The sequence below is a fragment of the Phyllostomus hastatus genome, unplaced genomic scaffold, assembly GCF_019186645.2.
Source record: "Phyllostomus hastatus isolate PE091 unplaced genomic scaffold, TTU_PhHast_1.1 phas_scaffold_78, whole genome shotgun sequence".
Classification (NCBI taxonomy): Eukaryota; Metazoa; Chordata; class Mammalia; order Chiroptera; family Phyllostomidae; genus Phyllostomus; species Phyllostomus hastatus.
The window spans coordinates 56,986,392-57,058,480 of record NW_025334041.1 but is presented as its reverse complement, the minus strand read 5'-3'; positions in this window follow the sequence as shown (position 1 = coordinate 57,058,480).

Below are 72,089 nucleotides of genomic sequence, written 5' to 3'. Positions count from 1 at the left end.
GCTCTACTGCTCTTGGTAGAGTTTCCTGTACCTTGAAGCATGCTGTTCTGGACCTGTGATAGCTCAGTAGCCAAGGTTGTGGGCCTTGCCCACTTGGTGTTTGGGTTTGGGTTTGAGTTAGGTCCTCTTATGGTGTGAGGATACTAGTGAAGGAGTATTCAGATTTTAAGAAGAGTCTAGTGAAGCAAGAAATGCCTTCAATATATAAAGGAATACATTTCTGATGGCAAAATTTCATATTTCCTTTCCCAAAACAATCATCAAAAGCCCTCACAAGACATGGCCACCTGAGATAATGATCCTAAAGGCCAGAATAGAAGAAAATGCTTGAAGCAAAATGTCAGAGCCATATTGTGTTTATTAGTTGTAAGCAATAAAAAATGAGTGGTCTGCACATTAGTCAGAGACTATAACTTAATACAATCAAAACAGCATTAGTACTGATCTTGAACAAAGAACATAGGATGGTGTGGTGCTGGCTGCAGCAGAAAGCACACTTCAACAGCAAGACGATCTTGTTGCTATTGCTGAGTTCTATGAAACTCAGCATGTCATTGAATGTTGTGGATAACAAAGCTGTTATAATGGAAATAAAAGGGTCTTAAAACTAACTGAGGGACCCCATTATGCCAAGACCAGAGTTTGTCATAAAAATCATCAGTCATTGATGTCTCTGAGCTTCTGAATGGGGCCTTGAAGGAAAACAACAGTGAACATTGGGTCTAATTCATTTGTTTTGATCTAGACATATTAATGACTAGAAAGAATTTAATTGACCTTGTATTTTAAGAAAACCAAAACATTCAAACAAGATAATTTAGCCCCTTCCCCAACAATTTCTCCTTTTATCTTCAACACCAAAGTAATGAATTAAAGCTCTGCTTGGCTATATTTTACTAGAGTTTAGACAATTATAATAGTTGCATTTTGTCTGGTTCCCCCACAAAAAGCATTCAGTTTTCTCAACTGAAATTGCCCCAGCCATTAACATGTTGAAATTAAGGACTAATTTTAGCACTGAAACTATAGAGTCAGAAGGGACCAGGAGGACTGGCAAATCAAGCATTGATAATGGCATCAGTCCTTTTCTTCTTTCTTTTTAAATATATTTTATTGATTATGCTATTACCCTTGTCCCATTTCCTCCCTTTATTCCCCTCTGCCCTACACACCCCCTCCCACCCGCTTCCCCCCACCCCTGACTTCATGTCCATGGGTCATACATATAAGTTATTTGGCTTCTACATTTCCTATAATATTCTTAACTTCCCCCTGGCTATCTTCTACTTACCACTTATGCTACTTATTCTCTGTACCTATTCCCTCTCTCTCCCCAACCACTACCCTGCTGAAAACCCTCCATGTGATCTCCATTTCTGTGATTCTGTTCCTGTTCTAGTTGTTTGCGTAGGTTTTTTGTTTGTTTGCTTTTTAGATTTGGTTGTTAATAACTGTTTTCGTTGTCATTTTATTGTTCATATTTTTTATCTTCTTTTTCTTAGATAAGTCCCTTTAATATTTCATATAATAAGGGCTTGATGATGAACTCTTTTATCTTGACCTTATCTGGGAAGCACTTTATCTGCCCTTACATTGTAAATGATAGCTTTACTGGATGTAGGTCCTTGCCTTTCATGACTTTGAATACTTTCCAGCCCCTTCTTGCCTGCAAGGTTTCTTTTGAGAAATCAGACAGTCTTATGCACACTCCTTTGTAGGTAAATGTCTCCTTTACTCATGCTGTTTTTAAAATGCTTTCCTTATCTTTAATCTTGTGTAATGTAATTATGACATGCCTTGGTGTGTTCCTCCATGGGTCCAACTTCTTTGGGACTCTCTGGGCTTCCTGGACTTCTGGAAATCTATTTCCTTCACCAGATTGGGGAAGTTCTGCTTCATTATTTGTTCAAATAAGTTTTCAATTTCTTGGTCTTCCTATTCTCCTTCTGGAACCCCTATGATTTGAATGTTGGAACATTTAAAGTTCTCCTGGAGGTTCCTAAGCCTCTCCTCATTTTTTCTGAATTCTACTTTCTTCATCCTGTTCTGGTTGAATGTTTCTTTCTTCCTTCTGGTCCACACCATTGATTTGAGTCCCAGTTTCCTTCCTGTTACTGTTGGTTCCCTGTACATTTTCTTTTATTTCATTTAGCACATCTTTCATTTTTTCATCTAATTTGTGATTACATTCAACCAATTCTGTGAGCATCCTGATTACCAGTGTTTTGAACTATGCATCTGATAGGTTGGCTATCTCTTCATCACTTAGTTGTATTTTTTCTAGAACTTTGATCTGTTCTTTCATTTGGGCCATTTTTTTTGCCGGGGGGGGGGGGTGGTTCTCAGTGGGCCTGTTACGTAGAAAGGGGTGGAGCCTTAGGTATTCACCAGGGTGGGGCAACCCACATTCCTATGTTGTGATACTGTATGTGGGGGAGGGGTTTAAGAGGGAACAATGGTGCTTGTTCTGGTCTCTGCCAGTTTGCAGTCACTTCCCCTGCTACCCACAAACAACTTTGGCCCTTCTGGTGCTGATTCCTGGGTGGGTGGGCTTGTGCACATTCTAGGACCCTGTTGGTGTCCCCATTGAACTCTCCTGTGAGGCTGGGGGTTTCTCCCAGTACTTCCTCAACCCCCACTGGTGTTTTCAGTCAGAGGTTTAAGAGTTCATTTCCCCATACTGGAACTCTGGGTTGTGCAGTCTGTCTTGCTTCCCAGTTGCTCCTTCCAGTTTATCTGCACATGGATGTGGAACTACCCAGTCTGCAATTCACCACCTCCCTGGTCTGTCAGCTGTTGCCTTGCCACAAGTCTTCTCCATCTGACTGCCAGTCTCCACCCCTCCTACCCATCTGGATGAATGTTTCTTCTTTAGCTCCTTGATTGTTGGAATTCCATACAGTTCAATTTTCTGTTAGTTCTGGTTGTTTTTGTTTTTAAATTTGTTGTCCTTCTTTTGGTTGTGCAAGGAGGCTAAGTGTGTCTACCTATACCTCCACCTTGGCCAGAATATTTTTTTTCTGTTTTATCTGTTCATCTGAGAGATATTCACTGAACACCAACTACATGCCAGGAAACTGCACTAGATACTCGAAATATAACAGAACCCTAGGATGAAGTGTAGTTTCTACCCTCATGGAATTTTGAATTGCTTGTAGAAAATACAATTTTCCTGTTTCATTACCTCCAAATTAAATCACTTTCCATAATGCCCAGCTATTTGATAGCAGAGATCATTATTTTGAAAAATGATGAACAACAAAAAATATTTTCCTTAAATTTTTAAAAATTTTCATGAAATTCGCCCTGGCTGGTGTAGCTCAGTGGATTGAGCGTGGGCTGCGAACCAAAGTGCCGCAGGTTCGATTCCCAGCCAGGGTACATGCCTGGGTTGCAGGCCATAACCTCCAGCAACCTCACATTGATGTTTCTCTCTCTCTCTCTTTCTATCTCCCTCCCTTCCCTCTCTAAAAATAAATAAATAAAATCTTAAAAATTTTTTTTCATGAAATTCTACATTATATTTTAAAAAATACACAAACAAACTAATAGTCTTGGTATAATGTATATGTGGTGATATGCTGAACACCAAGAAACAGATAATGCTTTCCTCTTTGTGTGTGGAAAAGAATGAGCTCAGAGGCCTGAGAGGGATACAGGTGATTTCAACAAATTTTCAATATTTGTATGAATTAGCTGGGTATTGGGTACACAGGTGATACACACACACACACACACACACACACACACACATATATATCACATACTGTATATGTGTGAAATACAGGTAACATATTAAACCACAAATAAAAATCTATGGCTAAACAGTAATTTGGCAGAGAATCAGGTACATTCATTGAGGACTGGTGGTAACAACCTGTATCTGCTCTTCACCGTATTCTCATTTTCAAACCAAATTTTCTGAATCACATCTCTTTTTTCAAACTTTTAATGTTTACATTGATCCCTGCTCCCTTTCTTTCCCAGAACTACATCTGTCATGTATATGACCCTTAGTTCAAAATTACCTTGGCAAATGAGAGGATCTTTAAGAGAAACAACAATGAAAAAAATCATCCCATCTTTGCTCACTTACCACAGTTATGTGGGGGTGATGGTGAGGTGACTAAGAGCAACCTTAAGAAGTACCCAGTGCACTAAAGTAATATTTAATTTATTTGGTACATTTTTAAAAATTGCTGAAAATGATGTAGAAGCTAAGATAAAATGGAGGAGTAACACCTATTATATGTGAATCAGAGTAAACTTTATGTAAAACTTTGGAATTTCTCAACTGAAATATCTCCATGAAATTTTATGTTGGATTACCCTTGGGGAAATAAAGTTGTTTTAATTACTGCTGCCAATCAGTGTTTTATGTATTTCAATTAGTTTATTTTTTAATGGGAAAATCCCACTCATTGATATTTTAATTTTTTTAATTTTATTTTAATCATTGTTCAAGTACAGTTTCTCCCTTTTACTCCCATTACAGCCCACCCACCCAACCCTCCCTATTTCCCTCCCATTACCACCCACCCCTCGTTTTTGTCCATGTGTCCTTTAAATTTGTTCCTGTAAACCCTACCCATTCCTCCCTGAAATTTCCTCTTCTCTCCCCTCTGGTCACTGTCAGTCTGTTTAAATTTTTTAAACTCTCCCTAAGTCAGTTACACAAAAAGGCACAATTTAAAAAATGATAATAATAAAACATATCAGTTTTTCTAGCCAATGTTGTTTCTATGTTAATTACATCTAGGAAAAATCCAACAAGTTCAGATCATGATATTTTATTTATTTATTTATTTATTTTTATTTTTATAATATGTTTTATTGATTGTGCTATTATAGTTGTTCCATTTTTACTCCCTTTTATTCCCCTCTGTCCTGTACAACCATCCCACACCCACTTTAGTTTATATTCATTGGTCATACATATAAATTCTTTGGTTTCTCCATTTCCTTTAAACTCCCCCTATTTTGTACCTATCATTTGTTTTTATTCCCTATACCTTTTCCCCTGTTCTCCACTCTCACCCTCCCCATTGATATTCCTTTTGTGATCTGCATTTCTGTGAATCTATTCCTGTTATAGGTGCTTACTTAGTTCATTTTTGTTTTTGTTTTTGTATTTTTAGTTTCCATTGTTAACAGCTGAGTTTGTTGTCATTTACTGCTCATATTTTTATCTTATTTTTTTAGATCTAAGTCATTTTAACATTTCATATAATAAGAGCTTGGGAATGATAAACTCTTTTATTTTGACCTTATCTGGGAAGCACTTTATCTGCCCTTGCATTCTAAAGGATAGCTTTGCTGGATGGAGTAATATTGGATTTAGGTCCTCTGCCTTTCATAACTTCAAATACTTCTTTCCAACCCCTTCTTGCCTGTAAGGTTTCTTTTGAGAAATCAGCTGATATTCTTATGGGCACTCCTTTTAGGTAACTGTCTCCTTTCTTCTTGTTGCTTTTAAGATGCTCTCCTTATCTTTAATCTCTGATAATGCCATTATTATGTGCCTTGGTGTGTTCTTATTTGGGTCCAATATCTTTGGGACTCTCTGAGCTTCCTGGACTTCCTGGAAGTCTATTTTCTTTGCTAAATTCAGGAAGATCTCCTTCATTATGTTTTCAAATAAGTTTTCAATTTCTTGGTCTTCCTCTTCTCCTTCTGACACCCCTGTGATTCAGATGTTGGAACATTTAAAGTTCTCTTGGAGGTTCCTAAGCCTCTACTCATTTTTTTTGAATGTTTATTTCTTCATTATGTTCTGGTTGAATGCTTATTTCTTCCTTCTGGTCAAAACAATTGATCTGAGTTCTGGTCTCCTTCCTACCACTGTTGGTTCCCTGTACATTTTCCTTTATTTCCCTTTTCATAGCCTTCATTTTTTTCCCCTCTATTTTGAGACCATACTGAACTATTTTTGTGAGCATCCTGATTATCAGTGTTTTGAACTGTGTGACTGATAAATTGGCTATCTCTTCATTGCTTAGTTGTGTTTTTTCTGGAGTTTTGATCTGTTCTTTCATTTGGACCATTTTTTTTTCTCTCTGGACACCTGCTGCAGAGTAAAGGGCAGAGCCTTAGGTATTCTCCAAGGCAAGGTAACCTACGTTGCTGTGTTGTGATGATCTATATATGGGATGGATCCAAGAGGGGCAAATCTTCTTGTTCAACTCTCTGCCAACTTTCAGTCATTTCCTCCATTACCCACAAACAAATGGGGCCCTTCTTGTGCTGATTCCCAGGTAGGTGGGTTTGTGTTCATTCTAGGACCCTGTTGGTCTCTCCAATGAACTCTCCCATGGGACTGGGAGTTCCTCCTCCTGCTGCAACCTCCACAGGTCTTTTCAGTCAGATGTTTTGAGGCTTTATTTCCCTATCATGGAACCCTGGGTTATGTGGTCTATCTAGCTTCCCAGTTGTTCCTCCTGTTTTATCTCACCCAAAATGTGGGACTGCCAGCTCTGCCAGCTGCCATCTCACCTACTCTGCCAACTGCCTCTTTGCTAGCTTTGGTTGCCCAGCCACTGCCTTGCCATGAGTCCTTTCCACCCTGTCTGCCACTCTCTTCCCGTCCTACTGGCCTGGATGAATGTTTCATCTTTAACTCCTTGTTTTTCAGACTTTCATAAAGCTTGAATTACTAGCAGTTCTGGTTGGTTTTTGTTTTAAAATTTATTGTCCTTCTTTTGGTTGTGCAAAGAGGCAAAGTGTATCTATCTACACCTCTATCTTGACTGGAAGTCCTATTTGTTCTGTTTTATGACTGTGAATTCGGAAAGTCTGACTGTCCAAGAGAAGTATTGCCTTTATGAGACATATCTTGACTTTCAGGATTTTTTACACCTCTCACGTATTAATGAGTAATTCACTGTAGAACATTGTGTGTCCAAACTTTTATTTCAAAGGTTGATCTGAAATGTGAGAGTGGGATGTTCTAAGTGGCTAGAAGACATTAGTTGTCTGGTGGGAAAATAAAGGCAACAGAATGGTTCATGGAAATGAACATATAAGAATTTCAAAAATTAATTTCTTTTGGATACTGAGGGTCGCAGTGGTGATATAGTTGCCCAAATGTAGGCTTTGCTTAGACTTTCAGAAATGTACATTGCCACTGACAACTGCATGAATCAGCCCTTTTGTGTTCATAGCCTTGCAATTTTTGTCCCCTGAATGTTGAGATGACAATATACTATGTTTGTATATGTGAAGAAATAGGAACATATGGTTTCACATGGTTTACTTATAGTGACAATAGGAAAGGATATTTGAAATTCAGACTATTCCAGTAATCTAGTCACCATAATTATGCTTTAAACAAACCAATTATCTGAATTAAAAAAATATGGCATTAGGAGACAATATTTTGTTTTTAAGACTTGAAAAACTGATAACAAATGTTAAGAAATGCTTTTCACATAATTTTAATAGTCAATGTGATATGTGTGAACTAACAGGGACCCAGATGGATCAGCAGGCAATAATTAAAACAAATGCTCAGATATAATGTTTATCATGTCTCAGCATTTCACAGTGACTCTGGAGATAGGTGGATACTGCTATTATTCCTATTTAGTATAGGAATATTGTATAGAAAGTTAGTAAATACTTCCCCAAGGATACACAATTAGTAAGAAGTATAGTTTTTATTTCAACCTAAACAGAATCCATTTTTGTAACCAATATTCCATAGTTTCTTTTACATTAAGCTTTCCTTTTACTATTTCTCTCTCCCCTTCCCCTCATATCAATTTTTATCCTTGTCCTTTTTGTGTATTTTTCTTTCTACTTCTATGAACATGTCCTCTGGCTCTTCTCCACACATTTTCTTCTTCTTCTTGTCTTTGTTTTAACATTTCCTCTCTGTTCATTATTGCCTGGTATTTATTTCTCCAGCAGTCTCTGTTTCTTTCTCCTTTAACTGCTTCATCACTACATATTTATATGCCCCTAATAGTTTTATTCCCTAACAATTGAAGGGACATGGCATATAATGAATACGGTTGTTATTGATTTAGCATTACATGCCTATATATGTGGGGGAAGGCTTGTCAAGGAACATGTATAAAGGACACATGGACAAAGCCAAAGGGCAGTAGGATTGAGGATGGGAGGTGGGGATGTCTAGAGTGGTGGGGAGTGGTTGAAGGAAAATGGAGACAACTGTACTTAAAAAAATTATTTTAAAGAGACATTAAAAAGAAAGAAAAACACTTAAAAATTATCTCTAACATAAATAATATTATATATATTTAGTATTTTGAATAATTAATTTAAATGATAATTCAAGATTTTTCTACTTTTAAAAATAATTTAACTAAAGATTACTTTATGGCACAATAGTTATATTACCTTCCTATTTTTCTTTTTATTTTACTTAATTAGAAAAGAATTGTCATTCATGAACTACATTTGAGTATAATTTTGTTTGATAAAAGTGGATCTCTCCTTGTGAGATAGAGATAAAATGCATGCATTTTAGAAGAGTTAAGATCCACACTCTCCAGGAGAAAAATATATAAGTGTATCCAGAGGACCTCTATGACCAGGTAAGAACTGTATGATCAGTTTTAAGGACTCTTTAAAATCTAATGTTCTTTTATTTTTATTTTTTATTGTTGTTCAGCATTTCCCACCCTTTCCCCATTGCTCACTATGAATTAGACAAATCCACTTTGTGTAGGAACATTACATTATCTAGATTTTTCCAGCAGTACTTTAAAAATGGACTAGTTCTAAATAAATCCACCTAATTGGATCTTGAGGTCCCAAAAAACAACTATCATCTTTAATTATTGCCTTGGATTCAGATCTATTTCAACAAGTATTCATAAGTTCCTGTTACAGGGAGAAAGTGAATTAAACTTTGTGGCTACCAAGAAAATGAGGCCAAATCCTTGCCACTGAAGAGCTCAAGGTCATGGTAGAGACAGATGCCTGCAGTCCTCTCAGGAACAGACTGTAAAGTTATATTACTAGCTGTGCTGTACATCCAGAAATTAGAGGGACAAGACAAGACTACACATTGACAACCACAAAGAAGTCAGAACCCTGAGTCATCTGTAAATGTATCCAACTTTGTGTCAGCTTTTACTATATTTTTCCTTGAAACTCATTGGCTGATCTAAATGTTCATTTGCTTTCTGTTGCAGAGGTAACAGTGGCTTCCCTAGATGTAACTAGAATATTCCTAGACTTTGGTAGATGTACAAGAACAAGAATAGGAAGACTTTTAAATTTTCTATGTGTGCAAACCTTCTCAACCAGCTAAAAGTCTACCCATCTTTCAAACCCAGCCACAAGATAAACAAGGTGCTGATAGTGGAATGGCCATATGGGCAACTCTGTGAGTTCTGAGCTCTTGTTCTTTAGAAGGCAGCTGTTAAAATTATAAGCATAGCTAAGAAAGATGGATTCACCACTCATCTCACTATGTAATTAAATCATTTTATTGTTATCCTATAGCAGTTGGTCCAATTTTGCCCCTTTGCCCTCCCCTGCCCATTTCACCACCCACACCCACAGTCAATTCCCACACTGTTGTACATGTCATGTTGTTCATGTTTGTGGGTCATTTATATATGTTTTTGTCTAGTCCCTTACCCTTCTTTCCAAGATTTATCATGCTGCCAACTCTCTTCAGATCACTTTCAGTCTATTCCAAGTTTCCATGACTGTGGTTCTATTTTGTTCTTTAGTTTATTTTGCTCATTAGAATCCTCTTTATAGGTGAGATCATATGATATCTGTCTTTCACCAACTGGCTTATTTCACATAACACAATATTCTCCAGATCCATCCATGTTGTTACAAAAGGTAAAAGTTACTTCTTTCTTTCTACTGCATAGTATTCCATTGTGTAAAGGTACCACAGTTTTTTTATCCACTCATTTACTGATGGGCACTTAGGCTATTTCCAGCACTTGACTATTGTAAATAATGCCACGATGAACATTGGGGTGCATAAGTTATTTGAATTGGTAATTCAGGATTCTTAGGGTATATTCCCAGCAGCAGAATTGCTGGGTCAAAAGGCAGTTTTATTTTTAGTTTCTTTAAGTAAATACTATACTGTTTTCCACAATGGTTGCACCACTTTGCATGCCCACCAACAGTGCACCTGTTAGAGTTCCCTTTTGTCCACACCATTGCCAGAGCTTGTTTGTTGATTTATTAATGATACCCACTCTGACTAGTGTGAAGTGGAACGCAATTGTAGTTTTAATTTGCATCTCTTTGATGCCTAGTGACATTGAGCATCTTTTTATATATCTATGGGTAATCTATATGTCCTCCTTGGAGAGGTGTCTATTCAGATTCTTTGTGTCTATAAAATTCAAAATCTTATCATTTTATAATTAGATTCTTTGTCTTCCTGTTGTTGAGCCATATGAGTTCTTAGTATGTATTGGGATTCAAACTCTGGTCTGATGTGTCATTGGCAAATATGTTTTCTCACACAGTTGGTTCCCTTTTCATTTTGCTGATGTTTTCTTTACCCATGCAGAAATTTTTTTATGTGATGTAGTCCCATGTATATGGGACTAAGAAAAATATGTATATGTTTTCTTTTATTTCCCTTGCACTAGGAGATATATTGACAAAAACACTGCTATATGGGATATCTGAAATTTTCCTGCCTATGTTTTCTTCTAGGACTTTTATGGTGTCACAACTTTTATTTATATCTTTTACCTATTTTCAGTTTTTTTCTGGCTTATGATGTAAGTTGGTAATCTACTTTCATTTTTTTATTATACCAGTCCAGTTCTCCCAGTACCATTTATTGAAGAAGCTATATTTACTCCATTGTATGATCATTCCCCCTTTATCAATTATCAATTTACCAAAGATATTTGGGTTTATTTTTAGGTTCTCTATTCTTTTCCATTGATGTGTCTGTTCTTTTGCCAGTACCAGACTGTTTTGATTACAGTGTCCTTGTAGTATAGTTTGATAGCAGGTATTGTGATCCCTCCTACTTTGTTCTTAGTCAATATTGCTGAGACTATTTCAGGTCTTTTCTGGTTCCATGTAAATTTTTTAAATATTTTTTCTAGATCTATGAAACATGCCTTTGTATTTTGATAGGAATTACGATGCCTTTATAGATTGGTTTGGTTAGTATGGACATTTTAATACTGTTATGTCTTCCAATCCATGAGCATGGTATATGCTTCCATTTATTATGTCTTCATTACTTTCTTCAGTGTTCTATAGTTTTCTGAGTATAATGTCCTTGGTTAAAAGAATTCTTAAGTAATTTATTATTCTTGTCTCTATAGTAAATGTTTTTTTTCATTGTTTCTCTTTCTGAAAATTCATTTTTGGTGTACAAAAATGCCATTGATTTCTGAACATTGACTTTGTATCCCACCACTTTGCTGAATTCAGTTACTGGTGGAGTTTTTTGGTGGAGACTATAGGGTTTTCTAAGTACACTATTATGTCTTCTGAGAATAATGACAGTTTTACTTTCTACTTTCCAATTTGGATGACTTTTATTTCTTTTTCTTGTCTGATCATTGTGGTTAGAACTTCCAATGCTATGCTGAGTAGACGTGGTGAAAGCAGACACTCCTTTCTTATGCCTGATCTTAGCAGGAAAGATTTTAGTTTTTGCCTGTTGAGTATGATGTTGGGTATAGGTTTATTATATATGGCCTTTCTTATACTGAGGTATGCTCCCTGCACTCCCACTTTGCTGAGTGTTTTCATGACAAATGGGTGCTGTAACTTATCAAATGCTTTTTTAGCATCTATTGATATGATCATGTAGATTTTGTTTTTTGTTTAGTTTATGTGATGTATTACATTTATTGATATGTGTATATTGCACCATGCTTCCATCTCTGGGATGAATCACTCATAATCATAGTGTATAAACTTTTACACTATGTGCACATAGTGTATTACTTTTACACTATGATTTATTGCTGGATGTGTTTGCCCATTTTTTTGTTGTTGATGGGGATTTTAGTGTCTATGTTCATCAGTGATATCAGCCTATAGTTTTCTTTCTTTGTTGTGTCTTTATCTGGTTTTGGATGTAGGATAATACTGACCTCATAAAAAGAATTAGGTAGGCTTCCCTCTTCTTTGATATTTTGGAATAATATGAGAAGAATCAGAGTTAGATCTTTTTTAAATATTTGGCAAACTTTTTCTGTGAACCCATCCAGCCCAGGCCTTTGGTTTTCCAGGAGTTTTTTTTTTTATTACTGCTTCAGTTTCACAACTGACATTGTTCTATTCAGGTTTTCTGCTTCATCATGACTCAGTTTTGGAGGATTACATATTTATACAAATTTGTCCACTTTGCCCAGGTTTCTTGTAGTATGGTTGTTCATAGTAACTTCTTCCAATTCTTTTTATTGGTTGTGATTTTACCTCTTTCATTTCTGATTTTGTGTATATGGGTTCTCTCTCTCTCCTCTCTCTCTCTCTCTCTCTCTCTCTCTCTCTCTCTGTCTGTCTCTCTCTCTCTCTCAATGAGTGTGGTGGGTTAGAGGCTTGTCAATTCTATTTTTTTTAAAGAACAAGCCCCTGGATTAATTGCTCTTTTGGATTATTATTTTGTCTCTATGTCATTTAATTCTTCTCTGATCTTTATTATTTCATTCATTCAACTCGCTCTGAGATTTTTCTGCCTGTAGTTTTTGTAGATGTAAGTTAGGTCATTTATTTGAATTTTTTTAAGATTTTATTTATTTATTTTTAGAGAGGGATGGGAGGGAGAGAGAGTGAGAGAGAGAGAAACATCAATGTGCGGTTGCTGGGGGTCATGGCCTGCAACCCAGGCATGTACCCTGACTGGGAATCGAACCTGCGACACTCTGGTTCTCAGCCCGTGCTCAATCCACTGAGCTACACCAGCCAGGGCGAATTTTTTAAAATATATGTTTATCTATGTCTGTATTGCTGCACCTTCCCTCTCAGGACTGCCTTCTTTATGTCCCATAGATTTTGGGTTGTTGTGTGTTTGTATTTATTTGTTATCAGAAACTTTTTGATTTCTTTCTGTGGAGAGCCAAGTAGGATACTGCATGCTAAAGGAGTTGGAAGCAGGCCTTGGGTTCAGCACAGCTGCCCTAGGCTATGGAAGACGGCCTGATAGATTGTTGTAAGAAAAGAATGACTTGCCTGCTTGCTATATCACTGTATGAAGGAGCAGAAAATGTTCTTAAAAAATAAAATGTACCTAGCCTTGCAGTTTGTCTTTCTCATACTCTGCCTCAAAGCTGGCTCAATATATACAGCCTGTGTTGCGCGTGGGTCACCGGCCAGCAGTGACCACGGAACGCTGTGGATGGCTCGCCGAAACACACGCGAGAAAAAACAACACATGCACAGAGACAAACTAGTTTCTGTGGGGAAGTAGGGACAGAATGGCCACCCCCCCTAGTGGGGAGCGCGCTGATTTACCGTCCGTACCTGCTTTTATTAGGCTCATTTTGCATAATAATTCAGGTAAAGTACAGTACTCATTCGGGGAAGTAAGGAACTATAGAAAACAAAGAACTCTGCCGGTCTATTGAGTTGGGGGGTCAAAGAGCTGTAAGACTGAGGAACAAACTAACTTCCTCCTAAGACCCTTCTCATTCAACTGAGAGCATTCTAAACAAAGAAGGTTTCACAGTAATTTACATATTCTTTCTTAGGCCTGATCACCCCGGGAAATCCGCACTTCTCAGTACCGAGCTGTACTACCCTGTCATTGTTTCAGGCTTAGGTGGAGCAAGGGAACTAGGTAACCAAGAGATAAGGAGATTTTCTCCCAGACGATGAGAACTCAGGCTATGTCAAAGCCGAGGAGCGAGGGTCCATCGCCCCCTTTTGCTGCAGCCCCCCCAAGTCCTTCTTTTGGGGGGCCTCCCAAAGTGATCGTGCCTGGCTTAGGTCGTTCCCCCCGTGGGGAATCTTACCCGTCTTTGGCTAACCGACCAAGCTTTTTTGGGGTTCAGCAGCAGAAGCAGCATTCCTGCCAGGGAGATAAGCTTTTGTCTCCTTGCTGGCTCACGGTTCCAAGGGCGTTCCCTTAGCCTTAGCTAGGCGGGGGTTTCAGCCTCTGATACCAGTCAGGGCGGTTCCCAACAAGCCTGTCTTCACCAATAAACAGTTCCCTCCTCTACACCCAGGAGAAGGGACTCCACCTGACCCTGCTTTGACTCTGTCTCTTTATTTCTTAATCCCCCATTGCCTTCTCTTGGAACCTGATCGATCCAGCCATACTGGTCATGACACTTCCTCAATCTCAGTGTTTAACTATGCATTGTTTAATAACATGTTTTTCAGTCTCCATGTATTTGATTGTTTTTCGGTAGTTTTTTGTGACATTGGTTTAGTTTCAAGCAATTGTGGTCCATGAAAATGCTTGATAACCATGGACAGACAGAAGAAACAGCTTCAGCACAATAAGACTGGTAGGGAGTGCAGTGGAGATGTGAGAGGGTTACTGGGCACCTACCCACTTTCTCTTTCTTGAGGAGTCCTTGATGGACCTTCAAGTTCCTTGAAGGTCCCTTGATGAACCTTCCCATGTTACTTGATGGACCTTCCCCCATTTTCCCTCAGCTTTCCCCCCCACTTCTGGTAATTGTCAGTTTGTTGTTTTTTAACTCAATGTTTTTGGTTATATTTTGCTTGCTTCTTTGTTTTGTTGATTAGAATCCACTTATACATGAAATCATATGGTATTTGTCCCGCACCATCTGGCTTATTTCACTTAGCATAATTCTCTCCAGTTCCATCCATGCTGTTACAAAAGGTAGAAGCTCCTTCTTTCTTCCTGCTGTATAGTATTGCATTGTGCAGATGCACCATAGTTTTTTAATCCACTCCTTTATTGGTAAATTCACATATTTTACTCCTCCCATCTCTTATCCCATTTTGCCTCTATCTTTCCTCTTATTATTTTCATTTTAAGTTTTGTTTTCTCTGTTTCTAAAACTTATTTCAATTCTGCACTCTACTTCTCTCCTGTACAGTCTCTCAAAACTGGCTATCATGCCAATGATCATATCATATTTATTTCCCACTCTTGAAATATATGCATTCTCTTTGCACCTTTAGCAATCTTTACTTGCTGATGGTGTATAGGGTAGTTGTTTCTGTATTTTCTCAAGTTTATCTCTACATCTTCACTATTTTTGTATTTCAAATCTCACATTTTATGTTCCTTTCTTCTAATTTTTTGTCTAAAAATTTTAATTTTTCCCTGTCTTAGTTCATGTTTTTGCCTTTTTGTTTTTTCTTTTTATCTTTCATCATGCCTATTTTTCTTTTTTTCTTTTTTGTTTTGTTTCAAAATTTAATTTCTTCCTTTCTTAGCCTGATTTTCATTTCTCACTCATAGTATTCCCTCTCCCTCTACCATCTCAAAATAACTTCTTGCTCCTTTAGATAGCACTTAGGCTTTTCTTTCTTTTTTCCCCTCTTTTTCCCATCCCACCAATATTAATTTTAGGTGTTTTGTTGTTGATACTGCTATGGTGGAACTTTCTCTCCAATTTGGCTCTTATTTTTTAAGTATTTATCTATTTTACCTGCTTTGTTTTAATTTTACTTTCTTACTTTATTTTCTTTTTCTTAGTTTGATTTCTAATTGAATCTAATACTATACACTTCCCTTCTCTCACTCCATTCTGCTTTCCTCATTCCCTTTCTTATTTACTTTGAAAATTTTGCTTTCTCGCATTGCTCCAATTCTCCACTCATATTAGTCCTTCTCCCTTTCTTAAATTTTAATATCTTCAAACCCTTATTAATTCTGGTTCATTTGCTATTGACAGTGGGATTGCATGTGGGAATAACTTTTGCTTGTGTGGGATTGTTTCTTTGGTTTTCTGTTTATTTGTTTGTTTGTTTGTTTTTTTGTTTTTCTGGCCATCACCTGCACAACAGCATACAACATGGTAGGTGGAGTGACCTCATGTCAGTCAGCTAGAGGGAAGGAGCTATAAAAGAATGACCCAACGACAGTTAAAACACAATTACACCCATACCAAACATAAATAGCATGCAGGGGATACCAAGAGCATCACGTTCAGGAGATCAAGGAGAGTATACCACTGTTACACAGGACACATACCATAGAATTTCACACCATGAAGACAGGGAGTTAAAACAGATCAACTAAAGAAGCAGAAGCAAACAACAAGAGTCTCCCCTAAAATGAGGACACAAAGAAACAGCCTCCAATCAAAAGGAAAGGAGTAATCCTCAGAAAGAATGCTAAATGAAACAGAAGCAAGTAAACTATCTGACACTGAGTTCAAAACAAGAGTTATAAGGGAGCTCAATAAGCTCAGCGAGAATTACATAAAACTACAGAGAAGCTACAAAGAACTTACTGCAAACTACATCAGAATGAAAGGGATGTAGAATATATCAGTAAGAGCCAGGAGAAAATGAAGAGTACATTTCTGAATTGAAGATGCAGTAGAAGGAATCCAAAGCAGGCTAAGTGAAGAAGAGAATTAAATCAGCAAGCTGGAGGACAAGGTAAAAAAGAATTCCCAGAAAGATCAGGAAAAGGAAAAAAAACCTCACAAAGAATGAAGATTGGTTAAGGGAGCTGCAGAAAAACACAAAATATGTAATATCCATATAATGGGGATACCAGGAAAAAAAGAAGAGGAGCAAGGAATAGAAAACTTGCTTGAAATAGTAATGATGGATAACTGCCCATCATTATAACATCATTAATACATCACATAAACAAATGCAAAGATAAAAATCATATGATCATATCAATAGATTCAGAAAAAAGCATTTGATAAGGTACAGCACCCATTTTTGATAAAAGCACTCAGCAAAGTGGGAATAGAGAGAGCATTCCTCAATATAATAAAGGCCATATATGAGAGACCCACCACCAACATCATCCTCAATGGACAGAAAGTAGAAGCTTTCCCACTAAGATCAGGAATAAGACTAGGCTGTCCAGTTTCACCACTCCTATTCAACATAGTATTGGAAGTAGTAGCCACAGTGATAAGACAAGAAAAAGAAATAAAAAGCATCCAAGCTGGAAAGGAGGAAGCAAAACTGCCATTGTTTGCAGATGACATGATAGTGTACATAGAAAACTGTATAAACTCCACCAAAACCTACTTGACTTAATAAGTGAATTTAGCAAAGCAGCAGGATATAGAGTCATTGTTCATAAATCAAAGGCATTTTTGTACACCAACAATGAAGTTTCAGAAATACAAATCAGAAAAAAAATCACTTTTGCAATAGCAACAAGAAAAAATAAAGTACCTAGAAATAAACCTAACAAAAGATGTGAAAGAACTGTACTCAAAAAACACACAACACTGAAGAAAGAAATTTAAAATGACACAGATAAATGGAAGCATATGCTGTGTTCATGGATTGGAAGAATTAGCATCATCAAAATGGCCATACTACTCAAAACAATTTATAGATTTAATGGAATCCTTATTTAAGTACCTATGACATATTTCACATATAAAAAGCAAACATTTCAAAAATTTGTATGGTTTCATAAATGACCCCAAACAGCCTCAGCAATCTTGAGAATGAAGAACAAAGTAGGAGGGATCACAATCCATGACATCAATGTATTTTACAAGGCCACAGTAATCAATAGAGTCTTTTACCTGCATATGAACAGACACATAGATCAATGGAATAGAATAGAGAGCACAGAAATAAACCCAAGTCTCTATGGTCAATTAATATTTGACAAAGGAGGAAGAAGCATAAAATGGAGTAAAAATAGTCTCTTCAACAATTGGTGTTTCACCAAGTGGTGTTGGGAGATCTGGACAGCTACATAAGAAAGGAAGAAGGAAGAAAGGAAGGAAGGAAGGAAGGAAAGAAGAAAGGAAGGAAGGAAGGAAGGAAGGAAGGAAGGAAGGAAGGAAGGAAGGAAGAAAGAAAGAAAGAAAGAAAGAAAGAAAGAAAGAAAGAAAGAAAGAAAGAAAGAAAGGGACTTGATCAGCATCTTACACCATATAGAAAAATAAACTCAAGGTGGATAAAACACTTAAATATAATGTTCGATACCATAAAAGTCCTAGAGGAGAACTTAAGCAGGAAAATCTCAGACATGCTACACAGCAATATTTTTACCAATATGTCCCCTAGAGCAAGGGACATAAAGGGAAGAATAAATAAATGGGACTTCATAAAAAATTGTACATCTAAAGAAAATATCATTAATATGAAAATGTAACCAACCATATGGAAAAATATATTGGCCAATGATATCTTGGATAAGGGTTTGATCTCCAAAACATATAAAGAACTCACATGATTTCACTCGAGGAAGACAAGTAATTCTATTAAGTAAAGGGCAAAGTCCTGAACAGACACTTCTCCAAGGAGGACATACAGAGGGCCCAGAGACATATGAAAGGATGCTCAGCTTCACTAGTCATCAGAGAAATGCAAATTAAATCCACAATGAAATACCACTTCACACTATTGAGAATGGCCATTATAAACAAATCAACAAACAAGTATTGGAAAGGATGTGGAGAAAAGAGAACCCTAGTGCACTGTTGGTGGGAATGCAGACTGGTGCAGCCACTATGGAAAACAGTATGGAATTTCCTCACAAAACTAAAAATGGAACTGTCTTTTGACCAATCAATACCATTGCTGGGACTATACCCTCATTATCCTGAAACATCAATTCAAAAGAACCTATGCACCCCAGTGTTCATAGCAGCACAATTTACAATAGCCAAGTGCTGGAAACAATGTAAGTGACCATGAGTAAATGAATGGATTAAAAAACTATAGTGCATTTACACAATGGAATACTATTCTGCAGAAAGGAAAAAGGAGCTCTTATGCTTTGTTTGACAACATGGATGGTACTAGAGAGCAATATGGTAAGTGAAATAAGTCAGGCAGTGAAAGAAAAATAACATATGATTTCACCTATAAGTGGAACCTAATCAACCAAACAAACAAGTGAGCAAAACATAACTAGAGACATTGAAATTTAGAGTAAACTGAGGGTAACTAGGGGGGAGGTTGAAGGACATAATGAGGGGAAGGGGAAAGGGTTTTCAGGAACATCTATAAAGGACACATAAACAAAACCAAAGGGGGTCAGGATCAAGGGTGGTAAGTGGGGATGGCTGGTGTGTGGGGGGAAGTGATGGGGGGGAAATAGAGAGAACTGTACTTGAATAACTAAAAAAAAGTATTTTAAAAAATGTGAAAAAAGAATCCTCTGAAGAAAACCAAAGAAAAAATAAAAATAAAATGTAGACAAAAAGGAAATAAATAAAAAAAATATGAAAAAGTAATGTTGCTTAAGTATATTGCAGATGGGAAAAAATGTATTTTGAAAGTGATCCCCTAATTTTGTTTTCCTTTTTGTTCCTACCACATTCTGGGTTGTTTTTAGTTTCTGGAGCAATACTTGTTGAAGGATTGGTTTTAAACAATAATTATTTCCCTAGACAACTAAAAACAGTTAGTTACTTTGGGGAAAAAATATCAGCTAAAATTGTACCAAGCAAAACGGAGCCTTATGCAAATACAGGACACTAACTTAGGAGGAAGGGGTCACAAAGAGATGGGCTCTCACCTTAGAGTAAATTATCAAGGCTTTAGGGCCTGAACTACAACCCTAACTCTTTAGCTGGCTTCACATCTTCCATGTCAGTCCCATACAACCCCCAGGTCCCTCAGTTAATTTTCTCCAAGCTCCATGTTTTCTTTTTATTCTATAGCTTAAAGACGTATGCTGGCTCCCTTTTCCAAATGAGAAGTCTACTACAAATAAACACTCTTGTGAATATTTCACTTTTAACTGCTTGTTTATCAGTTATAATAGTTTTTGCTGAAGTCTTTACAGTTCTCCCTATATAGCATAATGCCTTCTTCAAGTAATGATGGTTTACTTTTTTCCTTTCAATTTGGATGTCTTTTATTTCTTTTTTATTTTTTGTTTTTCTTTTTTATTCTTCTTTATTCTATAAGAGCTGTCCTAAGTTCCCCCCTTTGCCTTCCTCTGTCTCACCCCACCCCACCCCACTCCAAAAGTCCATTCCCATGCCATTGTCCATGTCCATGGGTCATTCATACATGTTCTTTATTATACTTTTCCTTCTTTTTCCACCATTCTGCTCTCATCATTTTCCTCTGACAGCTGCCAGCCTGTTCTCTGTTTTCATGTCTCTGGTTCTGTTTTGCTCATTAGTTTATTCTGTTTATTAGATTCTTTTTACAAGTGAAATCATATGGTATTTGTCTTTTATCTATTTTTCTTATCTGATTTCTGTGACTAAGACTTCCAATAATATGTTGTTAGAGTGGTGAAATTAGACATCCTTGTCCTGTTTCTGATGTAAAAAAAAAACATGTTTCACTTTCTACCATTGAGTATGTTGTTAGATGTGGGTTTTTCATATATGACATTTATATATTGAAGTATGTTTCCTCTTTCCAATTTGGTGATATTTTTATAACTGGGTGTTAGATTTTATCAAATGTTTTTTGGCATCCATTTATATGATCATATAATTTTTATCTTTTATTTTGTTTATGTAGTGTATCATGTTAATTGATTTGTAATTATCAAACTAACGTGGTATCCCAAGAACAAATTCTACTTGTTCACAGTGTATCATGTTTTTAATGTATCACTGAATTCAGTTTGCTAATATTTTGTTGAGGATTTTTACATCTCTGTTCATCAGGGATATTGTCCTATCATTTTTCTAATGTTTTTTGGAATCAAGATATAGGTGAACTCCTAAAATGAGCTTGGGATCCTTCCCTCCTCTTCAATTTCTTGAAGTAGTTTGAGAAGGATAGCTATTAACTCTTTGAATGTTTGGGAAAATTCACCTATGAAATAAACCATCTAGTTCAGGACTTTTGTTGGTTGGGAATGCTTTTTCATTTGTTTTTACTTTTGCCACCTTGGGGTCTGTCTCATGACAGCCTTATTCTAGACTCCAAAGCTTCTATCTTGCTCAGTCTCCATAGAGAATGATTCAATTCACTGAGATATCATCCCGAGTCCCCACTGAAATTTTGCATATCCAACTCCTGGATATAAAGAATGGATGGCCTTCAGCTTGGGCTGGAATATCCAAACATTTCCATGTTTGCAGCCAAAGGCCAATTTTTCCACTTACGTTTTCAAATTTTAAATTTTATTGTTGTTCAATTACAGTTGTCCCATTTCCTCCCCGTTTTCTCCCCCTCCCTCCCCAACCTCTCCTCCCGCATTAAATTCCTCTCCTTGTTATCTTCATTCATGGGTCCCTTATGGGTTCCTTGATGGCCTTTCTCCCATTCTCCCCCTCCTCCTTCACCATGGTCAGTGTCAGTTTGTTCTTTATTTCAACGTCTCTGGTTATATTTTACTCTCTTGTTTGTTTTGTTGATTAGGTTCCACTTACAGGTGAGATCATATGGCATTTGTCTTTCACTGCCTTGCTTATTTCACTTAATATAATGCTCTCCAGTTCTATTCATGCTGTAGCAAGGGTAGGAGTCCTTTCTTTATTTCTAATGCATAGTATTCCATTGTGTAAATGTACCACAGTTTTTTGATCCACTCATTTACTGATGGGCACTTAGGCTGCTTCCAGCACTTGGCTAAGAGGAAATCACTATTCCACTTATTAATCAAGAATTGGAGCACATGGCTCTCTTTGTTTAAAGATTAATGTCAACTTCAAGCACATTTCAGAGAGTTAACCTCAAAACACTCTTGCCAAAATTATTGCAGAAACTGCTATTATTTAGCAGAAATCATTTAAGGCTTATACTCCCAATATATTTTTGCTGGTTATATATCCATAAGTTTGCTACCAAAAGCCATTTTACCTACTTAGCTCTCTCAAGGAGGTGTTATCAGATAATCATTTTATTGCCTTTGATTAAAGTACTCTGTGAAATCAATATTTGAAAAAATGTACCGATGAATCCTTCAAAAGTGCAGCTAAAAGTAGAGTTTATGATCCTCCCCATATATAACATGGCAAGTGTGTTAAACAACTTTCTGATTTGCACATTTTTTTGTATTTAGAGTGTTGCTGACTCTAGTTCAACTTTTCCCTTTAGGTTTTAGTGTGTATTTACACATTTCTCAGTTAATTTGCCTTTTAAAATGCATAAGCTGTTAAGCCATCCTAATTTTTTTCTTAAAAAAAGTATGTTATCAGTAAAGTACTCCAGACTGACCCAGAGCTACATACTTCAAGAAACTGAAAAGCAAGTCCTCAAATGTCAAAAAATGCAGCACATAGCACCTATCAGAGCTGACATCCCATGACCACATTACTGCCTCTGATGCTGTAAGCTTTCTTACCTGATATTTAATTGTGCATCTTATTTTCTAATAGTCTTCACACTACCCCAAATTCTTTGCTTGATTTTGTCCCTGTACTTAACTTTGTTTTCAATTCAGGTGCTTTCCGAATGCCTTCTCAACCTACCTTCTCAGCTTCAAATTATTTAAACTATCTAAATTAGCCTCCTTAGGAAGCACCTCTTTATTGAAATTTTTCAAATTTTTGTTAATTTAATTCTTCTTCACACCTGTATCATTATTTTGCTTAGAATGTTTCTATAAATTTATTCCCTCATTTTTTTTCTATTGGAACTGAAAAACACAGAATTGCATTCATCATATTTTTTGGTTCCTAATAGATTCACATTATTGGTCCACTCAAGGATTACTTTAGTTCGTCACATCATTACTCTGAATAATGTAATAAGTATCTGAAAACCACCATTCCAAATAAGTTAGGACATTGGCAATAACCTAAAGCCAGCCATATGGTCTTCTTCTGCAACCTAACCTCCTGCTACTCCAAAATCATCTTAAACATTATGTTCGTCATTCTGTTGCTTCTATTTCTGTTTCATTTTAATATGTATATATAAAAATAAGCACTTTTATTGTAGTTGTTTCAACCTGAAAAGAAGAATCTGGCTGAATATAATCTTTTGAGTCTTGCTTTTTCACTTTATATTGCATTTTATATTACTTACATTTACCCATTTGCTCTATGTGACTATAGTTCATTCATTTTGACCACTGTATAACATTCCATTATGTGATTTCACCACAGTTTACTCAACTACTCTCCTGTCATTTGTATGGAGTAATTTTGCATGAGTTTGCTATTGTTAAGAAGGCTGCTATGCACATCTTTTGCTCAAAGAAAAACTCTGTTTTGGATATGGATGTATGGGTAGAATAGTGGTTCATTAAGGTAGGCAAATTTCATTCAACTAAAGAAAATAATGCCAAGTTGTTTTCCAAAGGAGTCACACCAATTATTCTGCCATCAATCAGATACACATATTTTATGAATGCACACTCCCCCTGATGCTTGGTATTGCTAGACTGCTGTGTTTATACAAATAGGATAGGGAAAAGTGTCACTTTTAAAACATAAGTAAATTGACTTTAAAGGGACTTTTACATTTTTTACCATAAGTAGAAAACTAGTATCACTTGTTAGAAGAGAACCAAGAAAATAAATAAGACAATAATGTTCAAAATCATCATTAGATACTTTTACCTACTGAAAGCAATATTCTGAGACCCCAGTTTCTTTTTGTTAAAGTGGAAAGTTAGCAGGTATTAGAGTTAATGACTCAGCAGCAACAGTCTAAGTGAAAGAACACTGACAAGAACTAAGTAACAAATGGAGATAGACTAAGTGAAAGAGCAATGGCAACACTGACTTTATTGCTTACTGATACACTGTATTTATTTTTGGATACTCTTAATTCAAAAATCATCTGTGCTGCCATTCATGCATTTGCCCTAAATTGTTTCCCTGTAGTACTTCCTCAAATAATATCTGTTAATCACAGCTAATTCCTGGGTGATCATCTGAGGTTCTGATGCATTGATAGTCATACCAACATTTATATAGAACTGTTTAAATAAATTCCTTTTATATTTTGTATCAGGAAAGAGTTTATTCCTTGAGTGGACCTAAAGAGAATAGCAAAGTCAATTTGGATTTTATATTTTGCTTCATTAGTGAAAGGTCCATGCTATACTCTAAGGCTCTTAGTTGAATATTCTCTCATCTCTCTGAATTATTTCTGATTTCTCAGCCTTATTTTAAATGTTTTGAGAGTTAACTACAAGGGAGTGCACGTAAGACTATCAGCTAATTTTTCAAAGGAAACCTTATGGCAAGAAGGGGCTGAAAAGAAGTATTTAAAGTCATGAAAGGCAAAGACTTACATCCAAGATTGCTATCCAGAAAAGCTATCATTTAGAATGGAAGGGCAGATAAAGTGCTTCTCAGATAAGGTCAAGTTAAAGGAGTTCATCATTACCAAGCCCTTATTACATGAAATGTTAAAGGGACTTATCTATGAAATAGAAGAAGATAAAAAACTATGAATAGTAAAATGACAATAAATTCATTACTATCAACAACTGAACCTAAAACAACAAAATAAAAACTAAGCAAATAACTAGAAGAGGAACAGGAACAGAGAAATGGAGGTTACATGGAGGGTTTTCAGTGGGGAGGTGGAGGGGAAGAATGGGAGGGAAATATACAGGGAATAAGAAGCATAATTGGTAGGCCTAAAATAGATGGGGAGAGGTTAAGAATGGTATAGGAAATAGAAGCTAAAGAACTTATATGTACAACCTATGGATATGAACTAAGGGGTGGAGGAATGCTGGAGGGCAGGAGGATGCAAGGTAGATGGGAGATAAATGGGAGAAAAAATTGGGAAACCTGTAATAGCATAATAAACAAAATATACTTAAAAATGTCTTGAGCCACATGTATTTTAACCTTGTAAGATATCTCAAATGTCTTGGAAATGTGTTTTAAATAAATTATACTTTAGAAAAATTTACTTTTATTGACTGAATGAGATAAAGAATAAATGAAAGCAGGCAGTGTTCAATACTATTTTACATTGTTATTAAACTCTTATATGTAGTTTCCTTGTGTCTTTCCACCTAGATTACAAGCTTCTAGAAGACAGGAATCACCTTACATTTCATGTGTATATTCTTTGGTACTCAGCACAACTTTGGAGTCAGGCACTGAGTGATCACTTGTTGGAGAATGTATCTAATTTGGAACACCCACCTTAGAAGGTGACGGCAGGAAAGTTGGATGTGTCAATGATCACAGAGTTTGACAAATTTTGCCTGAGGATTCAAAGCTTTATATAACTTTAAGGAAGTAATTATATAAATGGAAGAACATTAACTTTGGTAGTCAGGGAAACACGGTTTCTAGTTCAACTCTGCTAGTTATCAGCTTGTGTGATCTTGGGTATTACTTAATTTTCTTGTTTTGAGTGGTTAATCCATAAAAGGAGATTCGTGATTCCTTCTACATTTAATCAAACTTAATAAAGGTAAGGAATGGACCATATAGTAATGCTAAAATATCGTTAATTCCCCTTTCCCCAACTTTTTGGTATGTGTTGTTTTCTATGTATTGAATAGAATTGAACTTCACTTAGAGTTATTGCTCATTCTTAATAATTAGCATTAATTTTAACTCAAGCTATATTATATACAATGGATTTGAGTGCTGAGTTTTCTCATTGCCTTTATATATGACATTAGGCAAGCATTATATCAGCTATACTTAAATGACATCTGGGTTATCTGACATTACCCTGAGATCATGCATAAAACAAAATGAGGCAGTTTTGGTCAAGGTGGCAAAGTAGATAAATGTTGTGCTTGCCTCCTACCATGACTATATCACAGTTAAAACTAAATGATAGCAATCAACATGGAGAACTATGTCAGGAGCATCTAAACATAAGTCTTATAACTAAGGATATACAACAGAAGCCTCATGGAGACTGGTAGGAAGAGAAGAGGTACAACATGCTCTGGCCCTGCACCCACCTGCAGCAGTTGAGAATCAAGAGAGGTATCTCAGATACAGAAGGACCCTAAAGGAGCAAGGGGTCCCAGGCCCATGTTGGGGTGCCCATATGGAAGCACCAATGCCAGGAAGAAGATCTCTCACACTACCTGGCTGGAAAAAATTAGCAGGGACTCCATACGTGGTGGTGAGATTGAAGACTGCTGGAAAGCCAGGTGTCCTTTTAAAAGGCCTTCATGCAGACTCACTTACTTGAAAACACTCACCCTTCACTCTGGCAGAGGCTACAGTGTCTCAAGAGGTACCGGAGACATACAGGGAGAAGCTGAATTGTGTGGCTGCAGGGTGAGGCCTGGAGAGACAGCTGTCATTGTCCCTGTGTTGAGCCCTCCTCCTACATAGCAGAGAGGTGGGCATCATCTTTCCTGTACTGAGCCGTTTCTCCCACACAGTCAAATCTGAATCTCCACTGACCTGGTGAATACCACTTGCCCTACCCTGGTAAGTCCCTGAGACCACTCCTCCTCCAACTTGTGTACTGCCAAGGGCTTTTTTGGTGGCTGACCCTTGTGGGCAGCTGGTAGGCAGTGGCAGGCCTCAGGATTACCATTTTGCTGGGCATCCCTAGGCCCAGTGCTGGTGGTATCTGGCCTTGGTTGGCAGCATGACCTCTCCATGTGCCTCTGTGACCAGCACTGGCAGCTGCCAACCATGGATGACTTTGTAGCACCTACCAGGTAGTGCTGGGGAAATCACAGATAACATCTGACATTGACATGTACTGGAGTTTCTCCCAGGAAACCCCAAAACCAACAAAACCAGTATCTAGTTTCAGAACACAGCAGAATGCCACCCAATTGGTTCCACGAGCAGCACACCTAGATAGTGGTATTGGCAGACATCTGAGCCAGCTGATGCAAACACATCTCTGTGGGGTCAGCCCCTGCACAGAAGCTCATACACTGTGGTCATGGCCAGTACTCACAGTCATTCAGCTTGTGGGTCAATCCCACCCACTGATGTGCCAACTACAACTGAGGCTCAGCTAGACTGGAAGAACACACATATCATATGAGGGATGCTCCTGGAATGCCAGGCTCCTGTGATACTGGAGGTGGTGGGTGCTGGACCCCAGAGGACACCTGCTCAATGGAGCCACTCTGCCAGGACTGGAGGATGTAGCAGATCTACCTAATATATAAAATTAATAAAGGGCCAGCCGAAATGGGGACACAGAGAAACATGTCTCAGGTGGGGGAATGGGAGCTGTCTCTGAAGGAAGGGCTGAGCTAAGTGGAAGCACACAGTCTGCTGGATGTAGAGTTTGGAACACTGGTTATGGGGAAGCTCGGGAAGCTTGGTGGAGGCTTCAACAGAGAGATAGTGAATGTGAAAATGGACATAGAGGTCATGAAAGGGAACTGGTAAGAGACAAAGAGTACAGTGACTGAAATGAAGAGTGCTACAGAGGAATTTGTTGACAGATTGCATGGAGCAGAGGATCATGTCAGTAATTTGGGGGATGGGTAGTAGATGGTGCCCAGCAAGAGCAGTAAAAAAAGGGAATCAGGAGAAATGAGAAATGGGAATGGTTAGGGGGACCTTTAAGACAATGTTGAGAGGTCAGCATTAGTATCAGAAGAATGCATATGGAGAGGAGAGGGAGCAAGGGATTTGAAAAATGTTTGAAAAAGTAGTGAATAAAACCTCCCTAGTCTGGCAAAGGAAATGGATATGTGGGTTCAGGCCTTGGCTAGTATGGCTCAGTTAATTGAACATTATCCTGCAAAGTGAAAGGCTCCCAGTTCTATTCCCAGTCAGGGAACATGCCTGGGTTACAGGTCTAGTCCCCAGTTGGAGATGTGTGAGAAGCAACCAATCCATGTTTCTCTGTGACATCAGTAGTTCTCTCCCCCTCTTTCTCCCTCCATTTTTCTCTCTTTAAAAATTAAATAAATAAAAATAAAAAAGAGAAATGGATATGTGGGTTCAGGAGTTACAGGGAGTCCCAAAGGACATGGACACTATAGACCTGCACCAATACATTATAATTAGAATTGTGGAGACTGACAACAGAGGGAAGTTTAAAGTAACTCAACAGAGAGAACTTGGTTGCCTGCAAGGGGGTTCCCATGGGCCTATTGGCTTATAGCTGAGACTTTACAGGCCAGAGGGGATTGACATGAAGTATTCAGAGTGGTGAAAGATGAGGACCTACAACCAGGACTACTCTACAGAGCAAGGCTATCATCTAGAATTGAAGGGATAGAGAGCTTTCCAGTCTAGAAGGAGCTAAGGGAGCTCATCACCACCAAAACAGTGTTATGGGAAATGCAGAGACTTCTTTAGAAAGAAAAAGCAAAAAAGAGAGAAACATAAATATAATAGAGTGGCAATGGCTGCATATCTATCACTAATCATTTTGGAGATAAATGGATTGAATGTTTCAATGGGAATATGTGGGGTGACTGAATGCATGGGAGAATAGACTTATGCATGTACGATCTTCAGGAGACCCACTTTTGGTCAGGAGACACACAGACTAAGGGTAAAGAGATGGAGAGATTTCATGCAAATGAGATCAGAAGAACACCTGGGGTAACAATGTTTATATCAGCAAGTAGAGTTTGGAATAAAGGCTGTAGTGAAAGACAATATAAAATGTTTTCTTGGGTGGGAGGTCAATTCAAGAAGAAAATGTAGCTTTTTGGGGTATTTGTGCACCCAACATTAGAGCCCCTAGATGTTTAGGGCAGGTATTGGTGGATGTGGATGAAGGAATTGACATAGTGCAGTTATAATGTGGGTTTTGACATCCCTCATTATCATCAATGGATGGATTTCCCAGACAGAAGTTTAGCATAAAATCCATGGCTTTGGATGGTGAATTGGACCAGATGGAGTTGATTGATTTTGGGAAGTGTTTCCCCAGAGCAAATGAGTGAACATTCGCCATGGGTGTACATGAAACAGTTTCAGGGATGGATCACATATTAGGCCACAGAGCAGGCCTCAAAAAAGTTAGGAGAATTGGGATTGTGTCAGGTGTCTTCTCTAACCTGTTAGTGTGGGACTGGAGATTAATGCCAAGAGAACACTAGAGAGCACACAAACACATGGTGTGTTGCTTAGTGGTGGGTGGGTTGGCAGTGGAACAGGAGGCAAACCAGGGGATGCCTTAGGGCACATAGGGGTGGGGACACAGTGACTCAGGGTCTGTGGGGTGCAATTGAAGGGGTCTTAAGAAGGAAATTCATAGCAATACAGGTCTACCTAAAGAAAAAAAAACTCAAATAATCTAACCTCACACCTAAATAAACTAGAAAAAGAACAACAGCAACAACAACGACAACAACAAAAGGTCAAAGTGAGAAGGGAGGTAATAATAAATGTTACAGTAGAACTAAATGAAATAGAGTCTAAATATAATAAAAATATCAATGAAATCAAGAGATTATTCTTTTAGAAGAGAAACAATATTATAAACCTTTAAAGACTCATCATGAAAAAAAAGAGAGCACAGATATTTTAGAAATGAAAAAGGGAAAGTGACAACTGACATCTAAGTAATACAAAAGATTATAAAAATACTATGAACAATTATATGCCAACAAATCAGGCAATTTGGAAGAAGTGGATAAATTCCTGGAAATATACAATTTCCCAAGACTAAATCAAGAGGAAACAGAAAATCTGAACAGATCACTTACTCCAAACAAAATTGAAACAGTAATCAAAGAAACTCCCAATAAACAAAAGTCTTGGATCAGATGTCCTCACAAGTAAATTTTACCAAACATTCAAATAATTAACATCTATGGTTCTCTAATTATTTCAAAAAATTCTAGAGGAAGGAAGGCTCTCAAGCTCATGTACAAGGCCAACATTGTCCTGACACCAAAGCCAGACAGAGACTTTACAATAAAAAATATTACAGGCCAATATCCCCATGAACACAGATGCAAAAACCTCAAAGAAATATTAGCAAAATACTGATTTGAGAAGATATATACACCCCTATATTTATTGCAGTATTATTTACAACAGCCAAAATATGGAAACCCAAATGTCCATCAATAAACGATTGGATAAAGAAGTGGTGGTACAGTTCTGTGAAACATGTACTTGGTATCTTTATAGGAATAGCATTGAATCTCTAGGTTGTTTTGGGTAGTATGGATATTTTAATGATGTTAATAAGTGGAACATGGTATGTGATTCCACTTATTTTTGTCTTTTCTAATTTATTTCTTCAGTGTCTCATAATTTTCCAAGTACAGGCCTTTAACATTTTTGGTTAGATTTATTATTAGGTGCTTTTTTGAAGAAAGTATGAAAGATTTTTTCCTTTATTTCCCTTTAGATAGTTTATTATTGGCATATGAAAATGAAACAGATTTCTGCATATTAATTTTGCATCTTGATACTTCACTGAATTCCCTTATCAATTCTAGTAGTTCCTTTGTGGAATCTTTAGGGTTCTATATGCACAGTCACATGTCATCTGAAAATGATGATAGTTTTATTTGTTCTTTTCCAATTGGATGCCTTTTATTTCTTTTTCTTGTCTGATTGCTATGCCTAGTACTTACAGTACTTGTTGAATAAAAGAGGTGAAAGTGAACACCCCTGTCTTGTTCCTGACCTTAATAATGTGCGTAAGGGCCAAAGTAATGATGCTGGCAATTAAAATATGCCAAAGAGAAGCTTTAAAGAGTTTCCTTTAAGTAAAAAGGTGAGTACAGTACAATAAAATATTAGAGAGAAAGATCACATTCATATAAATTTTATTAAAGCATATTGTTATAATTATTCTATTTTATCAGTTATTGTTATTAATCTCATTGTGCCTAATTTATAAACTAAATTAGATAATAATTAAGTATGTATGGATAGGAATAAATATAGTATAAATAGATTTCAGTAGTACCTAAAGTTTCAGGCATCCACTGGGGGTTGTGAAACACAACACCTGCAGGTATGGGGTAACCACTGTACTAAGATCAGTGCACTTCATAAATGTGTGTCCCTGAGCAATTATAGGTAAAATGACTGTCATAAAATTTAGTTTTAGATGAAGTGTGGTTTCTAGATAACCTAAGCCACACCTGTTAAAGCAGAGTCTTCACTTATTTCTTGAAAAATCTGATTCACATTACTGGTTCCCAATTCTCCTTAGGCTTCAAGTTTCTGTTTGGACTTGGAATTCTTAAGGAGAATGCTTGTAGTTTTTCCTATTATGTGTGATGCTAACATTAAGTTTGTCACATATAGCCTTCATTATGTTTACGTTAGTTCCCGTCATTCCCACTTTGCTGAGTTTTTTTTTATCACAAACATTGATGAGTTTTATCAAGAAATTTTTCTGCATCTATTGATACAATCATGTGGTTTTTACCTTTCATTTTGTTTATGTGGTATATCGCATTTATTGATACATGAACGTTGTACAGATCTTGCATCACCAGAATAACAACTTGTCCGTGGTGCATAATCCAGTTGATGTATTGCTGTATTCTGTTTGCTAATATTTTGCTGAGGCTTTTAGCATCTATATACATCAGGGATATTGCCCTATATTTGTGTGTGTGTGTGTGTGTGTGTGTGTGTGTGTGTGTGTGTGTGTGTGTTTGGTGTTGGAATTAGGATAATGCTGGTGTCATAAAATGAGCTTGAGAGTCTTCCTTCCTGAATTTTTTGGAATGATTTAAGGAGAGGTGTTAGTTCTTCTTGGAATATTTCATAAAATTCACCTGTGAAGCCACCTGATCTAGTGCTTTTGTTTGTTGGGAGCTTTTTGATTACTTCTTCAATTCCACAAGGTGTAATCCTTCTATTGAGATTCTCTGATTATTCCTGATTTAGTTTTGGAAGAGTGTGTGTTTCTGTGAATTTATCCATTTCATACAGTTTGTCTAAGTTTTTGGCATATAGTTGTTCATAATATTTTCTTACCATTCTTTGTACTTCTTTGGTGTCACTTGTTATTTTTCCTCTTTCATTTCTGATTTTATTTATGTGGGTTGTCTCTCCTTTTTTCTCAAAGAAATCTGATTAAAAGTTTTTTTTTTCAAAGAACCACCTTTTAGATTCATTGATCTTTTGTATATTTTTAGACTCTATTTTGTTTATTTATGATCTGATCTTTATTGTTTCCTTTCTACTACTCAATTTGGGCTTAGTTTGTTGTTCCTTTTCAATTTCTTTTTAAGTTTAAAGTTAGAGTATTTTTTTAGCTTTTTCTTATTTCTTAGATTGTCCTGTAATACTATGAATTCCTCTCTTCAGATTGCTTTTCCTGTATCCCACAAATTTTGTGTTTTGTGTTATCATTTTCATTTGTTTCAAAGTACCTTTTGATTGCTTTCTTCATCTTATTGTTGACTCATTCATTGTTTAATAACATGTTATTTACCTTTATTTCTGTGTCCAGTTTTCAAGTTTCTTCTTGTGATTGATTTCTAGCATTATAGTAAGAGAAGATGTTTGCTTTGATTTCAATCTTCTTTAACATTTCAAAAAAAGGTACATGAACCACAAAAGGCCCTGAATAGCAACAGCAATCTTGAGAAAGAAAAAGAAAGTTGGAGGAATCACACTACCTAATATCAAACTATACAATAAGGCCATAGTAATCAAAACAACATGGTACTGGCATAAAAACAGACACATATGTCAGTGGAATAGAATAGAGAACCCCAAAATAAACTCATACCTTCATAGTTAATTGATATTTGATGGAGTAATCAAGCAATACAATGGGTATTAGTTTACAATACAATACAATAGTTTACTCAATAATGTCATTGGGAAAATTGGACAGATACATGCAGGAAAAAGAAACTAGACCACTTTTTTTATGCTACACATGAGAATACATTCAAAGTAGATTAAAGACATAATGGCACCCTGGCTGGTGTGGCTGAGTGGATTGAGCACCAGCCTATGAACCAAAGTGTTGCTGGTTCAATTCCCAGTCAGGACACAAGCCTGGGTTGCAGGTCAGGTGCCTAGTAAGGAGTACACAAGAGGCAACCACACATTGATGTTTCTCTCCCTCTTTTTCTCTCTCCCTTCCCCTCTGTCTAAAAATAAATAAATAAAATCTTTAAAAAAAGACATAAACCGAAAACCATAAAATCTTCAAAGGAAACTTAAACAGTAAAATCTCAAGCATTGCTCATATCAATATTTTTTCTGTTATATCTCCTCAGACAAGGGAAAAATAAACAATGGGACTTCATCAAAATAAAAAGTGTTTGCATAGAAAATGAAACCATCAACAAAATGAAAAGACAACCCACTGTATGGGAGAAAATATTAGCCAACAGAATACAGAATCTCATAAAGGGTTAAGATCCAAGATTTATAAAGAACTTATAAAACTCAACACCAAGAAAAATAAGCAATCCAATTAAAAATTGGCAAAGAACCTGAATAGACACTTCTCCAAAGAGGACATACACATGGCCAATAGACATATGAAAAAATGTTCAATGTTACTAATCATCAGAGAAATGAAAATTAAAACCACAATGAGATATAAGCTCACACAGGTCAGCTTGGCTATCAGTAAATCAACAAACAAGTGCTGGTGAGAATTTGGACAAAAGGTAACCCTCTGACTCTATCAGTGGGAATGCAGGCTATTGTAGCCACTGTGGAAAGCAGTATACAATTATCTCAAAAATTAAAAAAAAATCTGAACTGCCTGTTATAACACAGTGATTCTACTTCTTGGAATTTATACAAAGAAACCCCTAGCACTAATTTGAAAGAATACAAGTACTCCTACTTTCATTGCAGTGCTAATTACCATAGCCAAGATTTGGAAGCAACCAAAGTGTTCATTAATAGATGAGTGGGTAAAGCAATTATGGAATATTTTCACAATAGAATACTACTCAGTCATAAAGAAGAAGAAAATTTTACCTTTTGCAACAGCGTGAGTGAACTTAGAGAACATTATGCTAAGTGAAATAAGTCAGAGAATGATTAATACCACATGATTACACTCATGTGGAATCTAGTGAACAAACTGAACTGACAAGCAAAATAAAGACGGACTCATAGATAGGGAGCAGTCCGGGGGTTAGTGGATAGAGGGATTGAGCATAAAAGAAAAAAGACTCATACATATAGACACTATTATGGTAACTGAGGCAGGTGGGTGGAGGTGAAAGAGGGAGTAAGGGGAATAAATGGAAATGGATACAATGCAATACAAATAAATTTTTAAAAATTAAAATATTGCGGTTGTACATTTACATAATGCAATATTACTCTACCATAAAAAGATTGAATTCTTACCATTTGCAACAACATGGGTGGACTTATGGAGAGTTAGACCAATTAAAATAAGTCAGACAAAAAAGATATATACCACATTGTTTCACTTATATGGGGAATCTAACAAAATAAATGAACAAAAAAAATTGAGACAGAGATACAGACAACTGACTGATGACTACCAGACTACGTTGTGGGTAAGGGGAGACTGGGTGAATAAGGTGAAGGGATTAAGAAGTACAAATTAGTAGTTATAAAATAGTCATAGTGATATAAACTACATCATAGAGAATATGGTAAAAAGATATCATAATAACTGTGTAGGGTGCCAGGTGAGTACAGTACTAGAATTATCAGGGGGAATCCCTTTTAAAATTATATAATTCTCCAACCACTGTGTCATATACCTGAAACTAATGTAAAGTAATATTGAATGTAAACTGTAGTTGAAAATATAAAAAAAAAAAGCAGAATGAGGAAGCCACTCTAAAATCATGTAGGCTTCCGAATTAACAGAATATTGAAACAATCTTTTCCTTCTTAAAACTAGACTGTTAGTCTGATCAGTCATAAGTCCACTTCAGCTCTAAAAACTAAACATTCTATTACCTTCCATATAATCAAGAAGAATGATATTCAGGATTATGTGGACATTGCATCTCCCCCAAATGCTGCAGTCTGGCCGCAGCTGGGTCCAGGGGTTCCTGAAAGGTGGGTAAGGCGTCAGTGATGGGAGACAGACGACACACACCTCAAAGGACGGTGATGCTCTGTTCTGTTTATTGCAAGTACAAGCAGGTTTTTATACTTTTATTTTTGGTAGTGATTAACATTTGCAATTAGGTGAAGCAGGAAAAAATTAATACAAAGGTAACCAGGAAAAGTATGAAATTTTCCATAGATTCAATTATATTAAACAGAGATTGTTTTGACCAGGAAAGCCATAAATCAGACAATTAGAAATAGCTGTATGTACAGAGTTTGAATATCTTATTATTTATTAAAGTTCTCAGAATTTGTCATCTGACTCCCTGGTAACTGTTTTTATGTGCTTAGTTTGTAATAGCTAACCAGATTTTCTTATTTCTTTGCTTGTCTAATTCTACTTGATATATATTCCTATTTAAGGTAAAGGCAGGGCTGTTACTCCAACAACTTTTAGACATTCAGGGGCTATTTTATTAGAGCGGATTTTGTTCTCTGGTCAAGAAATTATTTTGTACAACTTCATTGAAATTATGCAAATTAATAAACCTGAAATACAGGTGTCTGACAATCCCACTACCTTTTGATCACCAAAACAAGCATGTAAGGAAAGATAAACAGGAAATCCAGCTACAGTAAACCTTTTTTGTTCCTTAATTAATAAACACCAGGGAGGTCTACTTTGAGTTAGCCTTTCCATGAAATTTAGACTATTATAAGGCACTTGGACTCCATCCTTATTGACCATTCTAATGCCATCCTCATTATATGCTTCTGTATAAGGCAATGGGGGATCTGGAACCCTCTGGAGACTATTAGCTCTTCTTGGGGGATACCATAATTTGCCATTAATCTAATATGCTATCCAGGGGTATCCCCGGGCTGTGGGTAGGGGTCTATATAGTTTTTTCTTGTTTTCTCAAAAGACTCTTTGTATCTATGGGTAAGGAACAGGCGTGGGAAAGCCTGCCAGTAATTCAGCCTGTTGTAACTGATTCATGAGTTCTTTTATGGGAACAATCAGGGATAATTTCTTACTCAGGTTTATAAACACCTTGTTTAAAACAATTTGGGCATGATTCAATATTCTAGGGAGAACTAGTTGTCCCTTCAGAATTTCTCTCAAAGTTAATTATTGATTCACTTTGAGACTTTTTCTCCTCCTGGCCTGTTCTTATGGGAATCAGGGTACAAAGTAAGACCATGATCAATATTAGCAAGGAAATTATTAAGAGCAATCCCCAGGAAAATTACTGTCCCCCTTTGTATGCCATGCTCTCTTCCAGGAAGATGGATTCCTTGAATTCCCTCTTTCCATGTTTGGACGTTGTCAAAAAACATGGTTGGAAGAGGGTGTGGCACCCAAAGGATTCTATTAACTCTGAAAATGTATGCTGAAAATAAGGAATAACAATTCTTTTCCCTGTGAGATAAGTCCTTGCACACTCTATGAAACCTTTATGAGAAGGCTTGAGAGAGTTACTCATATGAGACTAGCAGGCTAACATGAGATCCTGGGCAAATTAATGAGGGTTCTTTTAAAAGTGAATCATGTCCATTATCTGGCCCACACTTAAGATTCTATGTGTGTCTGTGAAGTTGGTCAAATTGGACAAAAATGTCTGTTCTGGCTTCCATGAACACTGGAGAGCTATAAAATTGCTCTGAGTGGAAAATTGAACTCCAGCAGAAATTATAAGTCTGCAGCCAACATCACCATACCAATTGAAAACCAACCATAATAGTTTTAAAAATGAACACAAATCATTCAAATGTTCAGGTTTATTGTATAAGGAAAAACATTCCATGGACTCCAGAGGTCTGATTTTTTAAAGACCTAGGTTCTTGGAAATGCATAAAACTGCACAATTACTTGTATCAGTCCTCAGTGTATTTTGAACCAGGCAGAAGATTTATGAAGAAAAATCCCACTTATACAATAAGCATATGATCATCAAGATTTATTAGGCAATTTCCCACATGCAATATTTTCTGACCGCCAGGCCCAGTATAGAACCTTAACCCAAAGAAGAAGCCAGAGGGCCTGGGAAACATCTAGATTCAACCATATGTTTGTACACAATTTGGCAGTAATGAGACCAAGTAGGGAGGTTGGGAATCTTGAAGAAAAACATTCCCCTTGGGGGAAAATATCCCTGAGGAAAGTCATTATTCCAGTGTTCACTCTCTGGTTCCTCTGGCCAGAAGTCCCACTCTCATTCCCAGAAGGCAGAGGTAGCCTGATTTTTCCATGGCCCCAATTCCCTGAGTGGTGATTCCATGGGGCTAATCCAAACAATTAAATTTTCCACTGAGCTGCACATAAATATTATGCCTTAATGAGGCAAAAGCAGAGAATAAGATAATGGATGATAATAATGAAGTCATATTTGTTCCTGAGAAAAACAAATTGTATATTTTAATCTAAAAATGACTAAAACACTTCCCTTTGTGATCCTGGACACTACACCTAGATTCTGTTGGGATGCTTGAAGTGTGCTACACCAAGTCCATTAAACAGATGAAAAGGAACAAGGCTGGATCTCTTCCACACTTTCATTTTATGAATTTGCTCAGGTAGTTTAATTGAATGTTGACATGCAGCACATTTCAATTATCAGGCAATTATGTGGCTGGAACTAAACATGAAATTATATTAAACTCAACATAAAATTATATTTAAAAAGTTTAATGAGAAATCACATATATATCACATCATATATCTGTATTTCACATATGCATCATGTGATATATATGTGAAGACATATGTATGTATACTATATGCAGAGAATTTCAGGGAAACTTTGGTCTGTAAAATTTGTCCTTCTTCTTTAAGAAAATTCAAAGCATATGCAATTTAGCCTTTATAATTTTGAGTTTCACTGTGGAATGCTATTACATTATTCCACCCTTATCTTCAAAGCATGCATTCCAAGACCCTTAGTGGGTGCCTGACACTACGGATAGTACTGAACTTTTATGTTTTTCCTGTATATATTTAACTATAATAAAGTTTTTTATTAACTAGATACAGTAAAATAATAAAAATAACTATTAATAAAATAGAACAATTATAACAACATACTGTAATAAATTATGTAATGAGGTATCTTTCAAAATAACTTTTTGTACCATAGTCACTCTTCTTGTAATGATGTGAGATGATACAATGCCTATGTGAGAAGATGAAGTGAGGTACTCTGAATAGAGTCCAATTTAAAATATATGAGTTATTTGTGGAATTTTCCATTAAATATTTTTGAACCACTGTTGATGGCAGGTCCTGAATCTCCAGAAAGTAAAACTCTGGATAAGGGGTAAGCTACTGTATATTGAGTCATCCTGGAAGTTGGTGGGTCTTCATGTTCCTTCCTACACCTCCCCAGTCCTCCTGATGTTGACACTGAAGTTGCACTTGGGCTTCAGTCTGTTTGAATTTGTAATTTGTGGCTTCATGTCAGAGTCCAGGCTTCTTATAGGTACAGGGATGGGGAGAAAGGAAAAGAAATCTCCATTGTTTTACTTGGAGTCACTCCTGTGCTCTCTTTTCTCCAAGATTTTTCTATCAGTAGAGAATCATTTGTTGGCTTCTCTTTTCCCACCATTTATCTACAGCTCTCCAACTGCATTTAAAAGGCATATTAAAAAAAAAAGCAAATAGTTAACTCATCAAAGCATCTGTTTTCAAAGCAACCATCTGAATTCAGGTAGAGGCAAATTCTAATCTTAGCTACACAATTTGGCAACATTTAATTAATCTGTCTGCACCACAGTTTTCTCATTTATCACATAATAATAATAATAACCAACTCAAAATATAAGCACATAACATAGGGCTTGATACATGCAAAATACTTAATGAAAGTTTAAAAATTATCATCAATATTAACAGCTGCTTAATAATGTTGGCTAATAAATAATTTAGCAGTTCAAATTCAGACTTTTGTTCCAAATATATGTTTGTGTCTGTATCACTTAATGTAGCCTTTGACATCCTCAGAAGTACAACTGGGATACTAATATGAAAAAAGTCCACTAAGTTTATGCTTTCCTGCTGTCTCCCTGTTACTATCCCATGTTTCTTATATAGTCTCTTGCTTATGTATAAAATTAATTCATTTTTAAAAATATACTTTTTTAATGTTTATACAATTCTCTGTCTGTCTGTTGTTACCCCAATTATTAAATCTTGCTTCATGAACAGACAAAAGGTCCTGGTCATGTCCTCACATACTTGGTGTAGCACAACACTCTCTATAAATGCTATACATACTCCTGAATTTAGGAGGGTTCATTATATTTTTAAAAATTTCAATACATTTTTTGTTCATGTTTCACATTGGTCTTTCCTGTGAGTGTACCTCCAAATTGTTGATTGTCTTCAGAAACAAACCCTTATCAAACTGTATATTCCAAGGGGAAATTCACAAGAGCTAAATCTAACTTAAAGATGTTATGTACATTGTCCCCTCAAAATAATCAAACATTTGAACACAGCAATCTCTCTTTTTATTTTTTTAAACGTGATGAGAGCATCTGTTCTAGTGTCAGAAATGTAGTTAGAATGCTGATGGTAAAAGACATCCTAAACAAATTTGTTGTCCTGGGTACGTACCAGTGTACAAGAGTAACTGCTTGAAGCAGTTTCTTCCATGGAAGCCCATTTAATATAGGGATGTTATTATCATTCTCAAAACAAATATGTCCACTTTATCAAGAGATAAATTACCAGGAAATTAATACAAATGGATTATATTATATTAAGTGATTGTATTCATCATCCACTTACATTTTCAGAGAGCCATGTGCAACTGAATTGTCAAAAAGTAAATTTAAAAAGTTCCAAAGTTAAATGTGGAAAATATATCTCAGTTTGAAAATGAAACTGTATTTGGGCACTGTGATTTCAACTATCATATTTTAAAGAGATAAACTGAATAATTACTGAAATTAATTAAGTAGCCATAGGTATTAAATACTATGCTTCTATGGTTTTTGAGTGAGGCTACAATTTATGAATGGTACTTGCATTTATGTAGGACGGGGATGTGAATTTCTTGTTAAAAAAGCCATGTCCTCAAAATAAGTTATTTACTTCTTATTTTGTTTTATTAATAAAATTTTTAACTAATTGGTTAATTGGGGGATAGATATAAAAATATCACACATTTTTTTTCTGGTAAGACTAAATGATAGAAAAAAATACAAAATCTAAGAAATTGATGAATTTATGATCTAAAATGAGTGGACTCATGCAGAAGTTTTGCCTGTTTCTTTTTCTTATTTTGGGGCCTATCATGAATCCCTATTAATATGTTTTTTAAAATCATGAAGGAACTTGTCCAAACCTCAGTTCATAAGAATGGAATTAATATTGCTGTAAATACAAAAGTAAGGAGAATAAGTTCTGAAACTCTGGCTACAGGAAACGTTAAACTCAGCAGTCCTGTGAATCATATGCCACATTCCAAGAAAGAACTTTCCTCTGCCACTCTCTAACAAGTCATTGGCCATTGGCTGGCTTCTTTGGTTTTGTGGTTTAGATTTTTTAAATTTATTTTTAGAGAGGAGAAGGGAGGAAGAAAAAAAGGAAGAGAAACATCAATATGTGGTTGCCTTTTGCACACCCACTACTGGGGACCTGGCCTCCAATCCAGGCACATGCTCTAGACTGGGAATTGAACCCAGCAACCCTTTAATTCACAGGTGGCACTCAATCCATTAAGCCACACCCGCCATGGCAAAGCTCAGTTCTTGAAATTAGACATATTAAGACCCACCAAATTTCCTAGAGAAAGGAGTGTGTTTTGTATCACCAATGTATTTGAAGGCATTGTCAGAGATAAGATGCTCTGAATTTTTTTCTTTTTATGTTCTATAAAAAAAATCTTGTAAAGAGAAACAATGATTCAGAAGAATAAACTTTTGTGGGAAAGTGTTAGAGTCCTGTTCAAATGAAAAACATTACAGGAGATTTTCTTTTTTACCTCAACTGGTCTTGTTTAAAAAAAATGTGACACATGTCATTTAAAAACTTCAAGGTGGGAGGGAAAAAATGTGTATGCATTCAATTAAAATAGGTTCTTTTAGTTTCCTGGAGAATACTTAAATATTCCATGGGAGCTTGAGGAATAAATGTCATTTCATTTTTTTTGAAGGCTGTACTGCATTTCCCCAAAACTCCAGCCTATGTTCTACACTTGTGCATATTTCTCAATTTCCTTTGAAGAGGAAGACTAATTATCATCTGCTAGAAACATATTTATCTTTCACATATTTTATCATTGTCCTGCAATGATGAATCCTTATGTATGTTTTTTGTATATTTTTAAATTACTTAATTGTTGTTCAATTACAGTTGTCTGCATTTTCTCCCCACCACTCCCCCACCTCGCCCAGCCAAACCCACCTCCTTCCCTTGCTTCCACCCTCTCCGTTGGTTTTGTCCATGTGTCCTTTATAAAAGTTCCTGCAAACCCTTCTCCCCACTGTCCCCTCCCCCTTCTGGCTATTGTTAGATTGTTCTTTATTTCAGTGTCTCTGGTTATATTTTGTTTGCATTTATCTTTTGTTGATTATGTTCCAGTTAAAGGAGAGACCATATGGTATTTGTCTTTCATTGCCTGGCTTATTCACTTAGCATAATGCTCTCCAGTTCCATCCATGCTGCTACAAAGGGTAGGAGCTCCTTCTTTCTCTTTTTTGTGTAGAATTCCATTGTGTAAATGTACCATAGTTTTTTGATCCACTCATTTGCTGATGGGCATTTAGGTTGCTTCCAGCATTTGGCTATTGTAAATTGTGCTGCTATGAACATTGGGGTGCATAGGTTCTTTTGGATTGGTGTTTCGAGGCTCTTAGGGTATAATCCCAGCGGAGGAATTGCTAGGTCAAAAGGCAGTTCCATTTTTAGTTTTCTGAGGAAATTCTATACTGAATCCTTATGTCTTAATAGCTAGACCCATAATGTTTTGTTTTTCATTTACCCTATACAACTGCACATCTCTGACAGTCATCACCAGCACTTAGGAACACAGCTGCTGAGAGGCCATGTAGAAAGAAAGCCCTGGACTGTCTGGTCTTAACAATTAAAAGCTTAGCTCAGAATTGAGTCACTTCAGATATTTGCCAGAATTAGTCACTTGATGACAATCTACTTCAAAAAAATCAGAAATTACAATCTTTCTGTGTACTGGAAATATTTGATGAACTGCATTAAACACAACCACACACAATTGCACATCTACATTAATTAATTGGAGACTGGCTTGCAATTACTCATTCTTGGTATGGATGTGTCAATTAATTCTAAAATAACTTGCAATTCCTGTGTGTAAGTTGTACCACCTCTTCCCACCTCATTTACTTATCAATAGATATCTGTTTCGGTCAAACATATGGACTATTTTGAATACAGTTATTATTAAGCTAGATGTTGGACATATATTTACATTTGATTTCCATATTATCATAAGCCAGGTAATTCACAAATTATCACTTATTTGAGAATTTACTGCACTCTGTTTTTTTATTAATATGAGATTTCATGTTTTTCTGTTACAACTCAGCAGAAAAATCATTAATTGGAAACTTCTGTTCTAGGAATCCCACAATGATTCAGCTTTCTGGTTAAGAAAATAGAGACATTTTCAGCAATTAATTTTAATAGCTGTCCATTCAATGAATGTTTTGATATAGCTTGAAGATTTTGCAACTATTTTGAAAAGTGCTTCAAATCCAAAATTATTAATTTAAGAAAATATCTAAACATATTTTCAGTCTAACATCTAGTATGTGAAGGCACTGGGCAAATGCTTTGAAATTGTATTTTGAATTTCTTTTTTTTTATTTTAATCATTGTTCAAGTACAGTTTTCTCCCTTTATGTATTTTGAATTTCTAATTTTAAAAATATTAATGAGAAAAAATTGAGAAGCTGCTATAGTTAGATACTACTCTAGAAAAAAAACAAAACTAATCAATGAAAGAGTAAAGAAATCTTGAGTTTGAGATCAAGTCTTAAACGTTTCTCTTCCCAAATAAAAATTTACTGAGAACTTTAAACTATTACAAAGGCTTTTTCTCTTCCTTTATCAACATGTAAATGTAAAATATCCCTATAAACTATTTAAAGTCTGGAATTTCTTTTCACATAGAAAATAGCCTTTCATTCCACATTGTGAGATAAAAGAATTAAAATGCAAATGAAATGTTGAAATTCCAAGCTATATTTGTGTGACTGGATTTCAGTTAAAGCGCAATTAATCAATCCATCATCAAGTATGAGTGACTGATAACAGAGTCTCCGGTTTTCCTAAATGCAGTGGATAGGAAAGGGAGAGAGAGAGTGAAAACAGTAAAAGACCCTAAGCAAATTAGCAGAGGGTTTGGGAGGGGGGTGAGGTTCCATCTAGAAACATCATTGGGCCTGAGACTGCCAAAACCTTGATGGTTTTTCCTGGGACAAGTAGAATTACCCTGAAGTATCTGTGGAGTACAGCTGCCAAAGGAGACACTTCTCAATGATTTATTGAAGGCCTCACATGATTTATGAAGACTTAACACATCAGCACACTGCTGACTTTTTATAAAGAAGCTACTATCCCAAGGGATTCAAGGAGCTTGGAATTTAATGAGGGGAAAGGAATACACAATGAAAGATAAGGAAATAAGACTGTTTCTTACACAGACACGCCAGAGCTTATGTATTCTCTTGCTCTGGACTTCTCAAGCCTCAGCCAAAGTTAACTACCTTTGTTCCCACAAGAACTCACTGGAACTCTTCCCCTCTGCCCATTATCCTGCCATCCTTTCTAATACAGGTCACTCCTGAAAATATTCTCAGAACATTTATTCTTCCAAATGCCTGCCCCAGCTCTTGTCATCCTCTTTCCCGTTGCTGTTGTTATAATCCTATATATCCTTTAAGAAGAAATCTAAATGCCTCAGAAGATATCTCTTACCTCTAAACTTTTATAGCACTCTTCATATCTCAGTCATAGCATGTAACATATTTTACTTTGTTATTGGTTAACATATTTTATGTTGTTGTTTTTAAGACAAAACAGTTAAGAGCAAAATCAAAAGACAAAGAAGTGTTCATGCTCAGGGGTTTATGTGTGGCCTATGGTATGATGTATGCAGATAACAAATGATAAGGGAATCCCCATTGTTTAGGTTACTCTCATTGTATCAGTATAGAGTATGAAAATTGCTTCTGCAATTATTCTCATTATGCTGGTCATTAGCCACACATAGGGAGGATGGACTGGTGGAAGAGGGAGGACAAGTGGTGGTATAAAATGGGCCAGGGCTTTGCCCATCTCTTCTGTTTCTGTGGACATACTGATTGGTCTAGCATCAGTATGTTTGGAATGTGTCTCAAGTCCAGCAATCAGAGTTTTGGCCCCAAATCTTTTAATCTCAAATTTGACAATTTGATCATATGGGGCTATGGTGTGAGGCCATTTGTGTTTGTCTGCAATAAGACAAAATGAAGTCAGATAGACAGGTGACAATGGAAGAGATGGAAGAAAAAGGTATCTGGCTACATTAAATCCTATTTCTAATCTTTAAAGTTTTGGTTCCTTGGGTGATTTGATTCTGTGATATATGTTAGTATTTTTGTTTGTTTCAGGTAAATTGGGTTTTTATCACTTACAACCAAATATCTTTGATAAATCAATCTTACTTAAAGTGAATGATCTTAAGATCTAAATGGATAGGAAAAAAAATTAAGCCAATATAAAATCACTTAATGGGTGAAGTAAATCCAATAGAATATTTTGTTTTTTATAAATAATTCTTATGCTCTGGCCTCAGTACAAATTGTCAGTATTCAAGGATATATAATAAGGTTAAAAAGAGATATGGGTATTTGAAAATATAATACTCAAAAGGAAATGTCATGACAGAGATGGCTAGTAACCAACAAACATTAGAGTGACTGTGAAGAGAATAGAACATGTCCATTTAGTAGAGTTATGTGACTGGTTCTCATCAATGACACATGAATATAGGTGATAAAAGTTAAGCAACAGGTGAACTTTTTTTATCTTTTCTTTCCCTTAACATGGGTATCTAACATGTGGCACACAGGCTGCACATGGTCCAGGATAACTATGAATGTGGCTGAACACGAAATGGTAAATTTACTTAAAACCTGTTTTTTTTTTACTCATCTGTTTTTGTTAATATTTGTGTATTTAATATGTGGCCCAAGAAAATTCTTCTTCTTCCAGTGTGGGCCAGAGAAACTAAAATGTTGGATATCCCTGCAAGTCTTAGGGCATCACAGAGCCATGAGTGATTAAGTCCCTAAACCATGACATGGAATTTATAAGAATTATAAACTTCTTTGAGAATGAAATAAATTTTATTATATTAATCCACTGAAATTATGGAGCTTACTTGTTATAGTGTGGAGCAGTACTGTACTAGTACAAAGTATGCCAGAGAGCATACCACTAAGTCCTGAAAAAGTTTTATGCCAAATCTTATATATTAGAAAAGGAGACTAGCACCTGAGAATAAGTTATGTCAGACTATCCTCAGTCTTCATTGAAACAACTCCTAAACAAGAGCAACAGTGAGATGGATTTGTACATCTGGTATATCCAGAGGTAAAGAAGAAAGTTGACATAGCTCCTTTGATGTCCTTGAACAGAAGGCAAATTTATAAATAACTGAACTAGAGGAGTGTCCTACATTGATTATTAGATTGATTTTATCTGGGAGATAACTCTCTTGTGGTATATCAAAGACCTTTAACTTAGTATGAATATTAAGAATGTACTTAAAAAATAAAAGAAAACCTCATCCTTATCAGATTTGTGCTTGTTTGAAATAGGGATAGGTTAATTCTATCAAAGAAAAGAATTAAAAATCTAGATTCTTGTCACAATGGTGAAATAGGTAAATGCCGTGTTCACCTCCACCACACTAAAATTACAACTAGATTACAGAAAACCTATCATTGAGAACCATTTAAAAACTAGCTGAACCACATCCATATATCAAAGTAAACAAAGAAGAAGCCATGGCAAAACTGGTAGGAGGGGTGGATACTAAGAACAGGCAGGTCCCACACCCACATGTAGCAGCTGAGAAATGAGAGAAATATTTTAGCTGCAGAGATCCCTCCTGAGTTTGAGGAGTTCCAGCCCCACACTGAGCTCACCAGCAAAGGGCTCCAGTGAAAGAAAAAGAAGTTCCCAAAACTTGTGGCTGTGAAAACCAGCTGTGATTGTGGCTCAGTGAACTGGAGGGTTGATGGAGATGTAGGCACTGCAGGTCTTAAAGGAACCACATGCAGACTTATTCACTCATAAACTCACTTACTCTGAGTTCTAGCACAGGAGCAGAAGCTCTAAAAGTGCCAGGGCCATACAGGGAGGAAATGAATTGTCTGACTTCTATGTCAGGGAAGGAGGAGCAACTCTGTCTAGGACTGAAGTAATAGCAGGTGACATTTCTCATTTGTTGAGCTCTCTCCACATGCAGACAGCAGTGAAGGCTAAAGTGCTGGGAAGCACCATTCTTCCATTGCTGAGCTTTCATCCCAACCAAACCACAGATATTGGAAGGCATAAAATCTAAGCTCTCCATTAATTTGGGAAAATTGTGTGCTCCACCCTAAATATTATCTGAGAGTCCACCTCCTGCCAAAAACAACTGGCTGGGATTTCTTTCAGCAATGGTTCCAAATAATGGGCAGTACTTGATCATGCTTCAAACTTCTAAAATCTTATTGAGATTAACAAATTCCTGATGAGAAACATCTGGCTTTTATGTACCTCATACTTCTTGCTAAGGGGCCCCAGAACCTCTGCTAGTGGCAGCTTGCCTTTGTTCACAGCTTAGCTTCTCCCAGGCACATCCAATCCCAGCTCAAGGGGAAGCCATCCAGACATCAATTTGTAGCTTCTACTAAGCATCTACAGGATTGGCAGAGTCAGCAGTTGAACTTGGCCTGCACTGGAACCCCTCCCAGAAGGTCTCAGAGCCAACCAAGACACTTGGTGTCTGGCTTCACACAACACCAGAGCACCACCCAAAGAGCTCAACAAATAACAAACAAGTTGGACTTGGCAGGTACCAGAGTTCCACTTAAGCAAATCCTGCTTCATGGGGTTAGCCCATCCACAACATGTCATCCACTGAAGTCACAGCCATTCCTCAGAGACAGTCAGCCAAAGGGTAAAATCCTTCAAGTGGCATTACAACAGTAATCAGGGCTCAAACACAATAGGAGGACATACAATACACAAAAGAGGCATCTGGCTCAGATAACTGGAGAGACAACACCACTTGGCCCCATTGGGCTCCTAATACATGCAGAAATTCTGCCAAGACTAGGTTTTGTAGCAGACCTACATACTACATAGAATCAAACACAAGAAGTCAGACAAAATGAGGAAACAAAAAAACATGTCCTAAACAAAAGAATTGGAGAATACTCCAAAACAAGTACTGAGTTAAATAAGGACAAGGAATCTACCAGATTCAAAGTTCAAAACATTGGCTGTAAGGATGCTCAATGAACTTAGAAGAGTAGATAAACCCAGTCAGAACTTCAAGCAAGAGAGATGAAGCGTAACAATGATATAAAAACATAAAAAGAACCAGCCATAAATGAAGAATACTATAATTGAACTGAACAATATATCAGAGGGAAGCAACAGTAGTTTATATGAAGCAGAACAAAGACTCGGTGATTTGGAAGACAAGGAAGGAGAAAACACCAAAGAGAACAGAAAAAAGAAAAAGATTAAAAAAAATAAAGATATATCTCTAGACCCTCTGTATGTCCTCCTTGGAGAAGTGTCCATTCAAGTAGTTTGCCCATTTTTTTAAATTGCGTTTTGTGTCTTCCTGAAGTGGAGTTATGTGAGTTCTTTATATACTTTGGAGATCAAACACATGTCTGAGGTATCATTGTCAAATATGTTTTCCCATATAGTTGGTTCTTTTTTCATTTTAATGCTGTTTTCTTTGGCCATGCAGAAGCTTTTTAATTTGATGAGGTCCCATTTGTTTATTCTTTCATTTATGTCCCTTGATGTAGGGGATGTATCTGTGAAAATATCACTTTGTGGAATATCTGAGATTATCCTGCCTATGTTCTCCTCTAGAACTTTTATAGTGTCACAACACATATTTAAGTCTTTTATCCACCCTGAATTTAATTTAATCTCTCCTCTGTAATTTCTGATTGTGTTTATTTGGGTCTTCTGTCTTTTTATCTTGATGAATCTGCTTAAAGGCTTGTTGATTTTGTTTATCTCTTTGAAGAACCAGCACCTGGATTTATTGATCCTTAGAATTGTGCTTTTAATCTCCATGTCATTTAATTCTGCTTTGATCTTGGTATTTTCCTTCTTTCTATTTGCTCTGGGCTGTCTTTGTTATTGTTTCTCCAGTTCTTATAGGTGTAGAGTTAGGTTGTTTATTTGAAATATTTCTATCTCTTTTAGGTAGGCTTGTATCACTATGAACTTCCCTGTCAGGGCTGCTTTTACTGTGTCACATAAGTTTTGGATTGTTGTGAGTTCATTTTCATTTGTTTCCAGAAACTTTTTGATTTCTTCATTAATCTCATTCTTGACCCATTCTTTGTTTAATAGCATGCTATTCATCTCCATGAATTTGAGTATTTTTTTAGTTTTTTCCATGAGGCTGGTTTCTGGTTCAGATTCTTGTGGTCCAACATTATGCCTCATATGATTTCCATTTTCTTAAATTTTTAATGTTGATTTTATGCCCTATTATGTGGCCTATCTTTGAAAAAGTTCCATGTGTATTTGAAAAACATATGTACTTTGCTTCTTTTGTATGAAAGGTTGTATACATATCTTTTAAGTCCATTTTATCTAGGGCATTGTTCATTTCCACAATTTCCTTTTTTATATTTTGTTTTGAAGATCTATCCATTTTTGATAGCATGGTGTTAGAATCCCCTAGTATAAGTGTGTTGCTGTCTATATCTTTTTTGAAGTCCTTAAGATTTTCATGATATATTTGTGTGCTTCTATGTTGGGTGCATGTAAGTTTACAATGTTTATGTCTTGATGTATTCTTCCCTTGAGTGTTATAAAGTGTCCTTCAGTGTCTCTTTTTATTGCTTTTGTTTTGAAGTCTGTTTTGTCTTTTATAAGTATTGCTACTTCACCATTTTTTTCTCCTGTCCATTTGCTGGGAATATTTTTTCCAGCCCTTTACTTTTAGTCTGTGTTGTTCTTTTGTTCCGAAGTGAGTCTCTTGTAGGCACCATATGTGTGAGTCATGTTTTCTTATCCATTCAGCTACTTTACGTCTTTTGATTGGAGTATTTAATCCATTCACATTTAAGGTTATTATTGATAGGTATTTATTAATCCCCCCCCCCTTTTTGTACCTGTGTTCCTCTCTTTCTCACTCTTTCCTCTTCTTATAGCAATCACTTTAGTATATCTTGCAGTGCTGGTTTGGTGGAGGTGTATTCTTTTATCTTTCTTTTGTATGGGAAACTCCTTATTTCACCTTTCATTTTAATTGAGAGCCTGGCTGGATAGAGCAGTCTTGGTTGCAGACCTTCACTTTTCATTAGTTGGAATATGTTTTGCCATTCTCTCCTTGTCTGAAGTGTGTCTGTTGAGAAATCAGCTGCTTGCCTTATCAGAGCTCCCCTGTATGTTATTTCTTGTTTCTCCCTTTTTGCTTTTAAGATTGTCTCTTTATCTTTTAAACTGGTATTTAAATATGATGCATCTTGGAGTAGGCTTCTTTGGGTTCGTCTTTGCTGAGACCCTCTGTGCTTCCTAAACTTGCATGGTTTTTCCTCTCTGCAATTTTGGAAAGTTTTCTGATATTTTTTCAAACCGGATTACTAATCCTTGGTCCTTTTCTTCTTTTCTTGATATTCCTATGATTGGATGCTGTTGTGTTTCTTTTTGTCTTGAAATTCCCTTAAGCTATCATTATATTTTTCAGTCTTTGTGTGTGTGTGGGGGGTGGGGTGTGCTGCTCTACCTGGGTGTTTCTACATTGTCTTCCACCTCACTAATTAGGTCATCTGCTTCATTCAGGATGCTGGTAATTCTATCTACTGTTTTTTTTCTAATTTTAGAAATTCTTCATTATTCTTCAGTATTCTTCATTTTTCCCTGTTCATGTTTATAGCTTATATTTTCTCTTTCCTACCATTGTAGTTCTCCCTCAGTTCCTTGTAGTCTTCACTGAGTACCTTTAGCATCCTTATAACCATTTTTTGAATTCTATATCTGATAGTTTGCTTGCTACCATTTCATTTAGCTCCTTTATTGGGAGGTTTTCCTTTCCTTTTGTTTGTAGGTTCTTTCTTTGTCTCCCCATTTTAGGCGACTCTCCTTTTTGTTTGTTTCTACACTTCCTGATGCTCTGCTTTGCTAGCTGTCTTTATGGCATCAACTTTTATGGAAAGATTTCGATGGGATTCAGTGGTGTGGTCTCTTTGATCTCCTTGCCTGGATGTTCTAGGTTTGCCCTTTCTTCTGTTGGTGTGGGATCTCTTGCTGTACCTGAGTTTTACCTGTTGGTGGTTCCTTTGTTGGTAGATTCCCTCCTCCATTGGTTTTACTAGTGTTCACAACTCCTACCCTATCTTGTATGTGATCAGTGGCAGGTCAAAGGCAAAATGGATGAGGACAGCAAAGGAGTGTTTTATGGGTTTTGAAGTACCAACAATTAGAGAAGAGATCCTTTGGAGATATACAGTGATAACCATGACATTTGACCCAACTGGCCACTTTACATAACAGCTGAAAAAGAGATAAGATGCTTATTAGAGGAGAAAATGAATGTGAGCTGGATCCAGAAAACAGAGCATTTGTGCAAGGCTAGATGATAGATACAGTGATAGTAAAGTATAGAAATGTGGTGTAGTATGCATGAGCATAGAGTTAGCAACAACAGTAATAAAGATCGGGAAGACAGTGAAATGGCCAAGACCAGGGAGGGATGCTGTGTAGGATTTACAATAATATGGAACAAAAATTATTTATAATAATACTGGAACAACAAGAATATGACAAGACATATATGCTCTGAATAAAAAGCTCTGAATAAAAATAACAGAAAGTAAGAGATCAAGAGTAGTGTGTTATCGGAATACAAGTAAAGTGAAAGAAGAAATATTAAAATGCAACATGAAAGAGTGAACAAGGAAAACCAAACAATGAAATTAAACAAAGCAAAGAGAACTAAATAATAATCAAATAAAAGAAATAAAAATATTGAATAAATAATAAAATACAGGTTGTATAGGATACTAGAGTGAAATTTGTCATTTCATTTCTGGTTGGCATTAGCCTTTCAAACCCTCTCTGGATTTGTCTTTGGTTCTTTCACAGCTCCATGTCTTATTGTTTTACACTTGGGAAAAGAAGAGAAGAAGAAGAACAACAACAACAAAAACCCTTTGATGTCTTTAAACTCGATAAACAGGTTCTACTGGTCTTCCTAGATTCTGCAGGTAGAAAGGGCCTGGGCTAGATATTTTACTTTCCTGTGGTTTCATAAGGATGGGGCCTAGGTCTGGGTTGTAATATTCACTGGTGCTTAGCCTCCAGCCCAAGCCTTCAGAGCACTGCCTGCTCCCCACTGCTGAACTGTGCCAGGCTGTTGCCTTTTTTCCACCACGTTGTTCTGCCCATGAGGTTTCCAGATTGGAGCAACTCACACCCCAGCTCCTCCCTCTTTCCTGGCCTGAGGGCTTCATCCTTTCAAAGTCTCTTCAGGGTAGTTTAGTTCCCTTATTAGATTAAGTCTCTCTGGGGATTGCTACACCTGTGAGTCCCTGGTTCCCTACTTTGATCAGCCCTTGAGGCACCCTGACTGAGCAAATTCTGCTGATCCTCCTTTCTTTTCACCAGTCCAGCCACCAGGAGAGTTCCTTGAAGAGCAGCTGATAGCCTTTTTTTTAAGTAAATTCCTCTGCAGGTGCCTGCAATTCTTTACAAGTGCCCTGTGTGAGAGTTCTTTGAACCGTGGCTGAGAGTATATTATTTTTTTTATTTTTTTGGTAAAATCTTGTTTGCACTTACTATTTTTACCCTGTGCCTGGGTTTTCACACAGCCCAACTCTCTGATCAGTAGACTATTCAGGTCAGGGTCCAGCCAAAATCTTCTATCTTCTCCAGGTGTTACATAGCTCCCCAATTTCTCTGGTAATGTCCTAGCCAGTGACCACACTCCCATTTGGGGAACAACACCTCTGTGCATCTCCCACTGTATCGTTATTCCCCCCAGCAACTTCAAGCATCCAGGTCTCTCCTGGTGTGTGTCTGCCTTCCCTGTTAAGGTAGGGGAGGGAGCTGCAGAGTTAACAAACACTGATCTTGTTCTCCTCCAAATGTCCTGCAGCAGCTGCTGACCCCAGTTCCAGGCAACAGGCTGGGGACTGCAGCAGCCTTGGTCACTGTGACCATCCCAGGGAATTTACAATACCAATGTAATTCCCTTCCCATCTCTTTTTCAATGTCCTCTACAATTTTGGCTTCCAAACTTCATAAAGGCTAGGATTCTGTTGGCTATTAACTATGTTCTTCAAAAGATTGGCTAGGTATCCCAGTTGGGTGCACCAGCAAATGGGTTCAGCTCCCACCTACCGTGCTTCCATCTTTGGTCTCCCAAAGAGAATATTAAAAGTATTACAAGAAACACAGTTAATTACCTACTGGGGCACTCCTATAAGACTTTCATTTGTTTTCTAAAAAGAAACTTTGAAGGCCAGAACATATTAGCAAAAAATATTTAAAGTCATGAAAAGCAAGTACCTATAACTAAGGTTTCCCAGAATGGCTATCATTCAGAATCAATGGAGAGATAAAGAGTTTCCCACACAAGAAAATATTAAAGGAGTTTGTTACCATCAAACTAGTATTACAAGAAATGTTAAGAGACCACTTTAAGAGTAACAAGAAAAAATAAATAAAAACTAAGAATAATGAAATGACAATGATTAGACAACTGTCAATAATTACTTTAAACATTGTGTTAAATGCTCCAATGAAAAGAGATAATGTGGATTTGGAGAAATAGTGGAAAAGTGAGTGGAAGCCACACTAAATTCCTCCCAGGACCAATCTGAATTTACAGCTAAATTGTGGAGAAATTACCCAGAACAAACAACTATACAATAGTGAAAAAGAAGTCTTATAATCCTGGACAGGCAGAAGAAACAGCTTCAGCACAACCTGTCTGGTGAGGAGTGTGGTGGAGACTCAAGAGGGTTGGCTAGGTGCCCACAGGTGGCAGCACTGGAGGGATAAGGTTAGACCTCCCTGAGAAAAAATGGGGTCTAAATCCCAAGCTGGGATCCTCAGCCCAGAAATCAGAGCCCCCAAATTACATAGATAATGACCAGCAGCAAAATGCAGCAGGGTTGTTCTCTGCCGGAGACAGACAGCTGGAGATGCAAAGACCCATTTAAAGAGCCAATGTGCACATTTCCATTTGCTGTCACGTGTGGTCCCTTAAATATGGGAGAAGAGTGGGCTGAAGATGCCTGAGAGGAGACTGGGAACAGAAGCTTTAGGGAGAGTACAGACAGAGTAGCTGCAGGGATTCTAGTGCTGAGTCATCCACTTAATGGTGGAAGCCACTGTGCTCAGGCAGAACACTCCCCTCAGAGCAGGAGCAGCCTGAGTGGAAACAACAGCCCCACCCACAAGAGAAACTCTCCCCTGGTTCTGTGGTGCTTAAGCCTGCCTGCTGAGTGCAGAGTGACTGGATTAATAACTGAAAGAGACAGCCACAGACATAGATTCCTGGAAAAGGGGGAACAGAGTGGACTAGAGATGCTTAAGGAGAGACTGTGGACAGAGGTTTGCGGAAGAGAACTGATAGAGCAGCCACCAGGATCCAGGTGCTGAGTTGTCACCCACAATGCAGGAGCCATCCTGCTCAGGCAGACCACTACTCTATGAACAGTGGCAATCTGAGGAAAAACAATGGTCCAAACCCCATAGGATATTTTGCCCAGCCTTATGAGACTTAAGCCTGATTGCTGAGTGCAAAGTGACTAATTAATAACTGAAAGAGACAACCATAGACAGCAACCTATGGCAGTCTCAAAGAAGGATGAGGTCAGATGGGGTCAATATCTGATATCACCAGAGGTGAACACAGAAAGAATAAACAGTAGTAAATACTAGAGACTACTGAAATGAAATCCACTGTGGTCTTCTTCATGATTAGCAATATTTTCTTTCCTGTATAGCTTGACATTGATTTCTTGTGTAGCAAGTTTGTGCATATTAAGTCACTAGAATTTATACTATAGGTTGTTTCTCTCCTTTCTTATAATAGACTTAATCTACTTACACCCTTACTAGTACTGGTTCATTTGCTGTTGAAATTGAAGTTGTAGGGGGACAGATGGTTTTGTGGATTTGGGTTTGCACCATGGGCTTTGTAGTTTTTCACTGGCAACACCTGCACAACAGCATACAAGACCTTGTAGGCAGAGTGACCCTCAGTCAACCAGCTGGAGGGAAGGACCCACAGAAGAAAGACCCCAAAACAATCAAAACCCAATCATATCCAGAGACCCAACATAAAAGGCATCCCAAGAGAAGGAAGTTCAGGAGATCAAGGAGATTGTACCACTGAATCTCACAGGTATCCTACCATAGACGTTCACACCATGAAATTAAGGATTCAGAACAAATCAACTTAAGAAACAGAGGCTAAAATGAAAATTCTCACAAACAATGGGAAGACAAAGAAACAATCACCAAATGAAAGGAAAGGAGGTAGCCTCAGAAAGAATGCTAAATGAAATAAAGGTAAGTCAAATATCAGATACTGAGTTCAAATAAAGGGTTATAAGGAAGCTCAATGGGCTCACAATGAGCTACCAGAAACTACAGGGAAACTACAATGAACTCATTGCAAACTATATCAACATGAAAAAGGAAACAGAAACTATTAACAGGGGCCAAGAGGAAATGAAGAATACAATTTCTGAATTGAAGAGCACAGTAGAAGGAATAAAAGGCAGGCTAGATGGAACAGAGGATCAAATCAGGTATCTGAATGACAAGGTATAAAAAAACTCCCAGAAAGATCAAGAAAAGGAAAAAAAGATTTAAAAAAAATTTAAGAGGTGTTAAGTGAACTGCAGGAAGACATAAAACATAATAATATCTATATAGTAGGGATACCAGAAGGAGAAGAAGAGCAAGGGCTAAAAAACCTGTTTAAAAAAATAATGATGGAAAACTTCCTTAATTTTGATAAGAGAAAAAAATCACACAAATCCAGGAAGCACAGAGGGTCCCAATCAAGGGGAATTCAAAGAGGCTTAAAGAAGTATCATAATTAAAATGGCAAAATTCTAAGAGAAAAGAAAGAATCCTAAAAGCAACAAGTGGCAAATAAGAAGTAACATACAAGGGAGCCTTGAAAAGGCCAGCATCTGACTTCTCAATGGAAATGATACAAGCCAGAAGGGAATGGCAAGAAATATTCCATGTAATGAAAGACAAAGGCCTGCAGCCAAGATTACTCTATCCAGCAAGGTTCTCAAGTAAAATGAAGGCAAAATAAGGAGTTTTCCAGACAAAAGAATGCTCAAAGATTACACTTCCTCCCAATTACCACTGCCAGATATGACAAAGGGACTGCTTTATAAAAAGGAAGAAAAAGAGTAAGAGACAGAGGAACACAGGTACAAAGGAATAAAATGGCAGTGAATAAGTACTTATCAATAATAACCTTAAATGTAAATGGATTAAATGTTGCAATGAAGTGACATAGTATAGCTGAGTGAATGAGAAATAATGACTCATACATGTGCTGCCTTCAAGAGACCCAACTGAGAACAAAAGACATATGCACAGTGAAAGTAAAGGGCTGGGAAAATATATACCAGCAAATGGACAGAAAATAAAAAGCTGGGGTAGCAATACTCATATCAGACAAAATAGACTTCAAAAGAAGGACCATAAAAAGAGACCCAGAAGGATACTTCATAATATACATGAGAAGAATCCATCAAAACAACATAAACATTGTAAACATATATGCACTAAACATAGGAACACCCAAATATATAAGGAAAATTTGGAGGACTTCAAGAAAGGTATTGACAGCAACATATTTGTAATGAGTGATTTTAACATCCCACTGTCAGAAATGGTTGTATCTTTGAAACAAAATATCAACAAAGATATTATGGCATTGATAAATGTCCTAGATCAAATAGACTTAATAGGTATACATAGAAACATTGATCCCAAAGAATGAAAGTACATATTCTTTTCAAATGCTCATGGGTCATTTTTAGAGAGAGACAACATGGCAGGACACAAAACAAGCCTCTATAAATTCAAGACAATTGAAACCATATGAAGCATTTTCTCTGATAACAAGGGACTGAAACTAAAACCAACCTCAAGGAAAAACCTCAAAATCATACAAATTGAAGGAGATTGAATAGCATGATATTAAAGAGTAAATGGGTTAAGATTGAGATCAAGGAAGAAATAAAAAATTCCTAGAAATAAATGAAAATGAACTCACAATAGTCCAAAACTTATGGGACACAGCAAAGATAGTCCTGAGAGGGAAGTTCATAGTGACAGAGGCCTACCTAAAAAAGATAGAAACATTTCAAATAAACTGACTCTACACCTAAAAGAACTGGAGGAACAACAACAAAGGCAACTCAGAGCAAGAAGAAAGAAAATAACCAACATTAGAGCAGAATTAAATGACATAGAGTCTAAAAGAACAATTCTGAGGATCAATAAATCCAGGAGGATCAATAAATCCTTATCTTTGAAAAGATAAACAAAATTGACAAGCCTTTAAGCTGACTCAAAAAATAGAAGACCCAAATAAACATAAACAGAAATGAAAGAGGAGAGATTACAATTGATACCACAGAAATACAAATACTTGTGAGAAATTACTATGAAGAACTGTATGCCAAGAATTTTGAAAACCTGGGTGAAATGGACAAATTTATAGAAAAATATAATCTTCCAAAACTCACTGAAGAAGAAGCAGAAAGCCTGAACAGACCAATAGCAGCTGGTGAAATCAAATGAACTCCAGGCACACAAAAGCCCTGGGCACGACGGTTTCACAGGAGAATCTTACAAAACATTTAAGGAAGAGGTAACCCCTATCTTTTACAGTCTATTCCCAGAAATCAAAGAAGATAGAAGATCCCAAAACTCTTCTAAGGAAGCCAGCATCATCCTATTCCCAAAACCAGATAAATACACAACAAAAAAGGAAACTACAAGCCAATACTGCTGATGATCATAGATGCTAAAATCTTCAACAATATATTGGCAAACTGCATCCAGCAATACATTAAAAAGATCACTCACCATGATCAAGTGGAATTCATCTCAGGGATGCAAGGATGGTACAATAATCACAAATTAATAAATGTAATACAGCACATAAACAGAAAGAAACTCAAAATCACATGATTATATGAATAGATGTGGAAAAAACACTTAATAATGTACAGCACCCATGTATGATAAAAACACTCAGCAAAGTGGGGATAGAGGGAGCATTCCTCAACATAATAAGGGCCATGTATGAGAGACCTACAGCCAACATCATATTCAATGGGCAAAAACTAAAAATTTCCCACAAAAAGCAGGATCAAGACAAGAATGTTTGCTTTCATCATTTCTATTCAACATAGAATTGGAAGTCCTAGCAACAGCAATTGGGAAATAAAAAGAAATTCAAGGCATTCAAGTTGGAAGGAGGGAGCAAAACAGTCATTGTTTACATTGTTTGCAGATGACATGATAATGTACATAGAAAATCCTATAGAGTCTAGCAAAAAATTATTCGACCTAATAAGTGAATTTGGCAAAACAGAGGAAAACAAAGTCAATGTTCAGAAATCAAAGGCATTTTTGTACACTAAAATGAAATATCAGAAACAAAAATCAGGGAAAAATATCCCATTTGATACAGCAACAAGAAAAATAATCTAGGAATAAACCCAAACAAGGAAGTTAAAGAACTGTATGTAGAATGCTACAAAACACATAAGAAAAAAATTAAGGAAGACACCAGCAAATGGAAGTGTGTACCATCTACATTGATTGGAAAAATTATCATCACCAAAATGTCAAAAAATCCTAAAGCAATTTATACATTAATTGCAATCACTATTAAACTACCAGTGGCATATTTCACAGACATAGAAAAAAGTTCAAATTTTTATGTGGAACCATAAATGACCCTGAATAGCTGCAATGCAAACAATTTAATTTGAATTAAAAAGAAAAAAGTAGAAGGGATCACAATACCTGATATCAAACTATTACAAGCCACTGTAATCAAAACAGCCTAGTACTGACATAAGAACAGACCCATAGATCAATGGAACACAATAGAGAGCTAAGAAATAAACCCAAGTCTCTATGGTGAATTAATATTTAACAAGGGGGAAAAAGCATAAAGTGGAGTAAAAATAGCCTCTTCAACAAATGGTGTTGGGAGAGCTGGACAGCTACATGCAAGAAAAAGAAACTTTGTCACCAACTTACAACATTTGCAAAAATAAATTCAAGGTGGATAAAAGACTTAAATATAAGTTATGACACCATAAAAGTCCTAGAAGAGAACATAAGTGGGAAAATCTCAGATATTTCAAGCAGCAATATTTTCATCAATATGTTCCCTAAAGCAAGGGATATAAAAGAAAAAAATAAACAAATGGGATCTCATCAAAATAAAAAAGATTCTGCACAGCTAAAGGAAAGGGCATTAAAATGGAGAGAGAATGAATCACAAGGGAAAACATATTTGTCAATGATTTAGGACAAGAGTTTGATATAAAAAATATATAAAGAGCTCACATGGCTTCACTTCAGGAAGACAAACAACCCAATTAAAAAAATGGGCAAAGAACTTCTCTACAGTCACTTCTCCAAGGAGGATATGCAAAGGACTCAGAGACATATGAGAAGATTCTCAGCATCACTAGCCATCAGAGAGATGAAAATCAAAACCACAATCAGACACCACTTCACACCAGTGAGAATGGCCATCATAAATAAATCAACAAACAAATGTTGGAGAGGATGTGGAGAAAAGGGATCCCTAGTACACTATTGGTGTGAATGCAGACTGGTGCATCCACTGTGGAAAACAGTATGGAATTTCCTCAGAAAACTGAAAATGGAACTGCCTATTGAATTAAAAATTCTACAGCTGGGATTATACCCTAAGAACCCTGATAATACCACTTCAAAAGAATATATGCACTGCAATGTTCATAGCAGCACAATTTACAATAGCCTAGTGCTGGAAGTAACCTAAGTACCCATCAGTAAATGAGTGGATCAAAAAACTGGTGCATTTACGCAGTGAAATATTATGCAGCAGATCAAAGAGGGAACTTCTACCCTTCATGACAGCATGGGTGGGTCTGGAAAGCATTGTGCTAAGTGAAATAAGCCAGGCACGAAAGACAAATACCATATGATCTCACCTATAAGTGGAACCTAATCAACAAAACAAACAAGCAAGCAAATATAACCAGAGACATTGAAAATATGAACAAACTGACAGTAATCAGAGGGAAGGTGGGAGGGCATAATGGAAAGAAAAGGGGGAAGGGTTTTCAGGTACATGTATAAAGGACACATGGATAAAACCTAAGAGGAAGTAGGATCAAAGGTAGGAAATGGGAATCACTGAGGAGGTAGGAGGTGTTGGGGGAATGTGGAGACAACTATAATTGAACATAATAAAATATGTGATAGAATATAATGAAAATTTCAAAAAAAGACAAAACATGGCTAAATGGATAAACATGTAAGACTAATATCCTTAGCTGGTGTGGCTCAGTGGATTAAGTGCTGTCCTGCAAACTAAAGGGTCGCTGGTTCGATTCCCAGTCAGGGCACATACTTTGGTTGTGAGTCAGGTCCCCAGATGGGGGCGTGTGAGTCAACAACACATTGATGTTTATCTCCCTCCCTTTTTTCCCCTCACCTTCTTTCTAAAAATAAAATATTTTATTAAGAAAACTACATATATGCTGCCTACACAACATCTGTTTCAGATCAAAAGGCACACACATATACAGACTGAATGTAAAAAGAAGGAAAATATGTTTTATGCAAATGGAAAGAAAAAATCTGGCATGCTAATACTTATATTGCACACAATAAACTTTAAATTAAAGGCTATAACATGAGACAAAGAAGGACATTTTATTATGAGAAATAATCAATTCAACAAGAGGATATAACTCTCATAAACATTTATGCCCCAGCATAGGATCACCACAATGTGTAAAAAAAATATTGATGGACATAAGGAAAAAAGATTGACAGTAATGCAATAATAGTAGGGGAGTTTAAAATCTCATCAGCATCAAGGAATAGATCATTCAGAAAGAAAATCTCCAAAGAAACAGCTATCTTAAAAGACACTGACAAGGTGGGATTTAATGATATTTTAGTGATATTTCAACCTAAAGTTTCAGAATACATATTCTTTCAAGAGCACATGGAATATTTTCCTGGATAGAACACGTTTGGCCACAAAACAAAGCTCAATAAGTTTTTTTTTAACTCCTTTTTAAAATTGGTTTTCAAGCGCAATTGTCTCCATTTTCCCCTCCACCACTTTCCCATGCCCCACCCATCCCCAATTACCACCCTTAATACTATACCATTTTGGCTTTGCCCATGGTCCTTCATATATACTCCTTGAAGACTCTTCCCCTTTTTTCCCCCATGATCACCCTCCTCTTTGCCCTCTGGTCACTGTCAGTTTGTTCTTTACTTCAGTGTCTCTGGTTCTTTTTTGCTCATTTGTTAATTTTGTTGATCAGGTTCCACTTATTGGTGAGATCATATGGTATTTGTCTTTCATGCCTGGCTTATTTCACTTAGCACAATGCTTTCCAGACCCACCTATGCTGTCATGAAGGGTAGAAGTTCCCTCTTTGATCTGTTGCATAATATTCCATTGTGTAAATGTACAACAGTGTTTTGATCTGCTCATTTACTGATGGGTACGTAGGTTGCTTCCAGCACTAGGCTTTTGTAAATTGTGCTGCTATGAACATTGCAATGCATATATTCTTTTGAAGTGATATTATCAGGGTTCTTAGGGTTTAGTCCCAGCTGTAGAATTTCCAGTTCAACAAGCAGTTCCATTTTCAGTTTTCTGAGGAAGTTCCATAGTATTTTCCACTCTTTGTTGATTTATTTATCATGGCCATTCTGTCTGGTGTGAATTGGTATCTCACTGTGGTTTTAATTTGTATCTCCCTGGTGGCTAGTGATGTTGAACATCCTTGCATATGTTTGTGGGCTTCCTGAATGTCCTCCTCAGAGAAGTGTCTCTTGAGGTCTTTGTCCATTTTTAATTGGATTGTTGTCTTCCTGGAATAGAGGTATATGAGTTCTTTATATAATCTGAAGATCAAACCCTTATCTGAAGTATCTTTGGCAAATATATTTCCCATACAGTTGGTTCCCTTTCCATTTTGATGATATTTTCTTTAACCATGCAGATTTTTATTTTAATGAAGTCCCATTTGTTTATTCTTTCCTTTATGTCTCTTGCTCTAGGGGACATATCGATGAAAACATTGCTGTGTGGAATATTGGAGATTTTCCTACCTACGTGCTCATCTAGGACTTTTACGTTGTCATGACTTATTTAAGTCTTTCATCCATTTTGAGTTTATTTTTGTGTATGGTGTAAGTTAGTGATCAACTTTCATCTTTTTTTTTTTTTTGCATGTAGCTGTCCAGCTCTCCCAACACCATGTTTTGAAGAGGCTATTTTTCCTCCATTTTATGATTTTTCCTCCTTTGTCAAATATTAATTGATCATAGAAACTTGGGTTTATTTCTGGGCTCTCTGTTCTGTTCCATTGGTCTATGTGTCTGTTCTTATGCCAGTACTAGGCTGTTTTGATTACTGTGGTTTGGTAATACAGTTTGATGGCAGGTATTGTGATCCCTCTTACTTTATTCTCCTTTCTCAAAGTTGCTGTGACTACCCACGGTGGTTTATTTTTTCATGTAAATGTTTCAAATATTTGTTCTATATCTGTGAAATATGTCATTAGTACTTTAATAGAGATTTCACTGAATGTATAAATTTTGGGGGGTAGTATGGACATTTTCATAATGTTAATTCTTCTAAACCATGATCAGGGTACTTGTTTCCATTTGTATGTGTCTTCCTTGATGTCCTTCTTCAGTGTTCTGTACTTTTCTGATTATAGGCCCTTTGCCTCACAAAGCTCAATAGATTAAAGAAGAGTGAAATCATATGAAGCCTCATTGATTATAATTGTATGAACCTATAAATCAATTACAAGAAAAAAGCTGAAAAATGCACAAGCATATAGATGCTAAATAATATGCCACTGAACAATGAATGAGTTAACAAGATCAAAGAAGAAATCATAAGATACATTGAGACAAATAAAATTTAAAACACATGTCAAAATTTAAGAGACACAGCTCAAGAAGATCTAAGAGAAATATTCACAGCTATACAAGCTTACTCCAAGAAATATGGACATCTCAAATAAACAGTTTAATCTTACACCTAAAGTAACTAGCAAAAGAAGAACAAAGAAAATCTAGGGTGCGTAGAAGAAAGCAATAAAGATCAAAACAGAAACAAATGAAATGCAATATTTAAAAACATGAAAGATTAATAAAAGCAAGGCTGCTTCTTTGAAAAGATAAACAAGATCAATAAACCATTAATCAGACTCATCCAGGAAAAAAAAAGAGGTTCCAAATAAATAAAATCAGAAATGAAAGAGAAGTGACAACTGACACCACAGAAATACAAAATATAGCAAGGAAATACTGTATACAATAATATGCTACCAAATTGGACAACCTGGAAGAAATGAAACAATTCTAAGAAACAACTTTCTAAGTCTTTATCAGGAAGAAACAAAGTATAGATAAATAACTACTAACAAAGCTGAACCAATAATCAAAAACTCCCCACAATCAGAAGTCCTAAATCACAAGGCTTCCCAAGTGAATTTTACCAAGCCACCAAAGAAAAAATAATATCTATCCTGTTCAAATTATTCCAAGAAATTTAAAAAAGAGGTTAGGTTCCTAAGCTCCTTTTATGAGATCAGAATTACCCTAATTTCAAAACCAAAGAAAATATTTAATAACAATATTATAAGCCACTCTCCCTGATGAACAGATATTCCAATTACTCAATAAAATCTTAGCAAACCAAATTTAACAATACATCAAAATGATTATACACCATGATCAAGTGGAATTTGGTTAGGTTCAATATCTATATATCAATTAACACATGAATGCATAAACAAAAGGAAGAATTAAAGTCATATGATCATATCAATAGAATCATAAAAAATTAATAAAATTAAACATATATTTATGATAAAAATATTTGAAAAGTTGAAATAGAAGGAACATATCTTGACATAATAAATGGCATATAGGCAAAACCCAAATCTGACTTCATATTGTATTATGAAAATTAAAGCATTTTCCTTAAGATGACGAATAAGACTAGGATGTCCACTTTCACCACTTTTATTCAACATATTATTGAAAATTCTAGCTACAGCAATCAGACACACACAAAAAAGAAAACAAGTATTAAAATTGGAAGGAAAGAAGTAAAACTGAGACTATTTGCAGATGTCCTGGTACTATATAGAGACAGCCCTAAAGATTACACCAAAAATTTATAACCACTGATTAATTAATTCAGTAAATTAGCAAAATACAAAATTAATATTCAGAAATGGGTAGCATTTTATACACAAATATTGTATCAACTGTTAGAAAGAGAAATTTGAAAACCATCCCATTCACAGTTTTATCAAAAAATACCTAGGAATAAATTGAACCAAGATGGCAAAAGACCTGTACTCAGAAAACTATAAAACAATGAAGAAAGAAGTTGAAGAGGTTACATATAAATGGAAGCATTTACCATGCTCATGGATAGAAAGAAGTGACATTGTTAAGACATCCATAATACTCAAAGCAATCTGTAGATCAAATTAAATCCTTATTAAAATGTCAATAGAATTTTTTGCAGAACTATAACAAATAATTCTAAAATATATATGGAGCTACAAAAGGCCCAGGAGAGCTACAGTAATCTTGAGAAAGTAGAAAGCATCATACTACCTAATAGCAAACTATAATATAAGGCTATATTAATCCAAATGACATGGTATTTGAACAAAAACAGACACATATGTCAATGAAATTGTATAGTGCTCCCAGAAATAAACTAACACCTATATTTTCAATTAATCTATGACAAATAATACCAGAATATACAATGAGCTAAAAACTGTCTTCTCAATAAATGGTGTTGGGAAAACTTCACAGACACATGCAAAAGAATGAAATTGGATTACTTGTTTACACCATATACAAGAATAAACTCAAAATGGATTAAAGACATATGTAAGACCCAAAACCGTTAAACTCTAGAAGAAAACATAGACAACTCTTTGACATTGCTCTCAGTAGTATCTTTTTAGACATATCTCCTGGGGTGAGGGAAATAAAAGAAAAAGTGGATAAATGAGACTATACCAACTAAAGAATTATTGCACAGCAAGGAAACCATCAACAAAATAAAAATACAACTACTGAATGAGAGAAGATATTCACTTATGATGTATCTATTAAGGTGCTAGTATCCAAAATATATGAAGATCAAATTTTTATGACATAAAAAAGAATGAAATCTTTCCACTTACAATAACATGGGTGGACCCAGAGAGTATTATGTTCAGTGAAATAAGCCAGAGAGAAAAAGGCGAATACTATATGATTGATTATACTTACATTTGAAACTGAGTAAACAAAATAAACAAGCGAAATGGAAACAAACTCATAGATAGAAAATATTTTATGGTTACAAGATGGGAGGAAAGTTGAAGGGATGGTGAAAAAGGAAAGGGCTTAAAATGTTAGCCCTGGCTGGCATAGCTCAGTGGATTGAGCTTGGGCTGCGAATCAAAGTGTTGCAGGTTCAATTCCCAGTCAGGGTACATGCCTGGGTTGCAGGCCATGACCCCCAACAACCACACACTGATGTTTCTCTCTCTCTCTCTTTCTCCCTCCCTTCCCTCTCTAAAAATAAATAAATAAAATCTTTTAAAAAAACTTTATATAAAAAAATGTAAAATCTGCCAATTATGAAAATGAGCCCAGAGATGTAAAGTTATACTGTAGTAACTATGGATGATGTCAGATGGGTACTAGACTTACCAGGTTGATCACTTTGTAAGTTATATAAATATCTAATCATTATATTTTATACATGAAACGAATATAATAATATAAGCAAATTTTTAAAAATAAAATAAAATTTAGATTAAAATATTAATCTAGACTGGAGTTTTTCAAACATCTCCTATAAATGGCCACAAAGTAAATATAGGATTTTTCAGGCCAATAAGTAAAATTGAAGATTATGTAGGTACTTTTATATATTTGTTATGTATCATTAAAATATTTTCTCTTGATTTTTTTCAATGATTTACAAATTTAAAAACAATTCTTAGATAGTATCCATTACTAAAATAGGTAGTGGGATAGATTTGGCCCATAGGCCAACATTTATCAACTCCTGGTCTAGAAAAAATATATTAGAGTGAATATAAAAAGATAAAGTTATATAAATAAAAAACAACATGCTGATATTAGATCTAAAGAATCATCCTCACAAGCATAAAATGAGAAAGACAAGGCTTCAAATCAGAATGAGTTTATTCCATGGACCACATATGAGGAATGTCTGAAAACTCTGGAGACAGAGCAAGGAGGACAGAGGACATTTGATGAGCTGCTCCATAGAAGAGGACTCCACACTTTTAGTTTAAAGCACAGTGATTTACCAGGGGTGTTCTTCCTGGGCTCTGAGTCTGCCTGATAGGAAAGAAGACAACCCAGAAGATGAGCTTCCAGTGATCACTGACCTAGATGGCCCTTATTTCTTTTCCAATCTTGAGAGTCTGTTTATCTTACAATCATACTTCTTTAAAAAGTATCTATTTTATGATTCTATCTCTACTGTAAATGTTTCCTGAATATTTACTATTGAGTAAACCAACTAGAATTTGCAAATTGCTTTGATAGAAGAAAGAGTAACTTCTGGAGCAGAGGGAGATTGCCTGCCTGTGTGAAGGGCTGTGTGATGTGAAATGCTCAGTATTTACAGGATGCAATGTAAATTTTGGCTACTGTTTTTTGTTCCTTAAAAAAACAAAAAAAATTTGTTTACTGTTTTTTGGCTCTGAGGTTTTATTTCTTCAGGGTTTTATTCCACTCTTCTTGAACTGTGTTAGATTTACGTTTTCATGTTTCAATACCAGCACCAGCACTATTCTGGCTCTCAAACAGAGCTAATCTCAGATGCTCTCCAAGTTCACCCAGAGGGTAGGATGCTTCCACAGGAAGCAGGCAGTACACAAATCCTCTTAAACCCATTTAACAAGTGTCGTCCAGGTATTACAAACTGGCTTTAAAGAGAGTTCAGTAAAACTCCTGGTGGTTTCAGAACTCCTGGAAATTGGGAACAGGGCAGGCACCAGTATCTTCCGTGGAAAGTAATTTCCAGAGCTCACATTCAGCGCCCTGCACTTTGATTAGCATTTAAAAAAGGTACTATTACTACTGAAAATTAACAGACAGCTGCCTAGCCTAGATTTTGCTCCAAGGAGGAAGAGTCAGCAGAAGGTCACTCCAGCAACCTGCTAAAACCAGGGACACTGACATGAGGGCACAGCACCTCTCAGTTCTCACACGCAGGAGCAGATGCTGTGCTCAGAACAAGTCCTGTCAAGAGGGCCAGGCCTCAGTATCAAGGTGAATAGGTTATTTACTATATTGCTCACCTTCCCACCAAGGCTAGGGCCAGAGGCCTGGAAATGGCAGGCTACAGGTCCTGCTTCCTAGGTAGGATCTCAAACACAGAAGTGTAAGTGGATTTTTCTTTTTGTACATCAACTCTAGCTCTCTTTACACAGACACTGAATGCTTGTTATTTTAATGAGAAATTTATTTTAAAAAGCCTCATCTGTTGCTTCTGCTCCCACAGAACTGTTCATTTACTCAACAGTTCAGTCATTTCCCTGGGAATATAATCAGGAAAGCAGAGACTCAGCTGCTGCAGGTCTGCTCAGCCACTCAGGCTCTCACTGGTAAGGGTGGCAGGAGGCCCAGTGTGGTCTCCTTGCCCTGGGCCCTGGAACCATGAGAGTCTACTAAGAATTCCAGTTTCAGGATTTCTGAATGGATTTCAGAAAACTAAAGGAGAATTGGACACTCTTGGAATAGGCAATGGTGAGATTTGGCAAAGAGCAGATAATATTTTTATTTCTGGGTCATTTCCTGTGGCATTTAATCAGTTTTGGGTCTCACCACAGCTCCTCCCATAAACATTGGTTGCAAAAGTAAAGGAGACTCAATCAACCAACATTCTTTGCTACTCATAGGGCCCAAGGGACAAATGTGTGAGTGAGAGACAAGATAACAGATGTTTAAGAAACAGGTGCTCTTGGTTGCTCCAGTCTCAACTCCTAAGTTGCCAACTGCCCTCAGGGCAGGACTGGACCTTGATGGTTCTCTGTGTTCCCTGCCACCCAAACCATAAGGAACAAAATCTGTTGCCCTGCCAGGTCAGTGGGATAGCCTTAAAATAAGATGACAAAACCTCCAGACTTCCACTGGCACTGCTCCAAGACTCACATTTGCTTTGATCATGCTCTGATTAAAACACTTAAGAGTAAAGTGTAAAGTCCTTAACATGGCATCAAAAGCCCTTCTGGGCCTTTCCTACCTCTCATTGCATTTACTGGTGTTGGTTCTCTAGCCTACCCCACTGCTTCTCACCACCAATTTTTCTCCAAGACTACTCTTCCTCTAGCCCTCTCTACAATACTTGCCCTCCACCGCCAACATACAACACAGACACACACTCATATCACCTGGCTAGCACCTACTTGTCCTCTATATCTCAGCATTGTTGTTGCTGCCTTTAGAAAGGTTTCCCTTATCCTCCCAGCCCCAAAGCATATTAGACATTCTCCAAAGTACTTTCTAAAACCACCCTCATTCCCGTGAAGAAATCTGAGTCTAAGTTCTGGCCACTCCTAATATGCTTCCTTGGGTTACAGGCTTTTCTGTGTGGAGCTTCATAAAGATGCAACTTAGTATCAATATGTCAAGAAGAATCATCAAAGTTTCCTTGACAGCACATTCTATGTGAGTCCCCAGTCAACTGCAGGACAAATACTGGTGGATGCCAGTAGCTGCATAAAGAGGAGACAATGGCTTTTCCTGCTGGGCATGCAGCACATCAAACCCATAGAACCAAACTCATTTCAGGACATCCTGAAGAGGGAAATAACATATTCAATTTGGAAGAGAAACATGTAAGGAAAAGCTTGCATTAATAAAGTGGGAGGTGGAGAAGAAAGTGGAAGTGATACATGAGAGTTCTCTTCCAATACCTCAAGCTTGTTGAATAAGACCCTATGAGAGCTATGGATGTGAATTGTTGGGAGGAGCTGGTCTATGAACTCCTCTAATTATAACAATAACTTCAACAGTATGTACATTTTTCTTCCTGGAGAGAAAGTCCACAGCTTTATTTTGTTTCTCAAAGAGGTCCCCAAAATATTAAACACCAACATGTGATTGATAGCCAAAAATTATGAAAACTATTGATGTGTATTAACAAGCAGAATTGGGGATAGGTTAAAGACAGGATCAAATCAGAAATGAATATAACCAATAGGAGAAGGGGAAAAGAAAAGGAAAGAATGAAAAGGAAAACTCCACATTGGTTATGGCAAATGTTTACAAAAGTGCTCTTGAGGTAAGGTTTCCAGATGAGTTTTCTCATGTACATATTGCTTACAGCCTGACCACTTTTGTAGTTAGGCCCTGTAGTTTTATTCAGTTGGTCTTAAAGGTAAGATTTTCTAGCATCTGATAAGTTTAATATACTATGAATCTTTAGTATGGTTATATATTTTTTTCTAGAATATCTCTAGCTGTGTATAGTTTCTGGACATTATTGGAGAGAAATTGGCACTTAGAAATAGCCACTGAAATTGTCTCAATTCAGGGTATTCTCTTTGTAATCATTAATAATTTTCAACACTTCTCCAAGCATCTCAAGAAACATTTAACACAGGTGTGTGATTATCCAGCAGTAGATATGAAAGGCCTTTAGCTATGAAAGAGTCAGTATAGACAAAAATGAGGTCTTAATTTTATTCTCCCAAGCTCCAAGAATAGCCCTGCTTCCAAGAACATGACAGATTTGAGTATTATTTAATTGCTAAATTTCATGACAAATAAAACCACATGTGTCTTTCATCTGTGAGTTGGAAATATTTCCAACCTGGATATTTTCTTTGAAAATTGGATGAGACCACATCACCTTGGTGTTGGCTTATATATTTTCAAATTTCATGTCTGCAGGAAAGAGAAGGTATTTCTGTGTTCTTCTCCTAGAGTCCTTCACAGAGAGGCAGCAAGCTGACTGAGGCAGAGTGAGACTTGACATCAGCCTGCATACCAATGAGAACTGTGTCTGTCACCTTGGGCACCTGAAGTTGACCTGGCAGGCAACAGGGATCTCAGGAAAGGTTTGCTTTAAAAATATTGAATGTCATGTTTATATTAGCCTGGTGTAAAGAGTGTAAGAAGAGAAGCAAGGAGAAAAGTTAGGGATTGAGGGCCTGGGAATAGAAGATATAAATGTAAGCAGCATTTATTTTTCAAGGTTGTTTTTAAAAAAAAGATTTTATTTATTTATTAATAGAGAGATGGAAAGGGAGGGAGAAAGAGAGGGAGAGAAACATCAATGTGTGGTTGCCTCTCACCAGGCCCCCACTGGGGACCTGGCCTGCAACCCAGTCATGTGCCCTGACTAGGAATCGAACTGGGGACCCTTTGGTTCACAGCCCGTGTTCAATCCCCTGAGCTACACCAGTCAGAGCCAGTAAGAAGCATTTTGAAAAATATTTACGATAAAAAGTGGGTAACTTTGATGATTTCCTTGGACATTGGACAATGAAGGGAAGAGAGAATCTCAGATGAATCCCAGATTCCTTTCCTAAGTGGCTGTTGCACAGTGGAGCCACAATAAGTAAAGGTAGGGATCACAAGAAAAGTTTTGGGCCCCTTGGACTATGAGATATCTAGGTAACAACTACATGTGCAAATTATATGGGAAAGTAGGTATATGCATTTGATGTACTAGTGAAAAATAAAGGTGGGAAAGAGAGTTTGGGGTATTTGTTTCATGAATAGTAGATAAACAAAAGCATGGGTGGGATTGCTCTTGACAGCAATTGAGTAAGAACTGTTGCAAGCCAAGTGGAAATCTTGCAAACACTGGTATTATCATGAAGGAGATGGAGAAGAAATGCTCAACTTTGTAGAGAATGTATCAGATGAATATAAGGAGGGAGAAATAAAAGCAAAATATTGAAAGTTAATGGATAGAACATTGGTGGGGTTTTTTTTCTGGACCAGTTTCAGAGTTGCAGTAAGTGTAAAAGATATGTTGTGAGGGTTTGAGATGAGAGTGGGCAGTGAAAAAAAATAGGAAGAAAATAATATTTGACTTTTTCAGTATCCTTGACTTAGAAGAAGAAGGATAAGTCAAGAATAAAAGGATACTACAGTTAGTGGGTGTTATGTTTTAGGAGTTTTATGTTTAAATGTTTCTTTTTTTTTTTTTGATGAGGAAGACCTGACCAAGTTTATAAACAAAAGGAGATGAGACAGTAGTGTAGAATAGGATAAAGGCAAAATTTGAAGTAAGGAGTGATGGAACCAGGTCCTTGAGGGACAGAAGAAGAGAAGGTCACGTGCTCACATGAATACTTCGGCTGTTAACAGAGGAAATAACAAGATGTTAGAGGGAGAATGTAACATCTAAAGATTTAAAAAATTATAGATAATCCCCTCAATATTCTCCAGAAATGATGGAGGATGCATGATTATTTTTTGAGACAGGGGTAGGTATAGGATGGTGGGCTTTACAAAAGTTGAATGTTTTAAATAATCACATTTAGTGAGCTAACCAAAGACTAGAAGAGGAGTGATCAATGAATATTACTAGACCGGAATAAAGTAGGGGAAGAACTAAAGGCTATGCAAAGTGAAATAAAGGAACCAACAGTGATGGGAAGGAAACTGTGACTCAAATCAATAGTTTGGACCAGAAAGAAGAAATAAACATTTAACCACTACAGAATGAAGAAACAAGAATTCAAAAAAGTGAGGAGAGGCTTAGGATCCTCTGAGACAACTTTAAACATGCTAACCTGAGAATCATAGGGGTGCCAGAAGGAGAAGAGGAAGAAATTTAAAACTGATTTGAAAAAATAATGAAGGAGACTTTCTCAATCTGAAAAAGGAAATAGACTCCCAGGAAGTCCAGGCATCCCAGAGAGTCCCAAAGAAGTTAGCCCCAAAGAAGCACACAACAAGGCACATCATTATTAACTTACCCAAGATTAAAGATAAAAAGAGAATCTTAAAAAAATCAAGAGAAAAGGAGAAAGTTACCTATAAAGGATTGCCCATAAGAAAGACTATCAGCTGATTTCTCAAAAGAAAGTTTACAGGCAAGAAGGGGCTGGAAAAAAAAAGTATTTGAAGTCATGAAAGGCAGGGACCTAAAAACAATATTACTCTATCCAGTAAGCTATTCTTTAGAATGGAATGGAAGATAAAGTGCTTCCCAGATAAGGTCAAGATAAAGGAGTTCATCATCCCCAAGCCCTTATTATATGAAATATTAAAGGGACTTATCTATAAAAGAAAAGAAGATAAAAATGTGAACAGTAAATGACAACAATCTCAAAACTGTCAACAACTGAACCTAAGGAAACAAAAAACAAAAATGAACTAAGCAAACAACTGGAATAGGAACAGATTCACAGAAATGTAGGTCACAAAAAGGGTCATCAGCAGAGAGTGGGAGAGTAGAGAATGGGGGAAAATGTACAGGGAATAAAAACATAAATGATAGGTACAAAATGAGGGGAGTTAAGGAAGAGTATGGGAAATGGAGAAGCCAAAGAACTTATGCATATGACCCATGGACATGAATTAATGTGGGGGAATGCTGGTGGCAGCGTTGTACAGGGCATAGGGGAAGAAAGGGGAGAAAAATGGGACAACTGTAATAGCATAATCAA